Source organism: Lepidochelys olivacea (assembly GCF_965140295.1).
Source record: "Lepidochelys olivacea isolate rLepOli2 genome assembly, chromosome: 3".
NCBI lineage: Eukaryota > Metazoa > Chordata > Testudines > Cheloniidae > Lepidochelys > Lepidochelys olivacea.
Window position 1 is genome coordinate 94,775,618 of NC_140413.1, and position 72,089 is coordinate 94,847,706.

The following is a 72,089-nucleotide window of genomic DNA, read 5'->3' on the forward strand; positions in this document are numbered from 1 at the left end:
TATTTTTTCATAAAATAATGATTAAGTTTGCAACAAAAAACAATGACTGATCAGGCAGATTTGAAATGTGTCCTTGGCAGAGAGTTTCACCTTCTTCCTTTTCTCTCTGTAACTAGCCAACAGTAACACAATCTCAAGTCATCAGCCACACATGATCATCATGTCTCTAACACAGGCCACGATAGAGACTTTAAAATTGAACAGAAGAAAGTTACTCATTTTTTTTAATCACAACTACAGCTGGCTAGAGGAATTTCAATGGCACCTAATCACACAGGAATATGTGATTTTATTGAAATCAAAATGCTCTGCAAAATGGTGTCAGTTTTACTGGAATTTTGTTTAGTACAAAAACCATTGGAAAAAGTTTTGGTTGTGTTGAAATGTTCCAATTCTTTGTTTTGAAATTACATTGTTTCCTATTTTTTAAAATTTTGTCTTTTATTATATCATAATACAACATTTTTAAAGGTCTAAGATGAACCTAAATGTTTTGATTTTGTCAAAACAAAATGTTTCTTTCAATGCAAAATGAAAATACTTTGGAATTTTCCTTCATGGAGAATTCCAAATTTTCAGTTTTTGCTCTAATTTGGAATGAAGACAGATTTTAAAATCTCAAAATATTTTGTGAAACAGAACTTCCATCCTCTGTGTACCTTTAATCACAACCCTTTCCTTTTACACAGATATTGCCATACCCACCATTCTCCAGCAGCGCTTCTCACCCAGTCTGACTCCCAACCTTAAACCTCCCATATTCCTCTCCCCACCTCCAGCAAACCAGGGGAGATTCACCAGTGATACCCAATTCACTGATGAGTCAGAGTTGGATTCCCTTCTGATGAACTGTGGAAGGATCAGTGTCACAGGGTGACTGGCCCCTTCAGAGACAATAGGTCCAGCTCACCTGTGACTAATTAGCTGCTTCCCAATGGGCCCTGATAAAGGCCATTGGCCTCTATAAAGAGCCAGGCGGTAGATGGGAAGATGGAGGAATAGGAAGCAGTACCAGGGCACTGGTGAGAGTTCCCTGGGAGATCTACATGAACAGCACCAGAGAACAGTAGCTGGGAGCTGTTGAGGAAAAGAACTGGCACAAAGACAACAGTGAAAAATGTTGGTGGGACAGTACTGGCCAGAGCTGAGGAACCCTGGCAAGCAGAAGGTTTGTGCAGAGGCCACTTGGTTCAGGGGAAGAAGTGGCTCAGCCACAGGCTAGCTGACCCTAAAATGAAGATGGTAAATCTGGAGGAGCTCAGAGGACTCATAGACAAAAGGGTCTGGGACGTGGAATCCTACAGGGAGCCCTCTTGTAATAGCCCTGAGGAGAGGGTTGTGGTTGGAACAGCAATAAGTAGAATGGCCAGTGGTATGGACAGCCTGGAACAGGGGGACAGGAATTACAGAATGGGCTTGCTCATGCTTAGGTAGACGGTTTGGAGAATGGGCCCTGAAATAATGGCAGAGGAACTGGGGAACAAACCAGCTGTAGACTCTTGGGTAGGTGACTGGGAGATGATGTCCCAGGAGTGAGGATGAAGAACTACTGCCTTTTCACTTGTCTTACTTTAGGTTGGGTGTTTGTTTTACTGGGAGGGATCTTCTAAGGTTTGGAATTGTACTAATAAATTATGTACTAATAAATTATGGGCTTGACTAGGACTTGAAGGACATTCTCTTCCTGGGCAGGGGAAGTGAGCAGTGGTCTTCTCTGTCATGGAGAAGATGGGCAACTTGTTCTTCTCTCGGGGCAGCAAGGAGAAGCTGAGGCAGGACTCACCTCTTCTGCTGCAGCTGGCTGCTCAAGGGCACCCAGACGAGGGCGGGTGGGGGGAGTCCTGTAACCATCATCACAGGGTAAAGTATCTTCATAGCAGACCTTCACGCTCTGATTGTCAGGTAACTGTACCCTTGCTGCTCCCACCAATCCCACACACCCAGCTACTACCCACAAACACTATGCCACCTTTCCATCACCCCCGGTACCTCTCTCCACTCCCTTTTTACCCACCCAACAATCTCCCAGCTGACGTCTTTTCCTTCAGACTTTATGCTCCTCCCATCCAATATCCCATGTCCTTCTGCCCACCCACATTCTGTCTGATTTCTCCATGCCCTCACCACCCCCTGCTCCCCTCCATCATCCACACTCTTTCTGTTACCCTTACTGCAATGTGCCCACAACCAACCTTCCCCACCTTTACTATGTCCTCTTGGGAAACAGCTCCTACTGCCCCTACCTCTATATCCCCTCCCTAACAATATCCCCCTACTTTAAAGAAAACAAGGCAATTCTCTCACAAAAAAATTTTATTGAGTGATGGTCATTCTTATAGATTCACTATCAACAAAACTACTAGAAATCAAGGAAAGAACCATTTAAAACAATACTCACATTCTGCCTAACCCATAGTTTCCCCTATGTCCCCAATTATTTATCTCTTTTTATTCCACATTTAGTGACCCCATGCCAAAAGTTTGCTTTAGGTACCACCCAGCATCACCTAGGAACTCTGTGGCAGGGGCAGGGAAAGAACAGAGTTCTCCTCTATAGCATGCAGTGACTATAACCACAAGATCACCTCTGCTCCTGCCAGACTGAATGAGGTAGGATTTTTACCCACTGAACTCATTCACTACACAACCCTGATACAGTCCTTAAGCACCCTCCATTCTTGCACTCAATGAGGCAGGGGCCCTGTGGAAAAACTGGTATGTGATCATGTAATTAAAGGCTGTACATAAGGCATATGCACAAGGGCAAAGTATTAAGCTTGTACAGGTAACCTTAATTCTGGCATTTCCTAATTGTTGACTTTACAACTTTATCATTCTTTTAATGTCAGGCCATTTGTGTGTAACTTCCAGGGCTTGTTTTTCTTGTACCAAATTCTATTATATGAAACTGTAACTGCCTACACCCACATCCTCAGCAGGTTGTGAACCCTACACAGTCTGCACTGCAGACAGAGCAGCTCTACCACTTGGCTAAAGGACTACCTACAGTAATTGGCAGCATTGGTAGTCTGCTAACCTCTGTGGACCAGCCACTAAAGGATGTTACATAACACCCCGAAACAATATTACATGCATGAGCACCTGCATGTTACAGACCACCTTCTCAAGCATATTGATTTGCCAGATCCTTTTTGAGAGGGAGCTGTGTCAAATAACAAAACCTTTAAAGGTCACTTGTAAAGGATTTTTAAACCACTGAGCATATACCTTTTTGGCATAATGAACAAATGAAAGGCTTTTTCTGCTTTATTCCATTATTAATTCTTTGTTGCATGCACTTGACCTTTCTTGTTTCACATGACTTGGGGCCCATTGCAGTCAAATGAAAGGCTCCCATTGGCCTCAATGAGCTTTGGATCAGGCCAATAGTCAGGCTTGGGTGCAAGGAAGCCTGAGAAAGGAGTCAGAGTTGAGGAGGTGTTAAAATTAGGCATGGGGGAGGTTTGCAGGAATAGGCACCTGTGCTGCAAAGCTTCAGAGCTCTGCCATAACAGACTGCCTGCTTTGGTAGAGCTCAGAAACTCTGCAGAGCAAGCAAATGTCAGCCGTAGATCTCTTAAGATGCTGTACTGAGGAAGGTGTAATTGTCTCCAAGGTGTGAAGGTGTTACTGGAAGCCTCATTTTACTAATATGAATTAATTAAACAGAAGACTTTGGCCTGACTTTACCATAGCAAGCACATCACTAGGAAACCCATTTAAACATTTATATAAAGATTCCAAGGCCAGAAGGGAGCATTGTGATCATCTAGTCTAACCTCCTGTATGCCACAGGCCAGAGAACTTCCCTGAACTAATTCTTGCTTCAAGTCCAATGGATCTGGTTGAACTAGATTGATTCAAAATTTCAATAGCTAAATTGTTCATTGTTAAAAATGTGCACCTTATTTCTAATCTGAATTTGTGTAGTTTCAATTTCCGCTCATTGGCTCACGTTACTTCTTTTTCTGACAGATTGACAAATCCTCTGTTGTTAAATTTTTGTTCCCCATGTTGGTGCTTATAGACTATGATCAAGTTATCCCTTAATAGTCTCTTTGACAAGCTAAATAGATTGAGCTCCTTGCGTCTCTCACTATAAGGCAGGTTTTCCAATCCTTTAATTATTCTTGTGGCTCTTCTCTGAACCCTATCCAATTTTTCAACATCCTTCTTAAAGTATAGGTGCCAGAAGTTGACACAGTAACTCCAACAGTGGTTGCACCAGTGCCAAATACAGAGGCAAAACACCCTACCTCCCTATTCCTACTTGATATTTGGTTTATATGTCTGAGGATTACTTTAGCCTTTTGGCCACAGTATTGCACTATGAGCTCACGTTCAGCTGATTATTCACTCTGACCCCCAAGTTTTAAGTCACTTCTTCCCACATCAGAGTACCCCATCCGGTAAGGTAGGCCTGCTTGCCTACATCCATTGTTCCTAGACATAAGACTTTACATTTGGCTACACTGCAATGTATATAATTAGCTTGTGCCCAGCTTTCCAAGTGATCCAAGTCACTCTGTATCAGTGACCTGTTCTCTTTCATTATTTATCACTCCCAATCTTTGTCATATGCAAACTTTATCAGTGATGACTTTATGTTTTCTTCCAGGCTATTGATAAAAATGCTAACAGCGTAGGGCCAAGAACCAATCCAGATGTAATCTGACTAGAAACGCACCAATTCAATGATACCCCATTTACAATTACATTTTGAGTCCTATCCATTAACCACTTTTTAATTCATTTTATGTGTGCCATGTTGATTTTTATATTATTCTAGTTTCTTAATCAAAATATTGTGTGGTCCCAAGTCAAATGCCTGATAGGAGCATAGGTATATCATAGCAACGCTATTTATTACCAACCAAACTTGTAATATCACCAAAAAAAATCGAGTTATTTTGACAGAATTTATTTTCGAAAGTCCATGTTGATTGGCATTAATTATATTGCTCTTTTAATTTTCTATTAAGCAAGTCCCATATCAGCTATTCTATTACTTTGCCTGGGATTGACATCATGCTGACAGGAATATAATTACCTGTGTCATCCCATTTACCATTTTAAATATTGGCACAACATGGGTTTTCTTCCAGTCCTCTGGAACTTTACCAGTGTTCCAAGACTTCTTAAAAAAACAACATTAATGGTCCAGCGAGCTCTGTAGCCCACTTTTAAAAAACTCCTGGATGCAAGTTATCTGGACCTGCTGATTTTAAAATGTCTACCTTTAGTAGCTGCTGATTAACATCATATTTTAGTTACTGTTGGTGTGGAAAATATTTAAGAATCATTTGGCTTTATTTCAAAATACAGAACCAATACAGTTATTGAACACTTCAGCCTTTTCTGCATTATTGACAATTCTAACATTTCCATCTCGTAGTGGCCCAATACCATTGTTATGTTCTTTTTGTTCCTGATATACTTAAAAGAATGCCTTCTTATTGTCCTTAACTCTGCTGGCCATGTATTTCTCCTAGTGTCCTTCTGTTTCCCTTATCAATTTTCTATAATTCCTAGCTTCCAATTTATATCCATTGTTATCCATTTTTCCTTTTCTCCATTTGTTACATTTTTTAAAAAAAATTATTACTGATTTCAGTTTAAACACAGGAAAAGAAGAGCAAAACAAAACATTAAAATACTTGGAATTCAAAAGGTAAATGATCATTAATTCTGGGAAAGTTCCTCTTTCTTTCATGGAAAAGGAAGACGACGAAGGTGACACATGGTGAAAGGGTCTGACGGGAAACTTAAATACTACATTCCCCAAGCTTCTTAGGATTCAGCCAACCTAATGGTGGTGGTGGTGGTGGTGATGGTGCCATCTGGTTCTCTCGCCTCATTTGGTCTAGTCAGAACATCTTGCAGGATCAGGAAAAAAGAAGGCCCAGTGCTGTGATGGTAAAATATCTGGATCTCAGGAAGGCGGTGTAGAGAGCCAGGAAGGTGATGCTGGCTAATTGTTGGATGAGATGAGGACCTCCAGGACTCTAAGATCCTGAAAATGTTAAACTTTCCCTTATGCTTCCCTCTTTAAAATATCCAAAAGAGGCATGGTCAACCCTTACTGTCCCATTAGTTTGACCGAACAAAACAAATGTCTGGAAGTTCATATATGGCCATTTCTTTCCTTTTCAAGGAATTCCTAGGGCCATTTAACTTGTAACCTCACAGGAATGCTTAGAGGTCATACCATCATCATGAACCAATTTGGTTCAGCAAGAGTTAGCAAGACCCAGAATTATAGCGCAGAAGATAAGGACCAGCCTGTCCTACTCCTAGCCAATCTCTCCTGGCATCACTCTAGGGGAATGTCTGTGGTGGGTAAGAGATAGCTCCTCTCCTCTCCTGCAAAGTTCCTGAGCTATGACTCTGCTGTCAGGGTTCTGCAAAGCAAGTACCTCCCCACCCCCTAACTCCCATTCCATCTGCATTTTCTTCACCATCTTTGGCCTCTGTCTGGTCCTCTACCTACCACTCCCCTTGGCTGGCAGAAAAATGGATTTATGCAGCAGTTTTATAAACAGGAGCATTATATGATCACTTGTGCAGCTGCATAATTGCACAGCACATGTGGCCTTGTCCATAAGTCATTTTTGTCTGTGTTTAAATTTGGATTTCAAAAGAGCAGCACATCAGTAAGCTAAACCTAGTTATTTTCTATGACTCACCAGCGGCAATGAAATAATTTATCTTTATTAATGGAATCAGCCAATCGCTTAGGCAACTGGAAGGTACTTGAGATAATTTCAGTCGAGGACACTTTTACTGCCAGGATTTTCATAAGATTCTCTGTCTGCAACAAAGGTGAAAAGCAGAACATAAGATCAAATAAGATTCAGCACTGAGGTAACACAATTCTGTCCTCCTACTGTGTGGGTATATGCTCCAAAATTACTGTTAAAATCAGTTCATGGGCATTCTTTACTCACAATAAAACTATACTGAGATTCACAACAGAGATTCAAACCAGATTTGAAAGTATTGAAAATGGGCTGAGCCACTGAAAAAGGAGACAATAAAAGCTATGAACTATATCATGTATTCAGTCATGCAGAATGTTTTCACGCACCTTAATTCAAAAGAAAACCCATTATGTGTTTCAACATACAAATCGGAGGATTAAGCAATTCAGTTATGGCTGGGCCATTTTCAAAAGGACTAAAATTAAAATTTTCAGATGTGCCTAAGTTACATAGGTTCCTAAATCCTATTCACTCTCCATGGGAATTAGGTACCTAAGGACCTTTGAGAATCTGAGCCTAAGTCTGTTTTGAAAATGTTCCATGCAGGCAGACTCCTGTGCGAATATAGCACAAGTTGCAGGATGCTTTGTGGATACATACATATCACAGCCCAAAGCACAGCTCTGTGAATCCACAGCTCCTGTCTTAATCCATCCCTTGTGTCTGCATCTCTGGTGACTGAGGTACCAATGAGGCACTGATCTTAACTGGGCTCTTTATGTGCTACATTCATACGACATTAATAATAATCTAAAAATATATTTTCCTCTTTTCAAGTAAGAGTTTAAAAAAAAATCCAGTCCTAAAATGTGTGCTAGAAATGCTGCAGAGTGAGAGTCGGCAGCATGCCCAAGACAAAAGGGAATAGAAAATATGTGTCATTCTCCTGAATGCATCAAATTTTAAGCTGAATTAAAAGCATATTTCTTTGTCCCAGGATGTCTTATTTATTCTCCTCTTAGACAGGCTTTGCTATGCTCTAAACAACATGTCAACAGCAGAATTTAAACAGGAAAAATGGAGTAAGTTTTTTGTATAATGGATGTTTGTAGATAATGCAGCCATCACTGTCTTATCAAGGTGTTTTACAACATGTAAAGATACTCAAATAATTAAAAAAAAATACCATCCACAAAGGATGGTCTGACCCCAACTAGTGAAATTATTCTGTTTTATTGGGGTTATTGTCCTGCTGAGAAGGCAAGAAAGGTAACCAGGTAGGTCATTGCCTTCAAGTCAGCTCCAGTTAGAATTTTCCTGCAATCTTTGGTTTAGACTCTAGAGACAGACACTGCAGAAGAGTGAGTAAGCCTGATCTTGGACAGTGACTGTTCCAATCTAAATATATTCAGCAACCTGAATATTAAGCAACTGGCCAAATAGATCAAGTTCCCAACAAGGTAATTAACCAGGAACCCAAAGCAGTGGACCTCTTTGTCAACCCTCCTATGTGAACGTGGCAGTCATATTGAGCTGCCCAATACTGCACCCCTGCCCCACTGTCTCAACACCTGAAATGTTGTTGCAAGAGCTTACATGTGAATGGGGGATTGGAGTCTGTCTCCCCAGACTGAGGGGCTGATTCTCAGTTACTCTGGTCCTGCATGTGGGCAGGAATGGATTGGGTGGGAAGGCAAAGGTGGTTTAAAGCAACCTTTGCACTCTGTATATTGGGACTCTGCAGTGAAGACATACCCTAAGGGTGACAGGCCTGATCAACGACTGACAGAGACTTACCAAATTAGGCATCCTAGCCCCAAGGACTATGCAGTATTTCAAGAGCTTGAAAGAAACACAAATGCCAATCATTGACAAAGAACCCATTTACAGAGAATTCAAACTTATCTCCCCATTTGTTCCCAATCTGTTTATACATCAATAAAGGTACAAGATCTTAACCCTGGATAGGCACAGGGTCCCCAAGCTTTGCTTCCTTGAGTTACAGAATAGCTTGTTCTTTCAGTCCCTGAGTTTTCCTAACAAGTTTTAAGATGTTAGCCCAGGGGGCTCTGGAATCCCTCCAAGTTTTATGCCTGTCTGAACGGCTGACATCATTTTGGCCGACAGAACCAGGCTACTTTGTGAGAAACGTGCACGAGATTAGGTCACCACCTCGTACCTTGAACAAACAAAGTGCTAAACTGAAATAATTTTAAGATCAGTTTTTAAAAATAGTTTCCAAACGCTGTCAATTTAGCAGAGATGTTTTCCGGAGGTGACAAGGAAGGGGAGTGATTGCTTTGTAATTGGGATAGCATTGGCACAATTTCCATTTCATGTGGGGGATGCACTAGCTAATGCCAAAGTGGGTGGTAAAAATGGACTTGAAAATTTAAGCTCTGATCTTAATACAAAAATTGTCAAACAAAGATAAAGTGAAATGCAGCCAGCACCCCTTTTTTTGTCCTGCTGTGGGTATTCAAACATCTTATTTTGATTTCCGTATCTGGTTTTCCTTTTCAGATGGTTTCCACTCTTAACTGGGATGTTGGCTGGAGTGTCCTGGGTAAGCAGATCTGGCACACATAACGCTACCCAGTACATGAGTGTGGTCCCTCCCTTTTGAAGAGCCTCTTTGCTGAATCCCTGCCTGTTACACTTCCCTTTTATACCTTGCTATTTGAATGTGTACGAGAAAATACCGAGTTTTCTTTGCAAGAGGATAAGACTTCAGTTTCCTTAGTGTCTTTTTAAATTGCCACCAGCTTAGAGTGCAACGGAAGCTAAGCTGAAGCTCTTATTGTGCATCTTTTCTTTGAGGCTGCAATTGCTCTTGCCAAGTTTTCAAGCAGGCCTTGAATGATGCTCTCTCTCTCTCTCTCCTTTACCCTGAAGCCCTCTCTCTAGGCAGGAGAGAGCTTCAGGATAAAGGGAGGGCGGCACAAGACTTGCTCTGCTGACCCAGTGGCCTGATCCAATCACAGAGCAGACTGAAACCCTTCAGCCCCTCCTCGCCTTACCTTCAAAGGGAGAGGGAGAGGGCTGTGGGGGGCAGGGTTGGGTTGCAATTTTGGTCCTTTCTTCTTTGCCCGCCTCTTCTCCGAGTCCCAATAAGAAGGGGGCTGAGCTGCAGTTGAGGTGCAGGAAGATCTCTTAGGGGTAAAATCCCAACAGGACTGGACACAGCCTCCCACCTGCCAGCTTCATTCCAACTGTCTAACCCTTCCTGCGGCCACAATGGTTGAGGCATTCTGTGCTACCTGGAAGCTGACTGAGAGCCAGAACTTTGATGAATACATGAAGGCGCTGGGTAGGTAAAAGGAGCTCTTGCTAATCAGCCGTTGGGCTGCTGAAATTGTTCCTGAAGTTCTGATCATATTTTCCAGCACAGCTAGGTTGGAGAGTGATCGTGGGATTTGGGATTTTGCATTGGATTAAAGCATTTGAGTGATTTCTGAGCAGAACCAAAAAACGAATCATTGTCTAGCTGAGCTGAATAACCTGTGTTGCTGCAGAGACTGTGAAAGGGCTGTGGCTTTGCCTCCTCCGTTATTCCCAGCGTTTCATTCTTTATCAAAGCTAATACGATATAGATGTACTTTGCATGGTGGGTTTGTAAGTGTGTGTGGGGGGGGGGGAGGGGGAGACAGAGTAGTAAGGCTGTGGTTTTTAAAACTTTATTTTAGGAAAAGACAATGAGATCAACTGCATCAACAAAAGTTGATTGCAAAAAAGCAAACAGGTCCCTCTCATTACTCTGGAATAATAAAGATTGCCACCTAAATAAGCAAAAAGTAACTGTCACTAATTCAGTGACAAGAAGCTGATGTACTACACTGTTGATCTAAGGGGTTCTCGTTGCAATATACTGTGTTTCTTAAGTGGGTACCTGACGACTCAGAAGTATATACAGAGAGTTAGAGTGTAGGAAAGTGGGTCGATGAGGTATGGATGACTGGGCAGAGAAGTGTAAAGTGTAGTGTGATAGTGAAAGGAACAGAACAGGACGGAAGGTTTCACCTCATTGTTTGTTTGGCAAATAGGGTGTAAAAGAAATCAGGGTCTGATGGATTTTTGTTTCCATTTGGTGGGTTAGGAGTGAGCTTTGCTACTCGGCAGGTGGGGAACGTCACTAAGCCCACAGTGATAATCAGCAATGAAGGGGACAAAGTAATGATCAGGACCCAGAGCACTTTCAAGAACACTGAAATCAGCTTCAAACTTGGAGAAGAGTTTGAGGAAACTACCCCAGATGACAGAAACTGCAAAGTAAGTGAACACCCTCTCAGGCTGCAGAATTTGAAAAGTCTTATCTTTTGGTGGGGGAGGGACTAGAGGAATGATTCAACTTCTTTGCTACAGTTTAGTAGCACAGAAAGGGAATGTAAGGAAAGGCAAGACTGCATCTTATTCCTCTAGAGACACAAAGTCATGTCTGGTTGTTATGACATATGTTTTGGCCTTCCAGTATGAAGGAATTCTGCTAGATGCCCCATCCATATTTTTGTACCAGTCGCTTTAATCCAAAAATCAATTTAGGAGACATCCTTCTCAACTGAAATGAGGAAGGACATGCTGCCTGAACTTTGGGGGCTTTAAAAAGTTGCTACACCAGAGCAAATGTGAAATGATCATTTAAATGTCATTGGGACACACAAAGCAGGATTTATTTAATCCTTTTTGGACAAACAAGAATCAAATGGTCTTTTCATTTTAAACAAGGAGGGTTCATGGGTTTGGATTTAAAATGACTAGAACTAGTTTATTATGCCAGGTTTGACTAAGTTTGTTGAAGAGAATCCAGTAGAGGCTATTGAATACATTCCCTAGAAATCTGAATAGTATCTGCTACTGTTTTAAGTGGATCCTTCTCTTTATATATTTTGATATCCCAGTCAGTTGTGACCCTGGATGGAGACAAACTAGTTCATGTACAGAAATGGGATGGCACAGAGACAAACTTTGTTAGAGAAATTAAGGATGGCAAAATGGTAATGGTAAGTAAAATGATCACTGAGCTCAGATTAACTATTTGTTTAGATCTATCGAGAACATGCTATTTTTATAGAAAATCTAGAGCTAGTTATGCATAAAGCTGGTTGAGAATTTTTAAAAGTTCACCTATAGATATATTGCTGCTTTGAATCTGTTTTTGGACAATGGAAAACTTTCAGCATTTTTCAACCAGCTCTAGCTAACGGTCTTCAGAGAGTGTCAATGACATTATAAGACTTTTGGGGGAGGGGAGTTAAATACAGCATTGTACTAATCCCAAATGAAACAAAATATACTTCTAGAACTTCAAAAATATGTACTATTTGATTAAATGTGCATTAATCCATTTTACACAGCTAGTACTTTAGATCACTAAAATAAAATTATTATACTTCCATATACAACTAGTTACTTAGAATAAGTATTTCTCTGGGGTAATATATCTTGAGGATTTTTGCATTTAATAATGAATGGAGTATTCCTCCTTAGATTATTTTCCAAAGTGATGACCAGGAGAAGAGGTTCATGTAAAGAGTAATCTTTTATGCTTTTAACCCACCTACCTCCAGTGATGCTTTGAGAACAGGATTATAATGTTGTGGCAGTCAGGGCCATCCTTACCCATATGCAAACTATGCAGCAGTGTAGGGCACCAGGAAATCTGGGGCACCTAATTTCCCCAAATTTTGTGGTGAGTGCCCCAAATTTCCTGGTGATCTACGGAGCTGCATGCTACTCCAGCGGCCAGCCAGATCCCTCAGCCAGCTGAGCCAGCCAGGAAAGCTGCCCCCACCCCCACTCCATCCCCGCCCCACCCCCACTCCATCCCTGTCCCTGAGCTACGTCCCGGGGGACTGCAGCAGAGGTCGGGCGTGCCCTGCACTCACCGGGCGGCTGGAAGTGGAGCCGGTGAGTGCTGGGGGGCGGCTCCCCTCTGCCCCCCAAGTCGCAAGGCTGGGAGCCAGGGGAGCAGAGCGGAGCAGGCTGGGGCCCGGTCGCTCCACTTCCCACCACCCTGTGAGTGCGGGGTTGAGCCCGCCCTGCAATCACTGGGCAGCAGGAAGTGGAGCGGCCTGGCCCCAACCCTCTCCACTCCGCCAGCTCGTGCTGGAAGGCGGTTTTCCCCCCTTTCCCCCAAGCCTGCTCCTGCCCACCACAGACCTTGGGCGCAGTGCCCCCCCCCCATTCCTCCCACGGAGGACTGGGGATGTCCCCCCACACGGAGGCCTGGGGCCAACCCCACCCCCCCAAGGTGGGGCTGCGTAGGGCACCAAAATGTCTAGGGATGGCCCTGGCAGTGATACTAAAGCTATGGCTGAAAAGTGCACATGTTCTAAACCCTTACAACACTGGGTGTGTGTGTCTGTGTGTGTGGAAATGTAGCCTCTGGGCTGAAATTTATCACTTTTGTTCTTGGCATGAAAAAGAAGTATGTTCAGCTACTTTACTTTCTGTTACCTGGCCATTGGAGAATCAGTCTTTAACTATTGTTTTTGTTCAGATGCGCACGCTCTCTCTCTCTCTTCGTGCGTGGAGAATTCCAAATAGCTTAAACTTAAAAATGCAGACACAATCTGTAGTTGAGAAATGTGTGTTCTTTTGTTTGTTATAAAGCAAGTAACAATGGTATTTGCCCGTGTGCAGCAAACTATTTTACAAGAAATTTGATCAGGAAAATTTCACTCTACCCTCTTGGCGCCTCTAAGAGGCAATATATTGGGAGGTCCATACATTAGAATTACCAGCCATATTCAGTGGTTACATATACATCAGTGGACATGGTACATTTATTTGAACACTTGATTCCCTTTACATATACCCCCTACATATAATAAGTATTGCATATGAACTTCTGAAATATACACATAGTGTACTGCACATTCTGAAATGGGATCAGTGGGGTTTTTGTCTGTTGGCTTTTGTTTTAAGGAAATTGTTTTAATATAGGTTCAATGTTATGGCTGAGAGTTTAAATGCACAAAAGTTAGGAAATTCTGTTTTGGTTCCCAGACATCCTTTATTTTGGTCCCCTTTCTGATCTATTGCATCATGAGTTAACCTGTATTGAAAACAGCAATAAGAAAGGTATGATTGCTGTGGGAACCACAACTCTGAATTTTTTCACTCAATATTAAGGGTGCATGAGTATGTTTTGTTTACTTTTATATGATTGACATCCACTAGAACAACCTCTACAGATTGAGCAATATGTAGAAAATGGTTGAGACATGGTATGGCATTTTAACTTCTCTATTTCTTCTCCAACTTGCAGACTCTCACCTTTGGTGATGTGGTTGCTGTTCGCCACTATGAGAAAGCATAGAAGCTACCTGACCCCTGTCCAAGTGTTACTTCTGCTGGATGCATTTAACTGCCATCCACAACTGAACGTAGCTAAGTGACATGAACATTACTGGCATGAAAGGTTAATGAAGAGCTTGTGGGTTGTTGGTTTTTTGTTTTTACTTTATACCATCAAATTGGCAAACTCTTGTTCTGTAAAGTGCGACAGGTAGAACTTTGCATTAAATCTCTGAAACACTTGTCTTTGTTTTTTTTACAATAAATGGAACATATTTGACATGATATGGAATGCAATTCAAACTCAAAATTAAAATGTGTTTAAACCCATGCTAGTTTTGCATTTAATGGACTAGTGTTTCAGTGCTTTGGATAGAGGTGATATGAAAAACATTTCCTAAATGGGGTTAATACTGCAAGGAGGGGTGGTGGCAGGATGCCACAGTTGGCTGGGCTATATGGGGTGACTTTGGTCACATAGGAAACCAGGTGTGACTTCACTCCAATTTAGTAGCTTCTCTTTGCTTGAGAAACTCAGGAGCAGCATCTTTGTAGTGCTGCAGTGGAAACAGAGAGATGAGAGGAAACATGGGTTCTACCTCCCTGGCTCAAACCACTGACAGTCCCTTTCCTCTCTGATAATAATAATCTTCACTTACAGCCTGATCCAAAATTCACTGACGTCAATGAGAACACTTCCACTGACTTCAGTGGGCTTTGCATCAATCCTTTTCTATTTTGAGTGTGTGTTTTAATGTGGCTAATGGAGGAAGTGGGTGCGAGTTCTATGATCTTCAGTGCAGAAGGAAGTAAATCAGAACCAAAAGGCAGAAATGCTTCATAGATGGGGGTGGAGGGCAGTAGGAATGTAGCAGGCCCTCATCAACCTCAGGGTTATAGCTTGCCTTTCCTAGGGATCCTCAGATGCCACAAGGTTAGGACGCCTTGCTCCTTGAGGGGAACATAGAGTGGAAACCCCATGATGTGTACCTCCTCCTGGAGTGCCTTCTTGTACTTTTTACAACACGATGATGCATTATGGACCTTAATTTGTATGGAGGGGCAGTTTATCTCTTCTAAGAGTAGTACTGCATTTTACAGAAATCAAAATTGTATTAATAAACCATCTTAAAAGCATTGTGAACTGGTTCTATACCCCAGTTTTCTGAGCCAAATAAAACCAAAAAGTTACATGGCATCATATTTGTAACTAGAAGGAAAAGATGTAAAGAGAATCCCCCTTCTGTTAGGACATTGTGTCCATGGGCCATACCTGCTTTTGGTTGATTAAGATCTTTTTTTAACAGTGACACAGTTGTGACATTTAACCAGTGGGCCACATTGGGGATGCTGCAAAGGTGTATGGCCAGAGAGGTGCTTCAGGAGGGGAATTGCACCTGAACTCCCGGGCCTGATGCCGGACCATGGTGTTCCTTAGATCTGCTAGCTGGTGTAGTTAGTAGTTCTGGTTCCTCCCCACCATAGGTGGCTCTCTCATAAGGACACTGAGGGAGGACTAGTGCTTGGTCTCAGCAACTGCAACTATGGCTGGTCCTTCTGTGCAGGGAGCACAAGAGCACCTCATTTGATAAGGGTCTAGGCAACAACTTGGCCCTAAAAAAGACATGAATACAAGCTCTTGTTTTCTAATATCCTAACTTTTCAAGGGAGGTGCTCTCTGAACGGACTGTTAACACCGTATTACTATACACTGTAAATCTAGGTGCAGAGAAGAAAGCCCCCTTCATTCTAAACCACCATGAATCTATTTGATTTGATAGATATTAATGACTTTAAAAACTCGGGGCTTGACCTACAGAAGTGCAGAGCTCCTGCATCTGTGATGGAAGTCAGTTAGAGTTGTGAATGTCCCTTCGGAACGTCAGCCTCTGCATTCTTTTCAGGAACACCATGTTCTAAAAAAGTGAACTTTTAGGCTAATGGGAGTGAAAAGTAGTACTCGTTTTCGTGGCTTGTGGAACTGGATTCTGGGTTGCTTCAGCCACTGTTGTCCATGTGTGCAGCTTTAAAGAGCCTCTTCTCTACACTACAGAGCTTGCATTGGTTGATTTAAACCTCAGTTTCAGTGTAGTAATACAGACTGTGTTTGTCATCCATCAGTATGGCTCACATCACAGCTGTCTCCTTATGTATGCAAATCACATGATCCCCTTTCTTACCCATCCCTTTCCCAGAGAATTGGAAGCAGATGCTTTTGCTTCATTTCCATGGAAAGAAGTCATGATTCTCTACGAGTGGCATTAATATCCATGACAACTGATTTATAGTGTCACAAAGTAAAAGAATAAAGTCTTTATTACTTGTGCAGAAAGGAATGAGGTGATGGATAGAAAAGGCTCTGGAGTACACATAAGGCCTGAGTGGTAAATATTTAACAAGGGAACTCTCCATCCCTTCTGTTGTTTACTCTCCTTATATGCATTACAAACACATTTAAACAAAGGCAACTCCCCCTTCACTTCATGCCCTGTATGCATATGTTTTACATGTAACAGCTACCCAGTACAACTTTACTGATGGAGGCTTTTGCCATCTCAAAGGTAAACAAATACTATGAATGTCAAAGGAAATTAGGGCTAGGAGAAGTGGCATTTGTGAAATGCCTGAGGGGTTATTGTGAGTGAGGAAGGGAAAGGAGAAAAGTCAGATGTGAGGGACCTGCAACTGTGGATGGATGTAAATATTTAATAATATAGTTAGGCAAACCATAGTAATGCAAACCACTGAAAAATACACAGAAAGAAAAATACATTCACTGGATGGAGAGTAACTGAACATTTAGAGGACAGAGACAGAGAGGGCCTAGAGGTGGAAAGCATAATTTTCCTGAACTTCTGCTATTACAATATCGCTGAGTTAGCTAACCTTGGAACCTCATGCTCTCCTTTGTGGAAAACAATTCTCACTTCTCTGTCTATAAATGGCATCACAGACCTCCTGTAGTATGAACAGATAAGCATTTGTATTTGCAACATACTTCACTCACTCCTTATGTCATGAATACACGTCTCAACTCTCACATCTTATTAGGTTTTAACTTAATTTTAGTATTTCTATAATTACTGGAGTTTTATTCATTCTGGAATGTAAGATGCTTCAGAATATCCCTTCCAAGGCATACTCAGATTTAGAATTAACACTGCTATACTACGTTACCAAAAGATTAGTCCTTTGGCCATAACTCTGCTTTGGAAAATGGAGCAATGCAAAACTGGATCCTAACTCTGCAGACATTTAAGCCCTGATCCTGCAAGTTCATACATTCAAGCTCATGCATCATGAGGTGTATTAACAGGAGTGTTGTAAGACACAGGAGGTAACTACCCTGCTCTACTCAGCGCTGATGAGGCCTCAGCTGGAGTACTGTGTCCAATTCAGATTGCCACACTTTAGAAAGGATGTGGGCAAATTGGAGAGTCCAGAGGAGAGCAACAAAATTGAGAAAAGGTTTAGAAAACCTGACCTTCGAGGAAAAGTGCAAAAAACTGGGCATGTTTAGCCTTGAGCAAACTGAGGGGGAACCTGATAAGTCTTCAAATATGTTGAGGGCTTTATAAAGAGGACTGTGATCATTTGTTCCCCATGTCCACTGAAGGTAGGAAAAGAAGTAAAGGGCTTAATCTACAGTAAGAGAGATTTAGGTTAGATATTAGGAAAAGCTTTCTAATTATCAGGGTAGTTATACTCAAGAATAGACCTCCAAGGAAGGTTGTGAAATTGCCATCATTGGAGATTATTTAAGAATAGACTGGACAAATACCTGTCAGGGATGGGCTAGGCTTATTTGGTCCTGCCTCAACACAGGAGGCTGGACTTGATGATTACTCAAGCTCCCTTCCAGCCCTACATTTGTATGATTCTATGAGGTGCAGAGGTCCACCTGTGACCTGTGCAGGATTTGAGGCCCTCTATACACACATGCAACTTTGCTCATGGGAGCAGTCCCATGGAGCAAAAGGAGCAAAGTTACACACATGCCCAAGTGTTTGCAGAATTGGGCCCTTTGTTTGTAGCTGGAACCTAGGACCAAATTCTGTCTATTACACTGCTAATAATATTACTTCACTGTTGCATAGCACTCTTCATCCACCGATCTCAAGCCACTTTACAAAGGAAAGTATCATTAGCCCTATTTCACAGATGGAGAAACTGAGGCACTGAGTCAAAATGATTTGCCTAAGGCCAACGGGTGAGAGTCAGACTCAGGAACAAGAACACAACTCTCTTGACTTGCAACTCTCCTAATTATGCAGTGCGACCATATGCCTCTTTCTAAGGCACTTGTAATCTTATACCTCAGATATATTTAGTCCGTTCTGCACTGTACCTCCAGCAGGCTTCCCTACATGTCAGAGGTTTCTGGATGCATCCAGTGCAGAATATGCTCTAATAACAGAAGCCTGTGACAATGAGGTCTGCTAATAACTGTCCTAGGCAAATGCTGTAAGGCCCATCTCTTGTACACTAGCTAACGGAGACCACTGCACTCTTGCAGTGACCTCCGGGCAGAGGACTCGATCATCTCATTGGGCTCTTCCATCTCTAAAGGTGTGATTGTCTCTCTCTAACACATGAACTTTGGCTCTCCTGCCAATTGTCCTAGGGGAGATAAAACACCCTAGTTACAACAGGTGACTCTTCTTATTGGAAGTCTTGGCTTTTAGTGAAAGGGGCCCCACCGCTCTTTGGATAACAGTTCCTACCTCTAAGAGTATGTCTTCACGCTACCACAAGCCTGGGTCTGTGGGACCTGCGCTTGTGGATTTGGGGTTTCCAAGTCCGTGCTTGAGCATCCACGCTGCATTGTAAAGGTGGGTTTACAACTGCTGGACCTGGGTCTCATTGTCATGCGAAGGCATCCATAACGCCTATGCAGAGCTTCTGACTCAGGTCTGTGTCCACACTGCAGAACAGAAGGCGCTGGACCCAGTCACCACAGGACTCAAGCTCTGACCCACCCCCTAGCAGGGTCCTAGGACCCAGGTCCTGCGGGCTTGCCGACTTGGGACTCATTTGTGTGCGGAGTAAAGGGGGGGCTGGGGCTCAGATCTGTTTCAGAGGCTGGGTGCAAGGTACGGTGCAGACACGCTGCCGGGGGCTAACCGCTCGGGTGGAGCAGGAGCAGCCCCCACGGCTCGATCTCCCGGCCTGGGGCAGCCGGGCCAGCGGCGCTCAGTGCAAGGCGGGGCTGCTTTGCGGGACAGGCAGGGTGCCACGTGACCTGCCCCAGCTCACCTTCCTTCCCCCTGCCGAGGCCGATCACAGGAGAGGCGCCCGGCCCAGGACAGCCGCGCGGAGCATGGAGCTGGCGGGCGGGCGCTGCGCGCTCAGCCTGTGGCGGCGGCTGCTGCTGCTGCTGCTGGCGCCGCTGTGCTGCTTGCCGGCCCCGGGCGCCGCCGCCCCTGCAGGGCCCTCGGCCGTGGGTGAGTCTGGCGGGGCGGCCGGGGAGCCAGCGCTGAGCCGCAGCCGCCGGGCTTCTCTCTTCCTCCCCCCACCCCAGAAGAAGTGGGGCGGAGGGGCAGGGCTGGGGCCCCGGCTCGGTGGGGTTGTCGCCTGCAGCCAGACCCTCCCGACCGGGAGCGACCCCGACACAAAGGAGCTGCCAGTCAATAGCTCCAGCCAGCCGGGCTTGTTCCTGCCCCTCTCCCCCTTCACCCCCTCCCCCGGCTGCTGATTAATTGCAAAGCCCACGCTGAGAACGAGAGGCAGACGGAGCTCTCCTCCCGGGCCCCTGCTGCGGGGGGAGCTAGGGACTTCCCTCCCCCCCCCTTAGGTGGCTCACTGGAGACACCTCACTAGCAGCCTGGGAAAGCTTTACATCCATCCCGCGTGGCTTGTCCCTGCCTCTGTGAACTTGCTCTGTGGCACGGCCACGTTCCCTCCCCTGCTTTCGTATGGCCTCAGCCTCCCTCCTCCCTTTGCCCCTGGCTCTAAATCTCCAGAAACTTCCCTGCCTGGGGAAGCATTCTCCCCTCCCCCTTTCCTTTTTATACACTCCCCTCCCCCAGTTTGCTCTGTTCTTCACCAATCGTACAATGCCATGCTGTTTACTTCCATTCCCAAGGCTGAGGCATTTGCGTGACTCCCAGCACGCTCCCAGATAAATCAATCAGCCGGTGCCTGACCTGAGCAGAGCATGCTACAAGTAGGCTTGGCAGAATTCTATCTTTTGTTTTAAATAATATATAGAGGGAGAAGATCAATGTTTATTTTTAAATATTCCCCCCCCCCAATTGTTGTTGTTCTAAATTTTCACAGTTTGGGGAAATTATTGGGGGTGCGTGTCTGACAATGGGGGATCACACAATTATTTAATGATAGTAGACGTTAAGATTCAAAATCTTAAAGCTTTATAAGCATCCAAACACAAATTGTGACCATCACATGTCAAAATATACAAAAGTAAATATCCTTAAATCAAACTCTTAATTCTCAAGTAGCATTTTTCTTACTTTTCCTATCTGTAAATTTTTGACTAATACTGATGAACATAAGAACAGCCATACTGGGTCAGACCAATGGTCCATCTAGCCCAATAATCTATCTTCTGACAGCAGCCAATGAGAGGTGCTTCCGAGGGAATGAACAGAACGGGTAATCATTAAGTGATCTATCCCCGTCACCCATTCCAGCTTCTTGGCCTTCACAATATCCTCCGGCAAAGAGGTCCACAGGTTGACTATGTATTGTGTGAAGAAATACTTCCTTTTATTTGTTTTAAACATGCTGCCTATAAGTTTCATTTGGTGACCCCTAGTTCTTGTGTTATGAGAAGGAGAAAGAGCACTTCCTTATTTACTTTCTCCATACCAGTCATGATTTTACAGATCTCTATCGTATCCCCCCTCAGTTGTCTCTTTTCCAAGCTGAAAAGTTCCAGTCTTATTAATCTCTCCTCATATGGAAGCTGTTCCATACCTCTAAACATTTTGTTGCCCTTTTCTGTACCTTTTCCAATTCCAATATATCTTTTTTGAGATGGAACAACCAGATTGGGGTTTTTTTTGGTTGGTTGGTGTGTGTGTGTGTACAGTGAAATAGATGTTACTGACATTTACCAATAAAAAATCTAATCTTTCCAAAGCTGAGTATAGGTTATGTTGTCTGCATGATGTGTGGTTCAGACAATGGCATACAGGCTAGGCCCTGCATTATTTAATAATGCAATATGTCTGAAATGTATGTGTTTACATAATATAAACATTAACTATACCGCTATAATAAACATTAACTTGTGTTTTGCCTTTGGTCAGCAAAGCAAATTCCACATTTTCTATGTGTGATTTTATTTTTTTCCAGTTATATACATGTTTTAAAAGAACTATTGCTCCATACTCAGCTTCTGTGACTCATGCATCTCAAATGCAAACCTCTGCAAGTTTCCAGAAGACAAATCTTGCAACCATTAGCATAAATTGCAATATTACAATTTTCAAATGTTCACATCTTCTTTTTAAGTTCCTGAAATAAGTTTCTGGTTAAAGCATGCTAGGATGAGTCTGACTGGGGTTCTGTTCCCTGCTCTGCCATTGTCAGGCTGTGTGACCTTGGACAAATCACTTTGCCTCTATGCCTCAATTTCCCTTTTGTATAACAGAGATAATTTTCTCTTTTGTAAAGTGCGTTGAAATCTACAGCTTGAAAGGGCTATTTATTATCATATCTGAAATCTGAAGGTCGGTATTCCTATAATATGTAACTTTGTAATTAATCTTTTAGTTTAATATGCACCTAAAGTCCATTGGGTGCTTGTCTCTGCTTAGTGCTCAGGAACAGCAGTTGAAAATTTACCAGACACCTAGTAGCTAGAGACAGATACAAAAGATAAGTCTGGTAGAGCCTCCATGCGCTGGTAAGAAGTCTAGGCTGCCTGTTATCAGAGCTGCTGGGGAGAAGGTTGTTTCTGGACCCTAACAGGAGGCATCTTCTTTCCTATCCACCTTTGTATAGTATATGTCTGAAAAAATTGAAACTCCATCCTCCTCTAGCTGTTGGAAGGGAGAAGTGCTTTCTTTCTTTCTTTCCCCACACCCAGTGGTAAATAAGGAGGATCTCCATCACTCCACCCCATCTCATCCTCCAATTTTGGGTCATTTTCTGCTGCCCATACTTAACAGTTTTCTCAAGCAGAGGCAACAGAATGAAATGGATGTGATTCTTGGCAGTTTCAAACCACTCACACAGGCTCATGAACAGCAGCAGTGGGACTGATCACAGGTTTGTTAAATTTCAGAATAACAGCCGTGTTAGTCTGTATTCGCAAAAAGAAAAGGAGTACTTGTGGCACCTTAGAGACTAACCAATTTATTTGAGCATAAGCTTTCATGAGCTACAGCTCACTTCATTGGATGCATACTGTGGAAAGTGTACAAGATCTTTTTATATACACACAAAGCATGAAAAAATACCTCCTCCCACCCCACTCTCCTGCTGGTAATAGCTTATCTAAAGTGATCACTCTCCTTACAATGTGTATGATAATCAAGGTGGGCCATTTCCAGCACAAATCCAGGGTTTAACAAGAAAGTCTGGGCGGGGGGAGTAGGAAAAAACAAGGGGAAATAGGTTACCTTGCATAATGACTTAGCCACTCCCAATCTCTATTCAAGCCTAAGTTAATTGTATCCAATTTGCAAATGAATTCCAATTCAACAGTTTCTTGCTGGAGTCTGGATTTGAAGTTTTTTTGTTGTAATATAGTAACTTTCACGTCTGTAATCGCGTGACCAGAGAGATTGAAGTGTTCTCTGACTGGTTTATGAATGTTATAATTCTTGACATCTGATTTGTGTCCATTTATTCTTTTACGTAGAGACTGTCCAGTTTGACCAATGTACATGGCAGAGGAGCATTGCTGGCACATGATGGCATATATCACATTGGTGGATGTGCAGGTGAACGAGCCTCTGATAGTGTGGCTGATGTTGTTAGGCCCTGTGATGGTGTCCCCTGAATAGATATGTGGGCACAGTTGGCAACGGGCTTTGTTGCAAGGATAGGTTCCTGGGTTAGTGGTTCTGTTATGTGGTATGTGGTTGGTGGTGAGTATTTGCTTCAGGTTGGGGGGCTGTCTGTAGGCAAGGACTGGCCTGTCTCCCAAGATTTGTGAGAGTGTTGGGTCATCCTTCAGGATAGGTTGTAGATCCTTAATAATGTGTTGGAGGGGTTTTAGTTGGGGGCTGAAGGTGATGGCTAGTGGCGTTCTGTTATTTTCTTTGTTAGGCCTGTCCTGTAGTAGGTGACTTCTGGGAACTCTTCTGGCTCTATCAATCTGTTTCTTCACTTCCGCAGGTGGGTATTGTAGTTGTAAGAATGCTTGATAGAGATCTTGTAGGTGTTTGTCTCTGTCTGAGGGGTTGAGCAAATGCGGTTGTATCGCAGAGCTTGGCTGTAGACAATGGATCGTGTGGTGTGGTCAGGGTGAAAGCTGGAGGCATGTAGGTAGGAATAGCGGTCAGTAGATTTCCGGTATAGGGTGGTGTTTATGTGACCATTGTTTATTAGCACTGTAGTGTCCAGGAAGTGGATCTCTTGTGTGGACTGGACCAGGCTGAGGTTGATGGTGGGATGGAAATTGTTGAAATCATGGTGGAATTCCTCAAGGGCTTCTTTTCCATGGGTCCAGATGATGAAGATGTCATCAATATAGCGCAAGTAGAGGTTTGTTAAGTTTACTCTGCTCCTGTTTAGCAAAACTTTGAGGGGCAACAGAAGCACCGGCGCAGTCTGCAGATTTAGGATTACAACACTGCATCTTGTACATTCAGTTCACATTTGCAAGTTGACGTTGTAATCATGAAGGCAAGAAATTTAGTTTTTAAAATGAAAGCTTAAAGTCAGCAAACTTGATGGCATAGGCCCCACATTCACCAGGGCTAGTTTCTCAATCTCAGTTGATAAATAGATTTGTGAAGCATGGGCAAAAGAGGATGATGTTGACTCTTACATCAATCTTAATGCAGACTGTAAGGAGAAACTCAGCTCCTTGGCAAGAGAGAGTCATTTTCATTACTGTTTGTTTTCTAAAAACAGGGCAGTTCTGGCATGTATCCGACTTGCATTTAGACCCTACTTACCACATCACTGGCGATCACACCAAAGTTTGTTCTTCTTCCAAAGGGGCTAATGCCTCCAACCCTGGGCCTTTTGGAGATTTTTTCTGTGATTCTCCTTATCAACTTATTTTATCAGCCTTTAAGTATATGAAAGAGTCTGAACAACAAGCTTCCTTCATGATATGGACAGGGTAAGTAATGGAGTCAGTCAATAGCTACCTTGTTAGTGAAACACTTTGAAGAGTTGGAAGACCATAGTGCACTAGTTTTAAATATTCAAACATTTGTTTCTGTTTGCAGCAATACATTTGAGTCTGATGCCTTTTAAATGCTGCTTCTGTCTGCTCCGCTTGCATTGTCTGAATTACTAACAAGTAGGGCTATAAGCAAGTGATTAATGTAAAACAAATTAATTAAATTAAAAATATTCATGATTAATCAAAATTTTAATCACACAGTTAATAATAGAATACCAATTTAAATTTTATTATATTATTTATTATATTAAATATTTTTGGACGTTTTTCTACATTTTCAAATATTGATTTCAATTACAGCATGGAATATGAAGTGTACAGTGCTCACTTTATTACAAATATTTGCACTTAAAAGATAAACAAAAGAAGTAGTATTTTTCTATTCACCTCATACAAGTACTGTAGTTCCTCTTTATTGTGAAAATGCAACTTACAAATGTAGAACTTTTTTTTTACATAGCTGCACTCAGACAAAACAATGTAAAACTTTAGAGCCTACAAGTCCACTCAGTCCTACTTCTTGTTCAGCCAGTCGCTAAGACAGACAAGTTGGTTTACATTTACGGGAGATAATGCTGACTGCGTCTTATTTACAATGTCACCTGAAATTGAGAACATGCGTTCACATGGTACTGTTGTTGCAAGGTATTTATGTGCCAGATATGCTAAACATTCATATGCTCCTTCATGCTTTGGCCACCATTCCAGAGGACATGCTTCCGTGCTGAATTTAAATTGGTATCTACTGTTGTTTAACAGTGTGATTAAAACTGTGATTAATGATGATTATTTTTTAATCGATTAATTGCAAGGTTTTTTTTAATCATTTGATATCCCTACTAACAAGTTGCAAGACTGACTGAATGTTTAAGATTTGTAGGTGCAGTGGAATAATTTATTCATATTGTATGTTGACCTGGTTATTGGGATGTTTACTGTCTAAATATATTTGAATAGTTCAATACTGGCTGTTGGCAAAAACAAGCAAGAGGGAAAAAGAAATAAAGAACAAATTTTTAACAAGGGTGATTAGCCACTGGACCAAACTGCCAAGAAAAGTGGTGAATTCTCCATCTCTTGGGAGACTGGATGCCTTTCTGTGCTTTAGCCAAACACAAGTTATTGGGCTTAATACACTTAATACAGGGATAAATGGATGAAATTTAATGGCTTGTGTTACTTAGGAGGTCAGGCTAGATGATTTAATAGTCCCATCTGACTTTAAATTCTTAAGAATCCATGAAAAAGAATGACCCAAAAGAAGCCACTTCTCTGCAAACACTTGTGGGTGTTAAGAGACAATAATGCCAGGATAGGAAGAGACCCAGGAGCATAGGTGATCAAAAGAACTGTGGCAGGTTTAAAAAGAAACATACTCTCAAGCACGAGTGGAGTAGTTTGTGGGAACCAGGCTGAGACAAAGGCACCCACTGGAGAGTCTGAAGAAGTTAGGCCTGCCAGGTTACCATCAGATGATGGTAAGCCTTTAGGTCAGATACGCGTATAGACTATTTTAAAATATTTTTTCTCTAAATGCATTGTTCCCATTGACAAAATAAACAACACTTTGGTTTGAGAAGGCTGTCTGATCACTGGATACTTCTAGTCACAGACTCCTGAAGGGGAGACCTATAGGTACCTGAACGCAGTCAGACCTTCCTGTATCCATGGTAACCTCCTGTGTGATTTTCATCTGCTACGTTTTCTCTATCTGCAGTACTTCTCTGTCCTTTATTGTGTGGTGTGGCTGGTTAAAAAAGATACCCGCTTTATAATGCTGCCCTCATCGTCTATTAACAACTGAAGGACCAGGCAGTCTTTGGTTTGAATCTGCATATTGGGTTCATATTTATGTGGTGAACAGGACTGGGTCAGGCCAGGCTACTACTCAGATGGGAGACTTTCAAGAAAAAATCAGGTTCTAAGGAAAATTCAGGAGGAACCCCTCTCCTCTTTGAGTCAGTCCTGAACTGATAACTCAGTATTGTGCTGGTGGTGGTGCTCTTTTTGATGAGAATTAGAACAAACCTGCCCACTTATCAACAAAGGCTGCTCCTGTGGTTGAAGCACTGGCCCGGGATGCAGGAGAGCAGGGTTCAATTCCTGTGTTGATCCCGGGCAAGACATTTACTCTGTCTGTGCCTCAGTTCCCCATTTGTAAAATGGGGGTAATGATACTTCCCATTATTACTGGGATGCTGTGAAGATAAATGCTTATGAAGCATTTGAACACTGTGATGATGGGGGCCATGTCAGTAGTTAAACAGGACTACCATGGTATTTTCGGTAAGAACTCGAAGTGATTAGTTTGGTGTCCTAGCAAAAATACCACATTCTACCTACCTACAATTCCCTCTTCAGTGTAAATTAGTGGATGCTTTATTTTTAGTGGTGGGTATTTATTTTAGTGATGGGTAGTGATGCTTATGATTACTGGTTTGTCTTTGTGTTTCAGGGTCTTTCGAGCTAAAAGGTGCTATGTAAATTCAGGGGTAGGGTGTTGACAAGTGTGTATATATAAACAGACCAGTCTAGATTAACCCACTGCAGTTTATTTTCAACAGAATGGGAGGGAAATAAATAACACCTCCGCCCCCTGCCCTTAAATGTCTTATGGGGGGAGGGGGAGTGAAGGAATGAAATCCAGATTACGTATCCACTCTGAGTGGGTTGGTTTGATTATGAGAAGTCTTAATAGTGGTAAGTATTTATCATGGGATTCTCTGTTAAACATGGAACCTATTTATAAAGGGGGGAAAGGAGGGACTTGGCAGGGACCCTCTCAGACAATACACTAGCTTTTTATTTGAGTTCTGTAGCAGTATTCCAGGCCAGAATTTAGGTGCATTGGCAGAGTTGTTCAGAACAACAAATGAGGAGTTTTTTACAGAGTTGTAACTACTTTGACACTTATGAAGTCCTTTTCTTTTTAGGGATAGCCCACCTCATGTTCCAGTGGAGGAACTCTCCACAAAGATGGTCATTAATGTTATTGGCAATATGACTTCTACCATTCAAAGTTTCTTTCCAGATCTCCAGGTGTTTCCTGCTTTGGGTAATCATGACTACTGGCCACAGGTAAAATGAGTTTTTAGGAATATGAGCAGATGGGCTTCTTTACCAGAATGGCTGAGTCTAATTAAAAGAGCTGGAACACTGCAATAAAAATGAAATTTTGTGTGTGTGTTTGTGTGTTATACTGGAAGCATACCCTATGATTGTCCAGTTTACACCTAGATCTTCAGAGTGTAAATATTTCCAAACTACAGTGATGTAAAGTACAACTTTCTCTGTGTGTAAAGTTACCTGAACTAATGTTGATGTCAGATCAAATCTTTCTATTGACCTATGGTATTGCAAACTGACTTAGATAAATTGGATGCTTACAAATCATGAAACCACTACCTCATATACACAATTTATTTAAATTTCATTTTTTTATGCTGGGTAAATCATGCATATGTATTTAATATTTGAGCTCAGTACTACAGGTGGCATCCTTAATGGGATCTGTCAGTGTGCCAGTAATATTCAAGGCCTGCTTAAAAGCTCATTGGGAGTGTGTCCATTGACTTCACTGGACATTGGATCAGGACTGTGTACATTTTTTGTAATTAATTTCCTCTGCTTTCTAATGGTGACATAAAACAAAAAAAAACTGACAATGTAAAATCCCACTGTTCCTTCACTAATATCAAAAATTGCATTAGTAGTTTTTGGTCTTGTTTGGGACTGCTACAGATATTTCCACTGACAAGTTATTGGTCCCATAGTTCATTCCAGTCTGGCACAATGCCTTTCTGACTTCCACATTGTGTTAGCAATGTTGTTCTCGGCATAGATGAAAACATAGTGAACACTAGAAACTGAACATATTCACTAAACATATTTCAAAGTTAATCCAGCAGTTCAAAGGAGTAAGGGCCGAATTCTCCCACCAGATCTCAGGGGCAGAGGTAGATCTTATATAAGCAGATCAGTTGCAGTAATTTGTTTTTAAATATTAGCTAGGACTCTGTAAGATCCTCCCACACTCTAAACAGTCCTTTTTCCCCCCAAGCAGCATTCTGTATGTCCATTAGCCCTAACGCGGGGAGAGGGGTTAATATAATATATAGTTACATCTGTTTCTCCCCTTTGCCTAAATGAAATTTAGTTCAGATTTGTTTGGCTTTTTTTTTAAAGGAATATCAACGTTTAGGGAGAATAACTGACACGCAGCAACCTCCTGAGATCTAGAGGAAGATAGCTTCATACAAATATTCTCATTTACATCGACTGATGTAAATTCTCAGTGCAGACATTGGCATTTATGTAATGGGCACCCTGCATGGTGAATGTGAGTTGTGTTTGTAAAGCGTATGCAACATAACACATTGAAATATAGTAAACTAGGACAGATAAATATCATGCTCCAAAAACTTGTTTGCTGTTTAAAGTGAAACTGCACCTATTTCCCTCAGCTTTGCACTAAAACATGTGAGTATTTATTATATGGCATTTCGTTTTGAAATATCAGACTTCATTGATGTGCAGAATTGCCATGTTTTTTCCTCATAGTTTGAATCATGTGGGAGTATACAAGAGAGACACTGTTTGTACAAAATGTGAGGGTATTGCAGGTTTGTATGGGCTATATTTCTATAGGCACTTGCTTACTATTGGCACTATGTGCCACAAACTGACATTGATGTGGCACAGCACATATAGCTGCTGTTGCAGTCCAAAAGCAGGAGTGAAATATGCCCCAATATGCTGAACACCAACTGATTGAGTAAAGCTACTTAATGATCTTTGGTCCTTTCCACATATTTTGCAATAAGAAAAGTATCAACAGATTAATATATCATTGAATAGTCTTTCAGTCTTTGTTGTCACATTGGCCCTCTTGCACAAGCCTACCTGGTAGCTCCAATTAGACCAGGCTTCCTAATTTAGCGTGTAATCCAAATGTACACAGAACACAACCCTCTGTTTGGGAGCCAGATCGAAGCCTCCTTGAACACACAATTCAGCCTCAAATCTGGAGCTAGATTTAAGCATATCTGTTGGATGAACACTAACCATATATTTGACCAGTGCAGTTCTGGAAATTCCTTTCACAGAAACAAAAACGTGTGATACATGCAACAAAAAGATATAGACTGGTTTTTGATAGCTGTACGTGCATGCAAAGACTTGAAGATGCTTTGTCCACAGACCTTGAGACAAGAGTGAGAGTCAAAAACAAAATGTTTTGTGAATCAGAAAGGTGTCATTTTCATCCTGCCTCAAAAAGAAAAACAAATTTTGAAACTTTGAAATTTTTTGTGCAACAGAGTTGTTAAGCCCTAATCCTATTGCTTTAAATTTTTCTGGCACTCATTTACTAGTGGTGTTAAATGCCATAGAAAAGAGACTTCACATTCAGTTCTGACTGAAATTCAGGTGTTTGGTTCTGATTATTTGAACCTGGACCTCTGACAGCCCTGGAGAGTGCCCTAACCACTAGGCTATTCTGGGATGGGGGGAGGGGGTGGATGTTTGTTTCCACAAAACGTTTTGGTTTTGACTTTTATGTGAAAAAGTTTTATCAACATCTTTAACTAGGACTCCTGCACTTTCATCTGACCCAAGCAATGCTCACGTGCATGAGATGAGATGAGAACTCTCTCATCAAACTTAGACAGAAGATGGAAAGTTTTTTCCCCTAAAAAAACCTGTTTACATTTTTAGCTTGGGAGCAAAAGAGGGCTGGGGAAAATAGCATTATGGTGGTTTTCAGATTTGTTGAAATAAAATGTAAAAAATTAAACTTTGTCGGCACTTGGGGTAGAATCTCTTGTCTCAAGGTCTGTGGACAAAGGATCTTTAGGCTTTGCATGTAAGTAGGGCCATAAAAATCTTTTTGTTGCATGCACCACATATCTTTCTGTTACTGTGAAAGGAATTTCCAGAGCTACACTGGTCATCAGTGATATCTTGTAGTCAGAAAAGTACCTTAAGCTCCCACTCCTTACTACTCTACAGAAGTAACTGGATGAGATTCTATGGCCTATGTTTTCCAGGAGATCAGATCAGATGGTCCCTTCTGGCTTTAAAAATCCATGAATTTGTGTGTCAGAGTGATGAAAGTTCTGTTTTTTGGCAGGATCAGCTGCCTGTATCTGCCAATGAAGTTTACAGTGCAGTAGCAAATTTCTGGAAACCTTGGCTAACTGATGAGGCAATCAGTACCTTCAAGAAAGGTAAAATATAGTAGCTACATTTTGTAAAACTAATGTTGAGAGGACTGACAGTTCTATAGATTTTCCCTCTCTACTTCACTAAACTGCAAGGATGAATCAGTGCAATGGAGCATCTGGCCCAGTTTCTCCAGAGGTAAAAGAGTTATTGATTTTTGCTATATAGCAATTCCTGTCTACAGTTAATCCTGTAGAGAGACTTTATTCTTGTTCTAGTGTAATAATAATTCCCTGCTTTGGGTAGCACTTACAATGTTGTAAGCTTTGTACAAACATAAGAGACTCACTCTCTTCATGGAAGAGTTCACAATCTAAAATAAGAGCATAACTATCAAGGAAGGGTATGGGAAGCCATAGTTACATTCGTACTTAAAGAAAAATTGAAGAGTAATTGTTTGTTTACTTTGAGGCTACTTGCAATTCAAAGAGAAAGTTTCAAAGATCTAGTAACACCTTTATGCAAAGTGAGGTGCTAGTAAATAATCACTGGGATTATACAATTAATTAAAATGTTCCGTATCTAATTTAATCAGATGTAGGCTGATACAATAATGATTTTTTTTTTTTAAACCAACGGGCTGACAAACTCAACTCAATTTCCAACCCCCACAAACACTGTGAGTTCGGAAGTTTAATTTGAACTGGAGTATTTGGGGGTGGGTATTCTGAATAGGAGAGACTGGGTAAGAAGGACTTGAGAGCAAGAAGAGAAAGCAAGAAGAGAAAAATAACACACACAGGGGCAGATCCTCAGATGGTGTTAATTGAAGTCAGTGGAGGTATACTAGCCAAGGGATCCGCTCCACAACATCTGTAGTAGAACCTCAGAGTTAGGAGCATAACTCTGAAATGTTCACAATGCCGAACAAAATGTTACGGTGTCCTTTCAAAAGTTTACAACTGAACATTGACTTACTGCAGCTTTGAAACTTTACTATGCAGAAGAAGAATGCTGCTTTCCCTTTATTTTTTTAGTAGTTTACGTTTAACACAGTAGTGTACTGTATTTGGTTTTGTTTTTTGTTTTTTTGGTCTCTGCTGCTGCGTGATTGCATACTTCTGGTTCCAAATGAGGTATGTAGTTGACTGGTTAGTTCATAACTCTGGTGTTCGTAACTCTGAGGTTCTACTGTATGCTGTAGAGTAGAGGTGGGCAAACTATGGCCCACGGGCCACATCCGGCCCATGGGACTGTCTTGCCCGGCCCTCGAGCTCCCGGTTGGGGAGGCTAGGGCTACCCCCCCCCCCGGTAGCCTCAACTCGCTGCGCCGCCCGCACTCTGGTCCACCGCTCCTGCCAGGAGCACAGTAAAGTGGCTGCGAGCTCCTGCCGCTCTGAGCGGCATGGTAAGGGTAAGGGGGGTTGGATAAGGGGTAGGAGGTTCCGGGGGGCAGTCAGGGGACAGGGACTGGGGGCGGTTGGATGGGGCGGGGCGGTTGGATGGGGCAGGGCGGTCAGGGAATGGGGAGCAGGGGGGGTTGGATAGGCGTGGGAGTCCCCGAGGGGCCTGTCAGGGGGTGGGGGGCTGAATAGGGGTTGGGGCCATCAGGGGACAGGGAGCAGGGGGGGTTGGATAAGGGGTGGGATGGATCCCAGGGGGAAGTTAGGGGAGGGGGTCCTGGGAGAGGGCGGTCAGAGGACAAGGAGCAGCGGGCTTGGATGGGTTGTGGGTTTTGAGGGGGGCAGTCAGGGGGCAGGAAGTGGGAGGGGGCAGGGGCCAGGCTGTTTGGGGAGGCACAGCCTTCCCTACTGGGCCCTCCATACAGTTTCACGCCTTGATGTGGCCCTTGGGCCAAAAAGTTTGCCCACTGCTGCTATAGAGGGTTGGCCAGAGTCGTGGGTTAATTTTTTCACACTACTGCACAACGTAGGCTTCCTTTCATGAGCCAGAATGGATGGAAAAAACATTGTATTTTTCTTTAATTGGATCTCTGTTTTGGAAATCAGACGTCCTATATCTACAGGAAAATCAGTGAACTCACACAATGCTAATGAGAATCCCCCCAAATGTCTAGGATATTATTGTTGCATTTAGCACCACTTATGCAGTTATCCAATTCATACACACATGCAAATTGACAAATAAAGTGCAAAAAGTAGAAGTGGTCCTAAAAAATGCCCTGTGTCATTTTCCTCACCTCTGAATGATATTGAATACAGTGAAATCAACTAGATTACTTGAGAAATAAGATGCTGCTCGATATGAGGAAACATTTCAGAATCTGGTTGATAGAAGTCTTACTATTATAACTGTCAGCTTAGTCCTTTCACGTTAAACTTGTGTTTTGAAAGCAGTCTTCCTCTGTTGATCTTGTTTTCACAGGTGGCTTTTATACCCAACTCTTTCAATCCAGTGTTAGCCCTCAACCACTCAGGATAATCAGTTTGAACACAAATCTATATTACAGTCCCAACCATGTGACTCTGAATATAACTGACCCGGCCAACCAGTTAGTGTGGTTGGAGAGCACACTAGAAATCTCTCTTCAAAAGAAGGAGAAGGTAGGCATTACACGCAGAATACAATGAATCAACTCAATGTCAGTAGTAGTATCCATCATATCTATTTGTGTAAATTGAAAGAAAGCTAGCAAAAGGAAAAGAAAGAAGTGAATCAAGTTTCAGGGCTATTTTAGAATTTGCAATTGATTTGACAGGGCAGAGGCTTTAAGAAATGTATATTTGCTACCCGCTACATGCAGTAGTGAGCAATAGGAAAGAAAAAAGAGACCTGACTGTAGTCTTACTTATACAGGTTTAATATCATTATAACTCTGACCTCACTCCTGATCTGTGTTGGTGAAAGTGAGATCAGAATCATGTCTGCATTATAAGGACTATTACAGTACTTTCATAGTCCAGGAAATCCAAAATGGAATTATCCACAAAACTACAAGACTTGATGCAGAGGACGTCTCTGCTATTTAAATGGGAACTTGGTTGAAAAGTTGCATCTGTAACATGGTACCAAAGAACATGGGTATGTTTGTACATGTACTTGAAGTACAAATATTACATTCTTTCCCTTTAGCAGATAATACACATGAAAAGCATGTCTTATATTTCACAAACTCTATCCTTATTGCATACACAAAATGTTGTTCAGGTTACTAAGCATGCAGAAGTAAGGAAATGAAAGTTAAAATTGTGTATACAGTTTTGTCCCCCATGTGGAAACATTGGCTACAATATTTAATCAAACAGTCATATGCCATTTCTTAAACCTTACAATAAAATATCAAACAATTTTGGAACATAAAACAGTTCAAGAAAACAACACAAAGTTTTTTGTTTTGTTTGTTAATAATGGAACAAGTATATTTTTTTCACTCTCCTTGTCTCCTAAACGACTGAAATCTTTTTTGCACAGCCTTTCCCAAAATATTCACACTAGTCCAAAGAACAATGCTAAAAAATGTCACCATGGCAAATATTTTTCGAAAAATTGTGAATGTTCAAAAAGAAAGGCTTAGAAGGGAAATGTATGTAGCTTTAGTTTTAGGAGTTGCCACTTCCCTAATATTGTAATAAATGTATTTGCTTATGCCCATTTTCTGATGTAAGGTTACTAAATATTGGTTCATAATTACTTTATACTCTGTTACTAACTACTCATGCTTGCTTATAACAAAACTAACTTACAGTAGTCAGACTGACAAAGTCTTTCAAAGACCGCATTATTATGAGACTCAGTGTTAATCAGTTCTAAGCTAAAGCTGAAAATGTTTGCTTCATATGAGGATGCTAATTGTGTTGTATTTATCTGATTTTTAGGTATATGTGATAGGACATGTGCCAATAGGATATCTGCCTTTCACAAGGAACATTACTGCCATAAGAGGATATTACAATGAGAGATTAGTAAAGATTTTTCGCAAGTATAGTGATGTTATTGCTGGACAGTTTTTTGGACATACTCACAGAGATAGCATCATGATCCTTCTGGATGAGAAAGGTAATGATGTTTGTAGAATACAAGTGTCTTTGCTGCATCCTTTCCTGATTGGCTCCAAGTAAAAGAATGTTCTGGTGTATATTGGGGCCAGTCAAAGTCTGGTGTGAATTATTTTTAAAAAGAAATGGGGATGAAAATGCTATTTATTTATTTTTTATCAAGGTTGTTGAACACTTACGACAACACTGTATAAATGCTGTTCTCCCCAAATTCCTGTAATGAGAACTGAGCAGAAGAACCTCGCATTGTATTGTAAGACAGACTGTCCACATTTTCCTTTTCTACTGATATTAGAAGAGGCTTTCTAAGTGTCACTCTTTTAATGAACGCCAGTAATTCCTAGACAAGCATCACTAGTCTTTCCTCTCCTCTCTTTCAGTGACATGGTCAAATTGCACTGGCCAGTTCCTATTGTGTGTTATGTATGTCAAAGGGAATGTTCTCAGGCCAAGGAAACATGTCCTGCTTTTTGTGTTTCCTGCATCATTATTGAACCCCTCTCATGGGTTCCCTGCTGCTTCAAAGTTAATTAAGATAAGGGGCAGGGGTTGGGAAAAGAAATCTCTGCTTGTGCCATCTTCTTGATCAGGTGATTTCTCTTTGGGATAAGCACCTAGCTTTGAAGGTTTTGCATTGTGCTCTGAAATAACTTATTTTTAAGAGTCAGAGTGGCTACAAAGGATGTTGTTTCTAATAGAAATCGCTGCTTAAATATTTGTATCTATACCATAGAACAGTGACTTCGGTGCCTGAGTTCATTACAGTATCTATAAACTTACCATAATTGACTCCACATTTATAATAGGTTTTATACGAATTTCTAAAAACAATCCTAAAACCCTTCATTGAATCAGCTCTGCACTCTAAGTCACTGTCCTCTTAACATAGACCAATTTCACATTGACACCCCAATAAGAAGGAATCACACCAAGTGAGAGAACCACCTTTACAGAGTTTGTTCTTACCATGTCTGTTAAGGCAGTGTTTTGCCCAGATGATGTTCCCTGGGCTGGCTGCACATTTAATTAACTGACTACACATCCAAACTTCAGTACGCGGGACAGACCAACCTTGCTGCTTTGTCACTGCAGTTTGCATTATGCAAGTCACTCTGCTTCAAAATCTGTTTTATTGTCTTGTTCCTCTGACAAAAATAGGCACTTACATGTCTAATCTTGCTAACTATGACTTTGCTCTTTTCAGAGTGTGTTCTCATTTCAGGCATTTGTTTATTGACAAAGCTTCGCTGAATTCAAGCTCAATTGGAATTTGCAGGCAAAATCCATGTATTGAGATACAGAGTCCATTTTATCTCCTTCAGAAGAATCTGCTGGCTTTCCAGCACCGTTCTTCAGCTTTCAGAGCTCCTACTTGCTTGTGGCCTTCAACACTGTTATGTTGGCTGCATAAAGGAATATCTAACTTTCTTCATAGAGATGCTCTAAATACATGTACCTGTGTATTTTCGCTACTGAAAGTCCTCAAATATCCTCCCTTTGACTTGCTGTAAAGAGCAGGGTAGATATAACAGATGCCAGCAGGGATTTCTCTCAGAGTCTGGTTAGGTGAGCTTCAGGGCAAATTGTTGTAGGCTCCTGGCTTTCTGATAATGCAAAAAACATGAAGGAAGCTGCATGTAACACGTAAGTTGAAGATAGCTCTGATCTGTGTCCTTTGGTGAGGCTTGTCACAGATCAGGGCACCTGTACCTGAATTCCCCCTCCATGGTTCAGCAAGGGCACCCACGCTCAGGCTTCTGGCTCCCCAGCTATCAGCTCTCTTGGGTGGAGATGTCTCCTGAGTTCCCTCGAAGCTTTGCGGCCATGCAGCAGCCTATTAAGCTCTGTGCAGGCGCTCAAGGCTGCAGTGGGGAGAGGCGCCTCTCCCCATCGGCCCCAGCCAAGCCCCGGACCTGCCGTGATCAGGGAAGAAGCACCTCTCCCCACCACCCCTAAGCCAGCCCCCCTCCCCCGGATCTGCTGGGGTAGAAGCACCCCTTCCCCAGCTGCAGCCCAACCCACAGAGAAGCGCCTATCCTGCGGCCCCAGCCCAGAGCTGCTGTTGCAGGGAGAGGTGCCTCTTCTCCTTTCCCCCCCGGCCCCCAGCCCAGGTGCTGCTCAGGGAAAGAGAGCTAGGGGGAGTCCTTTCTCCACACTGTAGCCCCAAGGCAGCCTGCACTCCAAACCCCTCAGCCCCGGCCCCACCTCAGAGCCTATACCCCCAGCCAGAGCCCACTCCCCACAACCCTCTGCCCCTGCCCTGAGCCCCTCATCCTCGGCCCCAACTCAGAGCCCGCATCCGCAGCTGGAGTCCTCACCCCACGGCATCCCAAGCCTCTGCCCTAGCCCTGAGCCTCCTCCCACGCTCTGAATCCCTTGGCCCCACCTCCACCACATTAATTTTGTTATGTGCACCAACAATATGGAGGTGATGTGTAATACATCGCCTCCATATTGGTGCACGTAACAAAATTCATTCTGCACGTGCATGGGAAAAATTAGAAGGAACACTGGATGTGTCTCTCTCCTTCCTGACCAGGGTATTTCCAGGCTGCGCAGCTCCCTGCTTAAACTGAGTTCCCCAGCAAATCAGACTGCTGGAGCAGGCCTGCTTTGCCTTCTCCTCAGAGGCTATAGGCAGCATAATTACCTACAGTTAAGTTACGCCCAGCTCTTTCTAAGCAAGCACATTTATTCTGAAGGTAAAAGCATTATAGAGAAAATATATTAAAAAAATAAAAGGAAGGATTGGGGTCTCCCTTGGACAGTTTAAACTCAAGCTGTTTATCCAAAAGTCCTTTCTCTGATGGTTGGTTCTCTAGAGAATCCAGTCTGAATCAGTATATGTGAATCTCTCCTGGTGGTGGTAGCTCCCTGGAGGTATTATAACCTGAGTAAATTTGCCTACTCACTCCCACATTATTCATAGTTCCTGGAGGACTGTTGTTCCCATCCCCCATGGAATTGCATACAATCCCTGGCCCACAATGATACATAGACTTAATTCAATAAGGACCTGAAGAAAAGCTCTGTGAATCTCAAAAGCTCTTCCCTTTCACCGCAGAAGTTGGTCCAATAAAAGAAAAATGATCTCACCCACTTTGTCTCTCTTCAGTGAGGTGGTGCAGGAAATTGCCATATCTGTCACCAGGCTAACAACAGAAATGCACTGGATACGTCGGGCATTGCTACATTCTGGATTGTTGTGCCAATGTAGCTATTCTGGTGCAAGTCTCCAGTGTACATGCCCTGCATTGAGGTAAAGTGGAGTTTATATGGGTGAGACTTATCTAGGTTTGTACCAGCACAGCAACTCTATGCTGGGCGGTTGCACTGATATAGCTATTCCTGTGCAAAAGTCCCTAAAGTACCTAAGCCAAGCACCCTAGGTCTTGTCGTCTTTGTTCTCAAATGTAAATAATGCATTTCTGAAAGCATTTACCCTAAAGGGAATGATTATTTCCCAATTTTTTTTTTCAGAAAACCCAATAAATTCCTTGTTTGTAGCACCTGCTGTGACACCAGTGAAAAGTGTGGTGCAGAGAGAGTCCAACAATCCTGGAGTCAGACTGTATCAATACGATCCTCTTCATTATAGCTTGTTGGTATGTGAAGATTAAAAGAATTGTGTTAGTGTTAAGTATTAAAATAGCTATAGCTCAAGCCTTTTTCATACTGGGTGTCCTGCTGCCAGATTGGTGCTGGGTTCTGTCTCCTCAGTGATAGGCGGAGAAGGGTGTGGGGAGGAAAGGAAAAATCTTCAAATAGGAACTATGCAACCTTTACTGAGCCTGAAAGATCCACTTCCCATTTTCTTTCTGCTGCGTAAACCCTAGAACACAGAATAAGAGTCAGAAAAAATCCGTGTTCAGCCGTGGAAAAGGCAGGTAAAATTCTGGCACGTATGGATAGGTGTCTCTTTAGACACACGTGAGCTTTGGTGATAGAGACCATAACTTTGGTGCACTTAGTCTGGCACTGTATAAAACACTTTCAGAGAACTTCCAGAAGGTTCAGGGTGAAATCCTGGCCTCACTGGAGTCAATGGCAAAGCTTATGTGCATATCTGCTGCCCATTTCTTACATGACCCTCGTTCCTGCAAGTCTTCATTTCCCTACATTCTTCCCATGGCCTCCACTGGCCACCCATCCATATGCCACCAAATGGTGCCTGGGGAAAAGTGAGTTCAGCCCTTACTATGCTTTTCTCCCTATATGTAGCCTAGATTTGGTTTTAACATTCATTTGGCCAGCCCACCAGAGATGTGCAAAAGGGACTTTGGTTTACCCTCTTCTTTGAAGGAAAGCACCTCCAATACCGTAGCTACCTCATTTGTGTCTCTGTTCTCTTTCCTCCTCCCACCATTACTGCAATGCAAGTGCCAGCTTATGGTGTGAGCCCAGCTCTTGGGGTGGGGCATGACCTTTTATTCATTTGTGAATAATAAGCAGTGACAGCTTCCTAATCAATATATCATTCAAGAAACTTAATGAAGCAAGCAATACAACTGTGTCTCCCCCCCCCCCCCCCTTTTTTTAAACGTGTAGGACCTTTGGCAGTTTTACTTGAATCTCACAGAAGCCAACATGAAAAATGAATCGAACTGGAAACTAGAATACATCCTGACCAAAACATACGGTATTGAAGACTTGAAGCCAGAAAAGTTATATGAAATGGCAAAGCAATTCACTGTGCCACACAGCAAACTGTTTCAACAATATTACAATAATTTCATTGTGAGTTATGACAAAAGCATTGTCTGTGAAGGGGACTGCAAGACCAGCCAGATATGTGCAATGCAGTATTTAGATCGATCTTTCTATACAGATTGTATCCAACGGGGATAGTGTGGAGAGGAAGTATAATGTGATCGGTACTGATGTTGTTATGTAGCCTGTATTTTAAGGAATCTGTTCCCCCATTCTGCTGAAGTGGGAGCCTGTGGCAATCCTCTGTGAATTACAGGGAGGCATCTTTTATTCTTGGTAAATATATTGGCCATAATTTCCCAATTGCTTTGTCTAAAGTTAAACACCTTAATAACAATGGCTTGAGTTTTCAGTGATCCTGTTGACAGCCATTACAGTAAATGTGCACTGCAGTTGCTCAGTACCTATGAAAACAAGCCATTTTTATTCAGGTGTGTAAATATGGGTTTAGGTGTCTAACTTTAGGCACCTTGGTTTGAATACTTGGGCGATATATACGCTGTTTAGATTATAATCTGTAACACTGCTAAAAGCAATGTTTGTGTAAGTGTGTAAGTCAAGTTATCACACAATCAGTACACACACCTTTGTGATCCGTAAATATTTACTGAAAGTTGAAGGACACAGGACTATCCAGCACTAAGGGTATGTCTATACTTGGAGCGGGGGGGTGTGGGTCCCAGCTCACGGAGATATACTCCTGCTATCTCTAATTGAGCTAGCGTGCTAAAAATAGTGTAGTCGCAGCAGCGTGAATGGCGGGATGGGCTAGCTTCCCTGAGCACATGCCTAGGATGGGTACATATTTGGGTCAGCTAGCTTGTCCCATCGCCAGTGCTGCCGTGGCTACATGTTATTTCTAGCGGCTTAGCTCAATCAGCGCTAATGTGAGTATGTCTCCTCGAGCTGGGAATCATACCCCCAGCTCCAAGTGTAGATGGTACCCTAAGGCTCAGATCCTCAAAGGTGCTTGGAAACTAACACCCCTGGGAGGCACCTCAGTGCCTTTGAGGATCTTTCTCCCTATAAAGCTGTGTATTTAGTGGTAATGTCAGATTTATACGTATTTATATTAACAGATTTTTTGACAATGAAGAGACACAAATCATGTTTAAATCAATGGAAGTTACTAATGAGATATGAACACGCATTCATCTATGTAATACAGGCAAATGTGCACCTATCACAAGACTTCTGAAACTTTTTCATAGGGTGGACTGTATCATAATACAGAGTTTCTCATGGACAACCTTTCCTCTGGTTTGTGATTGCACAGACCACCGGTTCCCTGAGTCAGCTGCAGCTATTGTTTGCATGAAAAAGTAATATTATCCAAGTATTTTAAATGTCTTTTAATGCAATTCAACATATGGAAATGAGAAGTCATTTTTTGCTCTCCAGGGAGCACAGGGCCACAGTTTGAGAACTGTGGTTAATACATATATTATTCACGGGTAGCCAAAGCCACAGCTATGGTTGCAAAACTATTCCCATTATTAACCCCTTGTTTTTCATGAGGCCTTAACTTACAGATAGATTTTGCTGTTGGAGAACATCTCATGTTTTGTCTCAACCCAAAAGTGAAATTTGTTCTGGAAAGTCTGAGGGGAAAATCCCTTCAGTTCTTGGTTATGAAGAAGAAATTTAAAAAAAAATAGTAAGGAAAAAAATATTGTTAACTTTTTAGATCAAATATCTTAGACTTGTCATATAAGGATCCTCCAATGAGGAATGCTTGCTTTTGCTAAGTTCGCATTCTGAAACAAATCTTTCAATGTTATTAACATTTGAGCAGGTCATCGAATATGCACAATAGGAAATCTCATTAAATTTTAAATGGTGTCCGTACATGCTCAACTCTAGCAATATGGACTTTGAAAAAAAGGTAAGAGAAATTAGTCTGGCTTTTTTTCAATTTATTCTCTGTAAACAAGGCTCCATACTTTGACAGTGTTCCTTTCCTTCCTTCCTATGAATGTTTAGAATGTGCTTGATCATTAGATCACACTTTCTATTCATCTTTCCCATATACTGGCCTTTGCACACTAGAATGCAGCATGACTGACTTCTTAAAAGCATTGCTGTGATTCCTGGTGTTTGTCCAAACTGTATGTCTTTGCATTAAGATATATATTTACACTTCAAAGTGAGGCAGTGTCATTAATTCAAAAGAAAAGATGTGTTTTTAAAATAAAATAAGAAAATACAAGTATGAAGGCCCTCTTATGAAAGCAAACTCACCCACATTATATTTTGTAGTATTTTCCCATTGCTGTTAGGAACAATCTGTCCAAAATAACATTTCTCTGATAACTTGACCACTTGTATTTCATAATTTAAAAAAAGTTTGTGCACAAACTTAATTGTTGCATTAACATTTCATTCATATTTTGAGCGTGTGTAAAATATAGAAATACCGGTAGAAACACCATATTAACCTCATTTTTTATGCCAAATTTCTAATGTAATATTTCTCTTAAATTATATTTCCTGAAATGTTCTATGTTTTGTCTGCCTAGCTGTGGTTTTCCTTCCCCACCCCCTTTAAAGTGGAATAAATCATTTAGAATGAATACCAGCAAATAGTCTGATTACATTCTAATGGAAGTAAAATAACCTTCCCGCCTTACCATCCAACTGATCTGCTACAGGTAATCTCAGATGTATCAGGATATAAATAAATAAAATAAAGAGAGCTACTTGTGCACTCTGTGAGTGTGTTTGAGTACCTTGGTATTTAGATGGTAAGAAACGTGAATTGGTGAATGCTAGCTTAATTGGTAGTTTCCTGACTTTCTAGCGGTTTTGTTGTTTGGAAATGCACTTGAGCAACCTGAACTCTCCACTGATAAAATATGTTATGCAAATATACATGAAGAGGAAACATAGGCAGATGGTGCAATGACAATAGCAGCTGAGATGTTAACTATGTTTTTTCATAGCCAGTTCTGCTTAATTCAGCCCCACTTGTTTTTTTCTCCTTTTTTTGTGGCTTCTGAGTCTAAATGTTAAGCAGGACCCACAGGACCACCCCCCATAAACCATATACAGTGAACTAGTAAATCAAAGGCATCACTGGTCATTCTTTTATACCAGATCCTGAAGGGAACTAATACAAATTCACAGGCTCAAAGCTTTATAGGAAAATTGATATTTGAAATTGATAGAAATGTCCAAATTTTATCTGACTAGAAAAAAAGACCCCAGATTCAATAATTTCTTCTAATTATTAATTACTGAAACATTTGAGTATCAATACAGGTTACTTAGCGCCCATTTTCTTTTTGCATGGGCGAATAAAGTCCTACAGAGTGAAGTCTGATCCTTCAGGCATTTTTAAAAAAGGTATAAAAGCTGACTTCCCCCTTTAATTTAATTCAGGTTTAGGTTGGAGTTAGGGGACTCAAGGCAATTACTGAATTCCCTCTTTTTGGTTCTATGAATGTTCTTGAAATCAGATCCCCTTTCCTGACTGTAGCTATTTTAATTAATCATAACTTCAGTGAGGAGGGAGGACATACTACATTCTGGCCTTAATAAATCTATACACCTCTGTAAGGTTATTGTTTGTACGACAAGATTCTTGCTTCATAATTTGTATAATTACGTATTCCTGCCTACATTTAGAGATTAATTTTGATGAATATTTGTAAAGCTATATTTAACAGAAAAAGACAAATTACACCACCTAGTGGATTTGAAAAGTCCTTTAAGTGTATCTAGAGTCAAAATTTAGAAGGTAAGCAAGGATAGTTTTTTTTCCCCTTGAGTGATTGTTCATACACATTCCACTAATGGTGCACAAACACCCCGTGTACTCAAGTTCAGAGTCTTTTGGACAGCAGTATCTGCAGTGCGTGTACACCATGCAGCTCCTCATGTGCCTCAGCAAGGATACAAAAGGGTGGAGTTCACAGACCGCTATCCTTTCCTCTCAGTTGCCTTCTGTCAACCAGGCAAAGGGCTTGCTGTGTACTCCAGCTCTATTTGTGTAGTTATGGTTATAGTTTTAGTTGTTCATAGTTGTTCTTATCCACTGGCAAATTTCAAGCAAACAAACAACTGATTTGGACTTTATGAAAATGACCTCTTTGAGGTCCCTGGGGTTTAAGTACTGCTTCTCTTGCAAAAGATACAGGGCTGCCAATGATGGGCACCTCAAGTACAATTACTGCCGTGGGAATTGCACATTTCTAGAAAACATGCAGTATGTAAATAGTTTACGTTGTGAACTGAATTTTTTTGGTTTAACCCCTGAAACAAACAAACAAAATGAATAAAACCTATGTTTTGGGTCAAACACAATGTTTGTTTAACCAAAAACAAAAAAAATGTTGGCTTTCATTTTGGGATATTCTTCATCTTTTTTTTTTAATGACCTAAATGTCCAAACAAAATAACCATTTCAAAGTGCAAAGTCAAAATAAAATGCTTTGAAATGGTTGAAATGAGCTTTTTCAAAATGAAAAGTTGAAATGTTTTGTTTTGAAATGGCCAAAGTGAGTGGTTTCAACTTTTTAGAATTGTTTTCCAATTTTTTTTGCCAAAACTATTTGATGAAATTGAGCTGAATTTTGTTTGAACTGAAAAATGAATTTTTCAGTGAATTTGCTGTTCACCAAAATTTTTTTGTCCAGCTTAGTTAGATGTGTTCTGGCCTTCAGGACAAGGCTGTATCTTCCCAATATTTGTGAAGATGGATCTCTGACAATCATAGAATCCTAGAAATTAAGGCTGGAAGAGACAACGAGAAGTCATCTAGTCAAGGTGCCAGTGGTGAGGCAGGACCAAGTAGACCATCCCTGACATGTGTTTGTCCAACCGGTACTTAAAAACCTCCAGTGATGGGGATTCCAAAACCTCCCTTGGAAGCCTATTCCAGATCTTAAATACCCTTATATGTAGAAAGATTTTCCTAACATCCTAACCTAAATCTCCCTTGCTGCAGATTAAGCCCATTACTTCTTGTACTACCATCAGAGACATGGAGAACAACTGATCACCATCCTTTTTATAACAGCCCTCAACAGAGTTCAAGACTGTTATCAGGTCCCCCTTCAGTCTTTTCTCAAGATTAAGCATGCCCAGTTTTTTAAAACATTTTCCTCATAAGTCAGATCTTCTAAACCTTTTATCATTTTTGTTGCTCTCCAGTTTGCCTACATCTTTTCTAAAGTGTGGTACCCAGAATTGGACACAATACTCCAGCTGAGGCCTCACCAATGCCAAATAGAGCAGAGCAGTTACCTCCCATCTCTTACATATTACATATCTCTGTTAATACTCCCCAGAATGATATTAGTCTTTTTTGCAGCAGCATCACATTATTGACTTGTATTCAATTTGTGATAGACTAGAACCCCCAGATCCTTTTAATCCGTACTATGATACCGCCAGTTATTCCCAATTTTGTAGTTGTCCACTTGATTTTTCCTTCCACGGTGAAATACTTGTCTTAACTGAATTTCATCTTGTTGAATTAACACCAGTTCTCCAAGTTGTCAAATTCATGAATTCTAATCCTGTTCCAAAGTGCTTGTAGTCCCTCCCAGCTTGGTGTCATCTGCAAATACTATAAGCATACTCCATTATCCAAGTCATTAATGAAAATATTGAATAGTACCAGACACAGGACTGACCCCTGCAGGACCCCACTAGATGCGCTCTCCCAGTTGGATAGTGAACCATTGATAACTATTCTTTGAGTATAGTATTTCAGCTAGTTGTGCACTCACCTTACAGTAATTTGATTTAGCCCACGTTTCCCTAGCTTGCTTATGAGAATGTCATGTGGGACTGTGGCAAAAGCCTTACTAACTTAAGGGCTTGCTATGAGGCAGCAAATAAGGACCAGCCTACCATCCTTAAGACTCACTCTGCTAGTGTTCAGGCAGTTTCAGCAACCTCATTGAAGAATAGCTCCATCTTGTATACACAAAGCAGCTACTTGCGGATCAGTTCATACATTCACTAAGCATTATGCAGTTATCAAAGTCTCCAGGTCCGATGCTGCATTTGGAAAGGCGTACTCCAGTCTCTCTTCTCCTAGACTGTGAGATCCTATTTCCAATGCATGGGGTTGACTGCTTGAGAGTCACCATCAGTGGAATGTCCATATGGACAATCACTCAAAGGAGAATGGCAAGTTACTTGCCTGTACAGTAACTGGAGTTCTTTGAGATGTGTTGTCCGTATGCACATTCCGTGACCTGACCTCCATTTCTTCACTTTAGAGTTCCTTATATTGAGATTCTGTGGAAACTGATGGCAGTTGGTGCTGTCCACCATAGGCGCCGACTCCATGGGTGCTCCGGGGTTGGAGAACCTACTGGGAAAAATTGGTAGGTGCTCTGCACCCACCAGCAGCTCCCCGCTTCACCCCCCCCCCGCTCCAGCTCACCTTGGCCTCTGCCTCCTCCCCTGAGCACGCCGCGTCCCCACTTCTCCCCCATCTCTCAGCGCTTGCCACCACAAAACAGCTGTTTCATGGCGGCAAGTGCTGGAAGGGATGCGGGAGGAGGGGAAAGCAGCGCACTCAGGGAAGAGGTGGGGCTGGGGCTGGGATTTGAGGAAAGAGTCCAATAGGGGCAGGGAGGGGGCGGAGTTGGGGCTGGGACCTTGGGGTAGGGGTTGGAATGGGGGTGGAGCATGAGTGGAGTCGGGGCGGGGCCAGTGGTGAGCGACGGGGGTCAGGCACCCACCGGCACCAGGAAAAGTTGGCGCCTATGCTCTCCACCCTTTTATGCCCTTCTGACAAGCACAAAGACCCATGCACACGCTGCTGGCCGAAAGATTCTGAAGTTGAGCACATAGGGTGCATGCATACCATTAATGGAATCTGCACATGCAAAACAAATCTCTAAGAACTCCAGTTACTGTGCAAAGTAAATAACTTCTAATTTTTTCAAACAGGCCAGAATAAACTTTATAGCATGGATCACCACTTAGCTGAGGTCATCTTGTGTTCTACCTCCCCACCAAATAACATTCTAATTATTGATTATACAGTATCCCCTCAGTGACTATTTGATTTGCAGGATTGGGGGTTGCATAGCTGAATAACACCCAGATGCCTCTTTTCAAAGGCCTTCTTTCAAATATTTGTGTGCACAAGGCAAGCTGGAAATTAGGCCAGAACTGTGCACATTGTGCCAGCAAGTTGCATGAATGCAAATAAAGGTGCAAGCCAAAATGCCAATGGAGCAATGGGAAGGAAGTGACTTCCCAGCATCTGTGAATGAGCACATGAATTGGAGTAGGGAGGAGGGAAGTCTCCACCCATTCCCACATGGGAAGTGTCAGGTGTGAGTCAAAGTGGATCAAGTGTAATCTTTCTGAGGCCAGATTCAGTACCCAAGGAAGCCCGTTCACTGCCTGTTCTTATCAAGGAAATTCAGGCAGAGCTGAGCATTACTGTGGCTGAAACTGGGGCACAGCGGAGGCGTGCTGTGTATCACCTTCTATCCAAGAGTGGGGAAACTGAGGCAGTTGATGAATAATGCCAAATGTCTGACACATGTCTGAGGGTGGGAAATGCCCCAGATAGGAGTGAAGCAATTGCTTGGGAGAATGCTGAGAATGCCTGTAGGCCTATCACTTGAAAGATGTTGCATATGGAGAGATTGGGAGAGAGAGAGGGCAATGGGACAGCTCACTCCAGAGCCATAACAACATTGATTTAAAATGTTAGAGATGCATATCGTCTGTGAGGAGTCATGTTGACAGCCTGACTCTGAGATTTCAAATTCTGAGTCAGATATGTAGCTTCTCGCAGATTTTCTATGTTGGCGGAACATACAGAATTTTGTAAGTTCCATGCCATTTCACAACTCATGGGTCTGCAAAACACTCCCGTGTAAAATAAATGTTATGCTAATTATATACCAGAGTGAATCACCAACAAATTAAGTACCTTGAGTATCAGAAGAATAACAATCAAATTCCTAGTCATCATCTTGGTAATTTATGGGTACACATAGGGACCCTATCTACTGATACAGACCGCAGCAGAAGGCTCCAAACAGCAGAAAATCTAGCCAGAGAGAGGGAGGGGTTGGTTGAAAGCATTCTGTTGCAGGGGATGGAAGGGCTGGAGCAGGGCAGTGGTGCCTCAGCGGTTGGCAGTGTTCACCAGAGAAGGAGCATAACCAGCCTGACTAGGAAATGTTCTGATTCACTGAATCTTTGTGCAGGCTCCACCAGTGGGCTTTAACTTCCTATGGATTCTCAGTTGCCATTTAAAGAAGCTCTCCCTGGCATAATCCCTCAAAGGGCATGGTGATGGCAATGCAAATGATACCTGCCTCCTGCCATTGGAATGAATCCTTCCTTGATCCCAGGGTAGTGGATTTTGTATATAATGATATGCACATGGCAGATCTGACTACTGTGCATCAAAAAATTGCTGTCTATGGCCCCAAATCGCTTTCCGATTAGAAATCAATGGAAAAAGTTAAATTCTCTGATTTTTAAAAAAAATGCTTAATTTCTGTTACCAAAACTTGGAACTTTGATTTCCAATCCTTTTTTTTTTTTTTATAGGCAAGCTGGTTCTTTAAGTCCTACCCTGCATCATCACATGAAGCTGATGCCATGTTATCAATCAGATGGTAGTCTCCACTGACAGAGAGTGAGAGAGCAAGCAGTTTTGTTCACAGAATGGTGCTGCATAAACACTTATAGGAGTTTTTAGAATTTGCCTTGTAAATTCTTTTTATTAGCTATATTTCTGTCCAGTTGCAATATTAATGTAGCTGTCTACAGTATTATAACTAATCACCGGTGTTTTTTCAGAGTAACAGTCGTGTTAGTCTGTATTTGCAAAAAGAAAAGGAGGACTTGTGGCACCTTAGAGACTAACCAATTTATTTGAGCATAAGCTTTCGTAAGCTACAGCTCACTTCATCGGATGCATACTGTGGAAAGTACAGAAGACGGTTTTATACACACAAACCATGAAAAAATGGGTGATTACCTCTATCACATTTTCACATTTTGGGTGGTACAATACTGGACAACAAAATTGACATCCGGATCATAACTCCTGTAAATTATTTCATTAGATAGTAGAACAATCTCTTTCACAACAGAGGCAAAACTACTGGAGAGAATCCAAATGCTGTATAATTTGGCATCCAGCATGACCTACATAAATATATGCTAATTAATTAAGTGTTATCACGGAGCAGTTTAATGTCCTATATACTCAGCCAGTGTGGTGACAGTTCTTGTGGGCCACGTCCTCAGCTGGTGTAAATTGGCATAGCTGTTTTGAAGTTAATGATGCTGTACCAAATTATCCTGGAAGTCAGGGGTTTTTTTTTAAAGCATCCAAGTGACTTAGAAGCAGGAGTCCATGGGGAAGTTGATGGGACTTGTGCTCCTAAGTCACTCAGGGTGAGGTTCTGTGCTGGTACCTTTACAAGCACAGCATAGAACTTGCCGCCCAGAGTGGTGGAGCCACCTTTGTGTCCTCCTGATGCTTGGCTGCTCCAAAGTTAAGTCCGAAGCAGACTGTGAAGAGTTACAAAGAGATCTAAACCTGGGTGTCTCGGCAACAAAATGCCGATGAAATTCAGTGTTGATAAATGCAAACTAATGAATATTGGAAAACATAACCCCGACTATACATACAAAATAGGGTGTTACCTGTCAGCTGTGTTCTGGGGGAACCAGGGCACAGTATCTAACCTGTCTGACTCACAAAGGGCCCCCCACCTCTGCTTGAACCAAAGCCAATCAGAAGAAAGACTTACAAAAAGCAATGAAAAGGCAGGGGGAGACACACCTAAACCCCTCCAGACAAGGGGGACAGGATTAAGGAAACTCTCCTAGCCACATTTGCATTGAAGATGGGACAGGGAGGCATCTCTATTAGCATACAGAATGGAGAACAGAGATTCCAAGCCAAGAATCACAATGAACTCTGGGACCAGAAAAACAGGGAAGCACTGCATCATGGGGGATCTCTGCTCCAGATGTTAATGAACCCACACCTGCACACACCCAGCTCAGTAGTTATCAGTCCAATTCTAGTAATAAATCCTTTGCTGGTATCCAAAATAGTGAAGCTGCCTTAAATAAATAACTTTCATGATTAAGCTGGTTGCTTCTCTCTCTCCTCCTCCTCGTGTTGTTTTTTTTTTTTTTTTTTTTTTTGTGGCTTTCCTGTTTGCTGTGCTGCAAACCTCCTTGTACCTAAGCTAAAGATCCCTGCAGCACTCAAAAATCCTGTGGGGTTTTCTCATCAAGTGGGTTACTACCAGAACAATTGTAATATGCAGGTGGGGATCGGGACATGCTGAACCTGCAACATATGAGGGTGGCAGCTGGGAAATGCTTCTTGACCCAGCCTACAAAGGCCAGGGACATAGCAGGGGTCAGCTTGGGAGTGCTGATTAACCCGGTCCTCTCAGACACGCTCTGTTAACGTGTGTGTGTTCGTCTGATTCTGGGGCTGGAAGAACCCCGCCCTGGGGAACCTAGGTCCTGCAGGCTAGCTCCATTGGGAGGGAACTTGCACCAGGGAGAAGTAGAGCTCTGTATGAGAGCACAAGTGAAATAAGCAGCACATTGATAGAATTACAGAACACCCCCCTCCCCTGCAGAAGAGTAACCCTAATAAATAAGCCTACCCCAAAGTAACGGGCAAAGCTGGTAAAAAGTGGGGTCTAAATTTGTTGTAATCACTCAAGAAAGAGCTCTTGGAGTTATTGTGAACAATTCTCTGACAACATCTGCTCAGTAAAAAGCTGTCAGAAAAGCCAACAGAATGTTAGGAACCATTAGGAAACGGATAGATAATAAGACAATAAAGATCATAATGGCACTATATAAATCCATGGTACGCCCATGCCCTGAATATTGTGTGCAGTTCTGGTAGTCCCCATCCCAAAAAAGATATATTAGTGTAAGCAGTGTCAGGATGAGCTCCACCCTGACATCTGGTGGTGAGGTGTGGCAAGTTGTGGAAAAGAACTTCAGGGGCCGATCTCATTTGCATAGGCACACCCACCATGCCTAGAATGAGACCATAGCTGCCCAAATGGTCACTTTGGCTGCTGTGGGATCCCCAGTGTCTCTGTTATTGGGGCAGGAAGAATAAATTGTTATTACCCTGATTATGGGAACTGTGCTTGGAACTGTACGTGGCCTTTTGTTATGATGGAGGGATTCACCATCAACTAAGTAGCACTCGCTAGGCAAGGGTCATGGGTTCCAAAACTGTGTGAATGGAGAGAGGCTGGGGACAAGTATTAATACTTGGTGGTATGGGCCCCTTGGTAAGGGCCTTACATGCTGATTGCACTTCCTCCTCTCTCCACTGTGGAATATCAGAGCTAATTTTGATTTCATTAGAAGTCTAGTTATAGGCTGCTGAGCTCACTTTGGGCTGACAGTGCACCAGCACTGGGGCTCCCCTACTATAAGCTGAATTCACCTAAGAGCTGAAATCACTGAGTGTTGTGTTAAGTAGTGGGAGAGCCTGAAGATATATTGTGGAGCAGTTCGACGCGGAGCAGTGTGTGGATGGCAGGAGCTGCTTGTGGGTCGTGGAGCTGAGTGAAGGAGTTCGTGGGGCGGCTGGCGGAGCGCAGCTGAGCAAAGGAGTTCGTGGGGCGGCTGGTGGAGCGGAGCGCAGCTGAGCGAAGGAGTTCGTGGGGCGGCTGGCGGAGCGGAGCGCAGCTGAGCGAAGGACTTTGTGGGGCGGCTGGCGGAGTGGAGCGCCGCTATGGGGCGGTCAGCTTCAGATCACGTAAGGTGCCTCTTACCCCCGTCCCATTTCCACCCAGGTTGGGAGGTAAAGCTCCGCAGATAAACTTTCGAACTCTGGGGCTGCCCTGACCAGGGACAGAGACTTTTGGGGCATTGGACTTTTGGGACTTTGGGTGATTTGGGGTTGCTGGACTCAAGAACCAAAGGGAAAAGGGCATGCCCCAATTTGCCTGGGGTGGGGTTGTTTTTGCTCATGGGTTGTGTTATGAATCCTGTTGGTGGTGTTTCCCCAACATAATGCCACATTGTTTCTCTCTGTTATTAAAAGACTTTTGCTACACTCAGACTATGTGCTTGCGAGAGGGGAAGTATTGCCTCTTGGAGGCGCCCAGCGGGGGTGGTATATATTTGTCCCAGGTCACTGGGTGGGGGCTCGAGCCGGTTTGCATTGTGTTATTGGAATGGAACCCCTAGATATTGAACCCGGCCCTTGTTGCTGCCAACTCTGACGGGCAGAAGGGTTACATTAGAATCGGAAAAAGGTACAGAGAACGGCAACAAAAATGATTAAGGGGATGGAACAGCTTCCAGATGAGGAGAGATTGAAGAGACTGGGACTGTTCAGCATGGAAAAGAGAAAACTAAGGAGGGATATGATAGAGGGCTATCAAATCATGAGTGGAGAAAGTGAATAAGAAGTGTTTTTACTTCTTCATATAATACAAGAAGCAGGGGTCTTCCAATGACATAAATAGGCAGCAGACAAACAAACAAAAGGAAGCACTTCTTCACAAAACACACAATCAACCTGGGGAATTCATTGCCGGGGCTGTTGCGAAGGCCAAAATTAAAACTGGATTAAAAAAAGAATTAGATAAGTTCAAGGAGGATAGGTCCATCAATAGCTGGTAGCCAAGATGGTCGGGGTGCAACCCCATGCTCTGGGTGTCCCTATGCCTCTGACTGCTAGATGCTGGGACTGGATGACATTTGATAATGGCCCTGTTCTGTTCATTCCCTCTGAAGCTTTGGCACTGGCCAGTCAGAAGACTGCATACTGGGCTAAATGAACCACTGGTCTGACCCAATATGGCCATTCTTATGTTATGTTCTTAAGTCATTTAAACAGCACTGAGCACCTGTGAAAATTACGGCAGCCTCGCCATGCTGCTGAATGGGTGGCAATGCTGTCCAGAATCTCTGCAGCACTATGTGCTAAGCCCCCACACCAATATACTCTTTTGCCACGTAGCATGGCCTCTACGCAATGGCTAGTGGAGAGATCCTTGGAGGACAGCGTATAGATATCCACATCAGTTCCTGTCCTGAGAAAATTCTCTAGTACCTGGATCTGGGACTTCTAGAGACCCTTTATGTCACGCTGGCCCCTTTACACAATGTAAAAAGGCCAGAGTGAGGTGCAAATCTCACTCTTAGGTGCTTTTAAAAATATCACCTCTGGCCCATTCTTATCTATTTTTATTAAACAAGTCTGAATTAACTTCTCCCTTATCGTATATTTCAAACCCATGAAAACTTCCATCTGTTGATGGAGAGTCCATCTTACCCTAGCATCATTTGGAAAATTCAGAAATTGCAAAGAGTGTTTATTCTCACAAAGAGAGGTTGTTTTTTTAGAAGAAGAAAACATTAATCCAGATGAAACTCTCCAGTATGCTTTACCTATTACTAACAAGATATATTTCAAGGTGTTTGTTTGTAATAAAGACCTCTCTTTGTTTTAAGGAATTAATTGAAAGTATATATTCAAGGCTTGATATTCAGGACAGGCACAGAATTGTGCATGGAACAATTGTTAGTGTTTCATGGAGCATTTTCCTATAGCATTCTTTTGTATCTTTTTTCTTGCTAAGCTAGCAAATTGCTGCCGGGAGGCATCAAGAAACCATAGCAACTATCTAATGACAGGCCTAAGTAGTTTTTGTTCAGCAGAGAATCCATTAATCACTTATATTTCCTCCCTGTGATTCTGGGAACGTTCAGCTTCCAGCTGAAAATTGTTGCTAAATATTTGTGTGTGTCAAATAGTCTCCCCATACAGTCACTATGGGAAGTTTGCAGTGTTACTCAGAGAATACATGTTGGTATAAAACTTTTGGAATATGTGGTTTCTACTGTTAGAACACAGGAGTTTTTCTCTTAAATCCTGGCACCAGAAGCTACAGACTAAGGGTTACCCTGACTGGGAGGCCATGTTTAGTGTGCTCTTTAGGGCACATATCTGGACAGAGTTCCACCAGGCTGTGTGCATAGATCCTAGAGACTATTTGGTTGAAAACAAGGTTCTCTGCTCATTCCAGAACCACCTTACACCTTTGATTTAGGCAGCTATTTCATGGTACCACTTGTTTTCATTTAAATTCAGCTGAGCCTAGTCCACTTGAGTTTTCACTCTTAGGTCTAATATTTCATATTAACTTCAAATAAGACTTTCCCTTTTTACCCAGTGCTGCAATATTTAAGATAATACTTTTTGCCTTTTGCACTGCAGTAATTCTAATACAAAATATTCAGTGGAATACAGTGAGCAGGCTACATTAAAGATTTAGGCTCTGATCCAGCAAAGCATTTGAGTAGTCCCATTGACTTTAGGCAACACTTATTCCCATGTGTAGTTCCATTGACTACAACAGGAATTCCCCACTGTACTCCCCACTGCCATCCACTCAGGATCTATCTTATTGAGGGTACCCAGCTACCTGGAAAGCACAGACAAGAAGTTTAAATTCACCTTTAAGAAATGATGGTCTTTGGAGTTTGGAACTGTAAGTGCTCTGACTTGCTCTGACTTTCCATATGTACTGGAGTTGACCAGACATGAACCAGATGTTTAGGCCAGATCCTACAATGGAATACTAAACAGTTATACTGTTCAGCCACTAGGTGGCACTGTGTGTAAAATATCTCATTTAGGCTAATCTTAGCCATAGCTGACAGAGCATTAAATACTCCTGGGGAATTCTCCACCACTGCACATGTGCGCAGAATTAATGTCCCCTGCAGATTTCGTTGCTTCCCTGCAGAAATATGACTTCTGATGGGGAAGCAAAGGGAAGCCACAAGAGCAGTCACGTACCCTTCCCCAGCAGAGTGGGCTTGTGGTTTTGGTTTCCCAGAGCAGCTGGCAGAGAGATAAACCACTGTGGGAGTGGGGGGAGGGGGCGGGGGACACCCTAGCCAGTGGGTCCTGCCCTGTGCCAGGATCAGCTGCTATTCCTGGCTGGGCTGGGGGCAGGGAAGGATGGAACTTCCTCTTCCCCTACAAGAAGCGGCCCCCAGAAACCTCCCCCAGCTGCAGGAAGCTCTGCATCCCCCCTCTCTGCTTCCTGCCCCATCACTCCTCAGCCGTGGAGGAAGGGGTAACTGTACGGGGAGTTGGTCCCCCATCTGCCCAACCTCCATGCATCCAGACCCCGCCATACCCAGACTCCTCCACCGAGCCTCACCCCTGCACCCAGACCTCTCCCACTGAGCCCGCTGAATCCAAACCACCCCGCTAAGCCTCACCCCCTGCATCTGGAGCCACACCCCTGCACCCAGACCACCCATTGCTGAGTCCCCTGCACTTGAATCCCCACCCTGACAAGCCTCACCCATCTTGCTCCTGGCCCACCCCAGCAAGCCTTCCACACCTGCACCCCTACCACACTGAGCCTCAACTAGCTGTACCGAGACCTCTCCCCCAAGCCCCATCCCCCCCACAAAGTTCCCTCCCCCCTGTTGAGCCCCAACCACCTTCTCCTGGACCACCCTGCAGAGAATCATTCCTCCTGCACCCAGATGCCCTGCCGAGCTGCCCTTCCCAGATTGCTCCACACAGAACCGTCTCACTCCACACCTGGTTCCCCCCACACTAAGCATCTCCATACTTTGATCTTGCCAGGCTGAGCCTGCCTGCTCCACACCTGGATTGGGGGCCAGGGCTGGATGTGCGTGCAAGATTCTGTCCCTCTTGTTTGCTATCTTGCTGCACCTGGCGTGGAGGGGCAGGGTCCCGAGGGTGTTTCTGGGGCAGGCTTGGCCATTGCCCTATGTCACCACTGAGTCTGTGTCCTGAAAGGCTGCAGGGTGACCTCCCACCTCTGTGCAGCCAGTGGCCTGTACTCCCCACTGCCATGCTGGAGTCTCCACATTTATTTATTGAGAAATACAATATGAAGAATTTGTAATTTTTTGGAGCAGAATTTCCTCAGAAGTAGTAAAGGATCTTGTGGTGAACACATCTGGTATGTATCTCTCTCAGAATTAACTCTGTAGTCAGTCTCCATCTGATACAGAAGTCTGACCTGGTAGTAACAGCCCTGCAAACTACCGTGTACAAGAAGTACATGACAGAGTTCACGAAGGCGGCCCTCTCTACCTGCACCAAGCCACACTGAGGTCCCTGGGGCTCTCTGCAGGCATGTGTTCACTCATGCAGAGCCAATTGCAAGGTCTGGACCTTAGATAGCAATGTTTATGTACAATAGTCATAGTTGTCATGTTCATATTATTATATACAAAATCCGCTACAGTGGGATCAAATGGAAATGTGCTAATGTAAGTAAGCCTTGCTTCTACATGGAGGACAGTTTGCTCTCAACTCTGTCATCATTGTGGAGTACCAAGTTTGGATTGCAAAGTCATATGAAAACATGTCACTGGTTTTGAATGCTTCAAGAGAGATGCTTTCCCACAGAAAACTGCATCTCTGCCTTAATTCTGTCTTTATGCCATTACATGAGGTCATGCATTGCAGCTACTTTTCCTTGTGAGTTCAAAATAAAATAAATAGTTTGAGCTGCACAATGCTTAATTCCCCTTCCAAGACCCCTCATGCATTCAAAGTCTCTTAATTATTTTTTTCTTTCCCTTCTGAAGGTAGGCTGGGCATGGGAAGATCTTGTCCTTTTGCTCCAAGCTCAGAGTGAGTTGTACCAGTATCTCAGGACTTCCACAACTTTCATTTCTGTTTCAGGCAGAAGACTGTTCCTGTGTTGCTACAAATGAAGCATCCTGTTGTGAATGTGCCTGTGAAATCCCTGCTGTTTTGTATGTTCAGCTGATAAACTACTTTCAAACTGCTTGGGGGAAAAAAACAGCACTCCACATAATAAGGCCCAGTGCAGACTTTGGCTCTGTACATTCTTGTCTGTGTTCTGCTTGGAGAATGATCCCCAGTTATTCCGAGTCAGGTGCACAAAGCACACTTCTATTTGTATAAGAACGTGTACTTTATGCTTAGGAGCTTCGTAGTAACTCAGCTGCTTGTGTAATTATATTTTGTTCAGAGATAAACAATATAAAAACCCACATCTGTTTACAGTGTAGTCTTAAAGCACACATTTCCACGAAACAACATCAGCAGCAAGAAACAATTAAATAATAACTTACCCATGAAAACTGACTGCAGGTCAGATCATCAGCTGGTGTAAACTGGCATAGCTCCAGTGAAGTCAAGCTGAGAATATGACGCTATGTATCTTAAGCTATTTCTAAAGATAAAATATTGCACCGGCTGCATATTACATTGGGTGGAAGGGGCTCAGACATTTTTTATGAACGTGTGTGCAGGAGGGAGGGGGAAGACTAAGCAGAATCCCATGTGTGCCATATAAAATTACTATAAGTAGCTTTTATTTTCATCCTTTTCATTGTAGTACTTATCCAAGCCTTTGGTTGTGCAGTTAATTTTGATCCTATTCCATTCTGTTCTGATTCTGATACTTGTTTTGTGCCCATCACTGTGGTATTTGACCTTCAGACAAAACCTCCTAAAATATGCTTTTATAATTTTTATTTCAAATCATTTTTCACATATATCCTTAGTGAGGCTTCATCACCCATTACTTTGAAGAATTATCGACTAAATTAGCCAACTGAAGTAAATGGGGTGAGAATATCATGAACTTGAAACAAACTGTTTATGAACTCCACAGCTGGTCCAGAGTTATATGGGGTACCGTTTAATATGTCATGAGAACCACACTCGCTTTATAACCCTGGAAAATGCAGGGCCCCCAGGTGCTGAGGACCAGGCCTGTCAAATTCCACTTTACTGTAAATCTGATACTAATTCATTTATCTAATTTTTTAGTTTTACTCTCTTAATTCTCAACTCTTTTAAAATTATGAGTTATTAGCTTTATGAAGAAGGCAGTCTATTCCTTTTAAACCTAGTGGAATATCATTTAAGGTTTTTTTCCACCCCTGGCAGAAATCAGTCCCTTGAACAATACAGCCTTTTGTTTGCTAGAAGCAGAGTAACAAATGAATTATGTGTAACAGCCATCCATAGTGCTTTTGTTTAATCCCCATTCAGTCTCTACACATTTAGCATTGCTTCTAATGAGGCTGCCTGAACTATGGTAACCTCATGGCACTTTGTAAGCAAGAGAAATTAGATGGATCAGTCCCTTCTAGGGCTCTGTTATGAGGTAATGGGCTTTCATGACAGGATTTATTTTCTAGGTGGTGGTTCTCAGTGAGAAGACGCTGCAGGCACAGGGAGCACTTATTTACTCCATAAGGCCAAGTTCCGGGTCTCTGTGAATGTGACGCTGCTTTCCCACAGCCCAGTTCCAGTTGGTTGCAAGTCTTGAAATACAACCTTTCTTGCACATGACCCCCCCTTTGCTCCCCTTCCAAATCAGTCTCATACTGGAATGATTGACTATCCTTTATAAAATACTCAAGAAAGAACTGTTTCACTCACAAATCACCCCAGCATGCAAGCCTGGATCCACACAGAGAAAATGAATGAAAAACCAAATATCTCACATCAGAATTAAAAGCCCCTTCTTCATTTCCCCCTTTCTAATGTATGGAGATTTCCTCTCAGGAGCTAAACATTTTCATTCCTATGGGTATAAAAACACTGTTGGCAAAAACAAGCAAACATAAAAACCCTTCTATGTGTTCACTGAAGGCATATGTGGGTTATATGTATTTATATACCTATATATAAAATTGTTGAACACTTATCAGTAGAAAACAGGCTTCAGGTGCAAATGTATTTAATGTTCAGATCTTTCTTATGTTAATAAAGCCTCAAGATTTTTATCATCTCTTGTTTCTTCCTTCCTGCTCCTGGTCAGTCATTAACAGTAACAACAAATGTGTTATTTCTCCATGGGAAATTTTATTATACCTGATTTATATCAACAGCAGGTATTTATTAAAAAGCCACCTGGCAGGCCTAAAGGTCCCACTGCATTTCTTTCAATAGACATTTACTACTTGTTACATGCACTTCATGTTTTACAATCTTTTTAGTCTACTTGGTGCTTAAATGTCATCATGAGGGTTTACCTTTACCTACAGGCTCATTAAAACCAGTTGTTAAAGTTGTGGTCTGAGCAGCTAGAGGAAAGCAGGAAGGGGAAGTCAATGTGATAGGCTGCACAAAGCAAATGCTGGTGGTAGAAGGAATATGCTTGCAATGCAGGGGTCTCAAAGCAAGAGCAAAGCATCAAACTTTGAGTAGGGATAAAAGGGGACTGGTGAGTGAGTTTTCAGTTCCCACAACTGGAAGGGAGGATTCAGTAGTGAATTGCCTTCCTTTCTGTCCTGTTGTCAGCAGGAGAAAATGAGGTCAGGCTGAGCATTGCCATGTCTGAACAGAGTCCTTAGGGTATGTGTGCACTGTCGCTAGGAGTGTGCCACCCAGCCTGGGTAGACAGATTCACATTAGCTGCTCTCAGTGCAAAAAATAGCAGTGTGGGTGCTGCAGCATGGGTTGTGGCTTGGGCTAATCGCTTAAGTCCAAGACTGGCGGATCCCCTGGATCTAAGCTCAGTGTTTAGCTCAAGCTACTGCCGGGGCCCCACTGTCCACACTGTTATTTTTAGCATGCTAGCTTGAGTAGAGCTAGCATGAGTCTGTCTACCTGGGCTGGGAGTCCCAGTCCCAGCTGCAGTGTAGATATACCCTGAAAAGCACGTGGCGTCGAATAGTAGCTTCTGTTACTTGTAGCTTTTGGTAGCTAGCAGTGGTAGTCTGAATGTTAGTACAAATGAAATTAGTAGCAAGACCATAAAGTTGAAGGTGCCTTGGAAAAGAAGGGATAGGTCTTGGAAGACAAGTAGTGAAAGATAGTGAAAAAAAAAAAAGGCTTGTAGATGGGAAGAGAAGTTAATTCACAAAAAGAGCCTGGAAGGAGAAAGATTTTGAAATTTTCTGGGGTGTTTTATTTAAACCAAAATGAAACATTTTTCAGTTTTTGATTAAAAAGTTGGCGTGTTTCAGCAAAATATTTAGAAGAAACCCAAGCACTTTTCAGTTCTTTCAAATATGGTTGCAGAAAATACTTTCCATTTTCCAACCAGCTCTAATTTCAAACTTTTGATTGCTGCTGTTGCTGTTGCCCTCATTTGGGGTATTTTCCCCTACTGCCTTCTGTATTAAGGCCTACTTCAGTTATTGAGAGCTATGAGAGAGTGTGTGTATGTGGTGTGATTTTCTTAACTAATGATGGATGAATCTGAAAGGGTCAGTCTGGTAGTTTGGTTTGCTCTGGATATGTTGGAATGTTTATTCAAATCTTTGAACACATTGAAGCCTTTGAAAATGAAGTCCTGGAGAGTGATAAACTTAAATGAAGAAATTCCCATGGACCCAAAGGATACATAAGTGGTATACAAATAAATGGGGCCTTTATCCCCTAAAATTTCAAGGCCCTTCAAGAACTGTGGGCTCCCTCAACAGACTCTTCCTCTCAGCCATCAGCCTTTCCACCTGGATGGACACGTTGCCTGTTCTCAGGAACAGGGAGGTGAACACAAACCTATTTCCTTAGCATGGGGGGGGGGCAAACAGAACAGCAGTGGGAGCTGCTAGTCTCATACTGAGGGTGGCAGATCATGAAAGTGAAATGCTCTGCTCTCCCAGATTCTAGCACTCCATGGATTCTAATTTAACCTGCCACTGACAGAAACAGATCATCTAACCTCTGCTAACTCTTACAATAGAGGTGCATGGGGCTGAGGAGATGTCGGGCAAGAAGGAAGAGCAGCTGGAGCAAGGCAACCATTCCTCCTTTTCTTTTTGCGGATACAGACTAACCCGGCTGCTACTCTGATTCCAGGATAGAGGCACTGTTTGGAGGCTATGGGAAGAAAAAGGGCTTCTTGATCAGTACTGTCTCATTATTTCCTTGTACTCCCCCTGTCTGTCTGTATCTGTTGTCTCTGGTCTTACACAGAGGGCTTGTCTACACTTCAAATGTATTTGGAGTCAGCTTGAGATGTTTCACATAAAAACAAAAATGTTTTGTTTCACATCACCTGGTGTTTTAATCCAATTTACCAAACCCGTTTTGGAAGTGGGTGGATGCTTAGATGCTGGATGAGTTTATCTTCAGCGAAGTAGGTGTGGATGCATCCGCATTCCATAGTAAGCATTGTGTATCTGCCAAAGCCTCCCATTGATATCCCATACTCCTTTGCTGGCTATCTGGGTCGCCTGTCTGTGTGCCAATGTGCACTCTACATATAACCCACATATTCCTTCAGTGAACACATAGAAGGGTTTTTATGTTTTCTTGTTTTTGCCAACAGTATTTTTATACCCATAGGAATGGAAATGTCTAGCTCCTGAGAGGAAATCTCCATATTTTAGGAAGGGGAATGTACTCTCCATTGCTCCATTCCATAGTAATATGAAAGCACTGCCTAACCTTCTGTGTATACAGACTACTTGCACAGCAGTTGTTGCAGAACACTTAACACAGACACACAAAAACATGCAGCAAGTTACAGCAAGAATGTAGACATGCCCTTAGACTGTAAGCCATGTGGGGCAGGTACTGTCTATTTGTACAGTGCCAATCACAATGTGGTCCTGGTTCATGGCTAGGGTTCCTATGTGCTACAATAATACAAATAATAATAATTATTAATAATAATGATTAATATTTTTCCTTGGGAAGAGTAAAATCAGAATTTAAATAATGGTTCAGGCGTGAGTGTCCGAAAAGGCTGTAGGTCTACTTGTTCATTTTTTCAATGAACCAGCCTGCAGATACCTATTCCTGGAAGTGAGATATCGGATGGCCTAGAAAGCCACCAAGGAAGTGTCAGGGATGGGATAGCTTCCCCCTGAAATGTAGAATGACAATGTGCTTTATTTTTAAGAAGCCAAAGCATGCAGGGCCACTAAGATACATGCAGCAGGCACTGCCAGGGTGCTCTTGAGAGATGGAAGGTAGGAACTGTGAACACAAATCAATTCTGAATTTCTTTCAGGGATCTGATGCCTATCAGGGGACATTTGGAATGTTTTTTTATTAGTCTTTATGGTGTGGGTGGATGGGGAGGGCACAACTGTTTTTGTCTGAGTCACAGAGATGGTTTGCTCGGTTGTATTTTATTGGCTACTTATATTCGGACTATGTTTTAATTAGCATGAAGGCATCCAGACTAAATGGATGGCTATTTATTATTTCTATTTTAATTAGAAATAAATGAATTAATTTCCACCTGTTAATGTTATTGAGTTTAAGCTTCAGTCTGGAGATGTTCTGGGACTCTGAGAGATACCCTGCATTGATTAAACTGAACTTTGCCAGAGATCTATTATTCAAGAGAAGACAACACAATATGATATCAAGTTGTATTCAGAAGATTCTTTAGAATCCAGCAAAAGGGGGCAAGCAAAAGGGGGAAGGATTCGAGGGACATACAGTGCATTTGCAGGCCCCCTTTGGATTAAAGTCTGACAACCTTTTCTGAAAGTGGAGATTTGGTTTTATAGTGTCAATGTCTTGCCTCTCCAGAAATGAGTTGCAGAGATTCATTTGATTTTCCATTTACAACAGAACTGTTAAGGGACTGCAACTCTAGCTATTGTGAGCAGTGAATGCCTAGATTCAAATGGGCCACCAATGGAGTCAGCTTTTGAGATGCTAGAGGGGGAGAGGGAATGGGATGAAAAGGTGAAGTTATTTAACAGACATAACAAATCTCAGCAGAATGGTCAACACATTGTACTGACTATCTTCTGGGTGTGAGACAGCCTCTTATATTTAATAAGCCTTTTCTCTCTGGAATGTCTAGCAAGGTCATACAAGGAGAGTGTGAAAACTGTAGAATTTCTTTCCATAGTAACCCATTTATGACCTATGGTAATGAGAATGTAAATAATTTTCAAAGCTACAACTGAAAAGCCATTTATGAGAAATCACCAGGTCATTGGAGAAATGGCATCCGAAGAAAGGATTTTTGCATTTTAACATCATATACATCATTGGATACATGTGTGATGGGTATTCAAACCCCACACTGGAGAAGATGGGGTTAAGGAGCTGCTCTGGGCTCAGGTGGTCCTGCCCCACCACACCTGCAAAGCCTACATAAGCTGGAGGGAGAGCTTAAAAAGGGAAATAGAGTAGCTCAGTGGCAGTCAGGCAGGGGAGGTGAGCTGACTTGCACTTTGAACTCCTGGGAAGGAGCACAACAGGAGCTATTGCTCCCTGAAGCTTGGAGATATCTGACCAAACCTGCAAAGGAGGGATTGGTGACTTTCAAAGGGTAGAAACTTCATTTTGTATTCAGTTCTTTACCCTGGGGGAAGAGGGAGCACAGGTAAGAGGCGATTTGGGGAGGCAGCTGCATAGCACCCCAAGGTGCAGGTCTTAGCTGCCTACCTTTGGGTCCTGGATTGGAGCCTGGTAAAGAAGGTGGTCCCAGGCTCCCTTACCAGCCCCTAAAGATGGCATAATGACAGCAGCTATCTGTTGGTGGAGTACCTACTTGGGGAAGACCCTGAAGGTGCAAGAGTCCAAGAAGAAGTCCTGAAGCCTTTGCTGACTTCTGAAGTTGTCCACAGTATTGGGCTCCTTATGTGTACCCCAAAAGGGGTGAACTTGAATGTGTGACCTGACTGTACAGCTGAGTTGCTAAAAGGACAGACTGCCCGCATCTGGCAGAGCTCTAGCGAGAAAGGGGAATGTTCAGACAGAAGACAAGGTGTCACACCCTGGCATGACCATTAGGAAGCACTGCTGGTGAGTGTCCCCCTTCACAACACGTTTAGAAAAAATTAAATGTTTTAAAAAAATGTCATGAAGAAAGAGTAATAAACCATTTTTAAACCCACATCCTGTAAGGACACTATAAGGAGATCATGGCTAGGTGTCTTTTCATTTCTGTGTTTAGTATCGTACCTCTAATGGGAAAACTTCTTTCAGAATCTTAGAAAGAAAAAAGTGAGACTTGAAAAATCTGGAAATCATATGTATGCAGATCTTTAAATTACTAGGTGTATAGAATTGTCAATCAACATACTGTTCAACATTTTGAGAACTCAACAGTCTTCAGCAGCCAGACAGTCTGGGTCAGAGCCTCAGCTGATGTAAATCTGCATACTGCTACTGAAGTCAATGGAACCACACTGTTTTACACCAGCAGAGATCTAGTCTTGTGTGTTTTAATATATCACAATTTTTCTCTTACCCTTTAGTGGTCTAGTGGTTAGGTTTCCGCACTCTCACCACTACGGCCTGGGGTTTGATTCCCAGTCAGGGAAAGCCGCTTTTCAACAAAGGTCTCCATTCAGTTCCTCAATTGGAAGAACTGCTGGATTTTGATAAGTTCAGGGAGGATAGGTACATCAATGGCTACTAGCCAGGATGGTGTCTCTAGCCTCTGTTTGCCAGAAGGTGGTAGTGGATGACAGGGGATGGATCACTTGGTGATTACCTGTTTGGTGCATTCCGTCTGGGGTACTGGCATTGGCCAGTGTTGGAAGACAGGATACTGGGCTAGATGGACCTTTGGTCTGACCCAGTATGTCAGTTCTTATATTCTTATGTGCTCTCTTCCCTGATCTCCCCCATTTTAAAAAAATGCTACTCCTTCAACTATTAAACTGAAGAATCCTAGACTACTTTTACCACACAATCTGTACAATCTCCAGATTAGTATAAAAGCTGGAAACAATCTCTGAGCACAAGATTCCCTTTGGTTTCATGCTTCATTGATGCTTTGTTAGCCTATGAATGCTTTCCCTTTAGCTGTCTTTGTGAGGACAGCTTGGGCTCAGATGTGATTTAGTTGTAAGCTGATTGCTGTTCCATATGTGGACAGAACATGGCCAGTTTGGCTGCAGCCAGTCACTGTGGGTTTTGCACCTTACATCACTATCAGACGGCGGCTAAGCCAGACAGCACCAAACAGTCTCCTTGTTGTTTTTCTTCTTTTAATGGAAAAGAAGAAAGCCTGGGAAAAGTGCGTAGATCCCCAGACCTTTCTTGAGAACAGATGAATATTGTCTGCATGGTAATGAAGAGAACAAAAAGAATGTGTAGTTCAGGCCTCACAAAAGCAGAGTATAGACTAAAGAGGAAGAAACAAAAATGGGTAGGGAATACTGGTGAGGAAATAACCTATTCACAGTTCCCAAATACTATTTATCAGCAGAACCTGTTGAGATTGTCTACGATGTCAAGCAGCCAAAACTTTGCTTTGATTGCTTGTTTTTCATAGCAGCAACATTAGCAATTCATTTTGTGAAAAGTCTTATATGTACTGAGTACATAAGTGTACAGCAATTATAAAAACAGGATTATATTTTTAAACTAGTGCACGAGCTCTCCAGTAATATACTAATAACAATTTCCCACCCAGAATGAGCTGAATAAGTGTCTGCTTCACTTTTATCATTGCAGGCTTCTGATGTTGCTTTGAAAGAAAGCGACACCCAGTTTCTCCTGCATAGACTTGAAATTCACAATAACAGTAACTCTCTTGTTGTGACTATAGCACTTTTGTTGTTGTTTCTTTCAACTGTGGAAAGTGTATTGAAGGGACGCTAAATCAAAGGAGAGAGTTTTGCATTTTGCATTTTGTTCTGAAAGTGGTGAGCTCTGTAGCCATTCTTATCGCTTGTGGGAGTAAGTTCCATAGTCTAGATCCAGCTCCTTTGGAAGTTCTGTCTCCTGTACTCATGTCAAGCCTCTCCCTACCAGCTGATGGTTTCATTGTTCTAGTGCAATATAGTTGTCATGGGAAGCCACAGTCATGAAAGAAGAAGCAATTTCTCATTTAGCTATGACCAGTCCTATGAAAACCTTTGAATTTCAGGACAAAGACCTCAAACTGGAATATGTATGTACTACAATATGAAGCCAGTGTGGTGAGCAGAGCATTGAGGTGAGGAGCTCAAAGTGACCTGTATTGCTCAACAGCAGGGCAGCTGTGTTTTGTACCAGTTAAAGCTTTCTCAGAGTGTGTGATTCCTTTCTAGAAGCCCCTCTCTTCCATACCCTCTCTCTTTTCCCAGCTTACCTACTCTGGCGGCATGCTATGCTCCTTCTTAGTCTGCCTGACACTTGTCCGCGAGGATTATTTCTCTAAAATATCCCACCTGTTCAGTTCCCCTCTGTTAATAGCCATGGTAGGGTTGCTAGAGTACACAACACGTTGGTAGTCATTGGAATTTTAAGCACCATGTTATGCAGACTTCCCCTCAGAAATGCTAGACAATATGCTGTTTAAAATGTGGGTGGCTGCCTGGAGTCTCATCTGCACTAGTGTTCCCATTGTCAGTGGAATTTCACCAGTGGGGAAATGTTGGGGGGGAAAAAGCCTTTCTGGCTCCCTTGTTCATCAACACAATCCTACATTTGTTCAGCATTGCTGAGCAATGTAAGTTTCCACTGCAGTCATTTAGTGCTACTGCCATTTAAAGACATAGTTGCGTCATGCCTGCACTTCCACAGAATTTAAAGAGATGAGATGGGTGAGGTAATATCTTGCATTGGACCAACTACTGTTGGTGAGAGAGACAAGCTTTTGAGCTTACACAGAGCCCTTCTTCAGGTCTGGAAACCTACTCAGTGTCACAATTAAATACAAGGTGTAACAGATTGTTTAGCATGAGTAGTTAACACATTTCAAGGAACCATTCAAGGTGAAGTGGCTCATTAACATCCCTCCAGTCAAAGAGGGAAAAGGAAGGGGGGAAGGCAACATGCAGGGGGGAGGGGAGGTAGTGGGTTACACATTGGATTTATGGCTTATTACAACAATGTCTCTACACTCAGTCCATGATTCTTAGTGTCTAGCAAAGTTATGAATTTAAGCTCCTAGCTCATGTTCTGAAGGTGTTGTGCAGAGTTCCTATGAGGACTAAGAGGTCAGATGTGGAGTGATTGCTTTGTGAAAAGTGTTCACCCACAGATGTTATGGTGCTTTGTTTATCATTTTCCTGTGTGAGTTCATTCAAGAGTGTAGTGATTGTCTGGTTTGACCCATATAGTTCTTGTTGTAGCATTTAGCACATTAAATGAGGTACAACACATATTGTGATAAGCATGTGTAGGACTCATAGATCCTTAAAGGGGTGTTGTGGTGGGCATTGATCACTGTAGCAGTGGAGATATGTCTCCAGGTTTTCCATCTAAGTCCTGGTCTACACGTGGAAATTAAATCAGTCTAACAAAGTCACTCAGGGGTATGAAAAATCCATATCCCTGAGTGACACGTTAAACTGACCAAAGCCCCAATGTTGACAATGCTAGGTCAAAGGATTTTCCCTTTGACCTAGCTACCACCTCTCGGGGAGGAGATGGAGTATCTATGACAACGGGAGAACCTTTCCTGTTGGTGTAGGTATTGACTTCAGTGAAGCATTAAAGTGGTGTAGCTGCACCATTACAGTTGTGCCACTGCAGTGTTTTAAGCGTAGAAAAGCCCGGACGTTTCCCAGACATGAAGAAGAGCTCTGTAAGTTCAAAACCTCGTGTCCCTCACCAACAGGAGTTGGCCCAGTAAGACGTATTATCTCACCTCCTTGTATTTCTAATATCCTGGGACCAACTTGGCTACAAAAACACTGAATACAGAATTTAAAGCCATTTCAGAACAAAACCTTATACATTTTTAGTGACTACAAGTACTTGTCAAGCCTATGGAGTTCCACTGTATGTGTAATTTACCTGAAAGCATTTTTTTCTCTTTACTGTTCAGTTGAAAATAACCCAAATCTTCCACTTAATCAAACAAGATATCCCTCACTGGTAGATGTTGAATGATGTGGTGGAGGTTTTTGCAAGAGGGTCACCACAGGAATATATCTGTCAGAACATCAGTCCACCAAGTCTGGTACCATAATTCCAACAATGGCCTGTACCTTATACTTTAGTTTCCTCTTTCTCCAGTAAAGCACCTACCTGCTTATACAATTTGCAGGTGAGAGCAGAGAGATCTAATGCATGTATCTGTTTAGCTTTACTTTAGCATGCATAATTACAATGTTACTATTGGTTACAAATTTATCTGGCCCTTTAAAAAAAAAAAATCCAGCTACAGGTAAGAGAGAGCCCACATCCATATGTGCTTCTACAAAGAACGACCTGAGTGTCCCTTAGAATGTGTAGTGCACCTCTGCCAGGCAGAAATTGGGAAGAATTGTGTCAGCATTTTAACTACATTGTGGACTTAATGGTCATTAATTATGGTAATGAGTGCACAGCGTTCAGTTTTGTCAACAAAGATGAATTGTCCTCTCCCAAAAGGAGCCAAGTTCTGGTTTCTCTGGGAATTAAGCAGGTATATTAAAATTGCAGTAGATTTTTAGAAGTACTATGAAGTTTGTAAGCTATTATCCAAATGTTTCAGTTCTTTCATAGCTTCCGTTCAACCTCCAACAGTCTTAAAGACAGACAAGAGCAAGATTTGATGACTATATTTATACATGTTAATAAATGACTTCCACTGAATTAGCAATCCCTGAAAGTACAGTATAATATAAAAAGACTAGCATCTGTCTCTTTCTCTCTCTCTCTCTCTGTTTTGTCTCTCCGAGACCTCCTATCTCTTTTGTTAGCTTTTGACAATTATATTTTTCTATACTTGGCAGGTATACAATTAAATCCAAAGCAGAAGTTATGCTATTGGTTCAAACATCTAATATAGGCTTCATCAAGAGCTCTTTACCCATTCAATTTAATATGAAAACGTAAATCAGAATCCATGTTTTGTCAGTGTATACAAAGAGTAAGCATTGAAGCAGTAAGCAATGAATCTGAAATAATAATTTTACTACCAAACTTACATTTGGGGAAAAGCTTTGCTGAGATTATGGATCAATGTGTAACTCTTTAGTGCCCTCCCCTGTTCCAGTTTGGAAATGACTTTCACTTGTCAAGAAGTTAAACTCTTTTGTTGTTAAGGAAATACAATTCTCCTTTTACTCCCAAAAAGGAAATATTATTGAAGACACTTAAAAAAAAAAAAAAGAGTAGCTTCCCTACTACCCAAACATCAACTCATTAGTTCTTCAATCCAAACATCAACCTCGTAATTCTTCTGGAAGTGGAGAAAATCAAGAATGCCTCATTCAACAGGAGAGAAAATCTTATAGCACTGAGATCTCAAGGGATATCAGTTTCTTATTTTGAAGTGTTAGTATTGGTAGTTCTTTTAAACGAAACATTTGACAGATGCAAATGAAAAAGCAGAATAACAATTAAAATTCACTACTCTCCAAGTATGTCTGAAAGAATTCCATCTGATTTTTTTTATAGCTGCAGGTATGTATGGCCCTTTACATGCAGGTAAAAGGGCAGAGCCATGCCCTGATAAGCTTATTATCTAAATAGACAAAATACAGACAAAGGAGGAATGCAACTATATATATATATAATATATATATATATATATATTTTTTTTTTTTGAGTGGAGGGGATGACAGGATGATGAAAGAATGAACAAAAATATCCACTAGATCTGTTAGGGCGGTGATTCCCAAAGTGAGGTCCCTGGAAACCTGGGGGTCTACCGGGGTTTATGTGGGGTTCTGTCCCGTGAGCAAGGCCAGAACACATCAGAATGGTGTTCAAGCACTTTTGCCACATGGAGGATTCCATTTTGAGAACAAAATGGCATCCTCCATGCAGTGTCACCTCACATCCACCATGTGTGAGAGGTCACACTGGCGGGGGCATTGCCATGCTGGCAGGGGTGTTCCATAGTACTGGAAATGAAAGGGGCTCAGAACAATTAGACAGATTTCGAAGGGATTCTCCATAGAAAAAGGTTTGGGAACCACTGTGTTTGAAGATTCCTGGAGACTTACTTCATTATTGTATCAGGGTGAAATTCACTCACAGTGTGGAGGGTGAGTTCAAGATCTCCACAGCACTTAAGCCCTGAACAAGGGCTGCATTACAATAGACTCATCGACTTTAAGGTCAGAAGGGACCATTATGATCATCTAGTCTGACCTCCTGCACAACGCAGGCCACAGAATCTCACCCACCCACTCCGTAATAAACCCCTAACCTATGTCTGAGCTATTGAAGTCCTCAAATCATGGTTTAAAGACTTCAAGGTGCAGAGAATCCTCCAGCAAGTGACCTGTGCCCACACTGCAGAGGAAGGCAAAAAACCCCTAGGGCCTCTGCCAATCTGCCCTGGAGGAAGATTCCTTCCCGACCCCAAATATGGTGATCAGCTAAACCCTGAACATGTGGGCAAGACTCACCAGCCAGATACCCAGGAAAGAATTCTCTGTAGTAATTCAGATCCCACCCCATCTAACATCCCATCACAGGCCATTGGGCATCATTACCGCTAATAGTCAAAGATCAATTAATTGCCAAAATCAGGCTATCCCATCATACCATCCCCTCCATAAACTTATCAAGCTTAGTCTTGAAGCCAGATATGTCTTTTGCCTCCACTGCTCCACTTGGAAGGCTGTTCCAGAACGTAACTCCTCTGATGGTTAGAAACCTTCGTCTAATTTCAAGTTTAAACTTCCTAATGGCCAGTTTATATCCATTTGTTCTTGTGTCCTCATTGGTATTGATCTTAAATAATTCCTCTCCCTCCCTGGTATTTATCCCTCTGATATATTTGTAAAGAACAATCATATCTCCCCTCAGCCTTCTTTTTGTTAAGCTAAACAAGCCAAGCTCTTTGAGTCCCCTTTCATAAGACAGGTTTTCCATTCCTCAGATCATCCTAGTAGCATTAGGATTCCATATCTGGAACAGCTATGAAAGAAAAACTGAGCACTGCTGCATGCTGCAGAAAGTCTGAACGCCAGTCCCACATAAGCTGATACGGAAGGCTTCAATGAGAGTAAGGGTTGGGGAAGGGCTGAGGGAGCCATATTTTCCTGGAGCTTTGGTGGGGAGAGGGACTCTGCACCTCTGTTGGCCCTATGTTAAGGAATGGGTATCAGCTCCCCATAATCTCTATACTGTACCCCCATAGAGCCTCAATACTCAAGATTTATGCAGGTGAGTGGAGTGGATTTCACCTCTAGAGAACAATATCAGCTTTAAATAAAAGATTCCTTTTAAGAAAGAGCCATTCACTATGTATATTACTGTGGCCCTATCAAATTCACGGTCCATTTTGGTCCATTTCACAGTTGTAGGATTTTAAAAATAATTTCATGATTTCAGATATTTAAATCTGAATTTCACAGCATTGTAGCTGGAGGGGTTCTGACCCAAAAGGGGCTAGTGAGGAGGGGTCCCAAGGTTATTGTAGGGGCGTCATGATATTGCCACACTTACTTCTGCTCTGCAGCTGGCAGCGGCGCTGCCTTCAGAACTGGGCAGCCGGAGAGCAGCAACTGCTGGCCGGGAGCCCAGCTCTGAAGGCGGCGCCGCCGCCAGCAGCAGCACAGAAGTAAGGATGGCCTGGTATGGGGTTGCCACCCTTCCTTCTGCACGGCTGCCTGCAGAGGTGGGCCCTCAGGCAGCAGCCTCCGCTCTCTGGCCACCCAGTTCTGAAGGCAGAAGTGTAGAAGTAAGGGTGGCATAGTATGGTATTGCCACTCTTCTGCACTGCTGCTGGCGGCAGCTCTGCCTTCAGAGCTGGGCACTCGGCCAGCAGCTGCCGCTTTCCAGCCACCCAGCTCTGAAGGCAGTGCAGAAGTAAGGGTGGCAATACCACAACCCCCTACAATAACTGTGCAACACCCCCCACCGTCCCCGTCCCCCCCACGCACAATCCCCTTTTGGGTCAGTTTGAGAAACACTGGTCTCCCCTTGTGAAATCTGTATAGTATCGGGTAAAAGTACACAAGACCAGATTTCATGGGAGAGACCAGATTTCACAATTCGTGACACATTTTTCATGGCCGTGATTTTGGTAGGGCCCTAGCTATAACATTTCATGAATGCTACCCTTCTCTCCCCCTCCCCCATCCTCCCCTTAAGTGTGGAATTCACTAATGAATGAAGCTTGCAGCCTCCAGCCTTTTCTTTCTCCCTTTTAGATAACCGCTAACTGGTCTATAGCTTTGGCGCATTGTATCTGAATCACAGTAGCGACCTCAGAGGTATGAGCCTATCTTATAAGTGGTTTTTTTGTTTTTGTTTTTTCCTCCTGTTTCATTTGGTCCATAACCCTTTTTTTGGATAATTCTGGCATTCTTATCCTCTTTGATAAGGAGAAATGTAAGTCCTATTTCTCATTGTCTTTCATTGTGTTATGCAATATGTGCTAATAAGATGCTGTCCATCTGTCTTCCTTTTGTACATGGGATCTTGTAATCTACAAGACATTTATGTGGGTTAGTTTGCCTTCATATGATGTAAAGATAAGTAAATGGAAGTAAGAAAGACAATGATTAGAATATATAGATCATAGATTTCTTCATCCCCCAAATAATCTGATTTAAAAGAAGAAGAAAGTAATCCTAAAAGCAGAGATTATCCAAAGCAATTGTGAACATTGCTCCAAAATCTTGTGTATTTTGGGTTAGTTTTTAAAATAGTTTTATACATTTAATACAATCCATTAGAGCCCAATTAAAAAAAAAATCCCAAATAGCTTGCCTGTTGGCCTTGTTTGGGAATTAAGGTTTTCAGACTGTAATTGGAAAATACTCCACTTCCAGATATTTGGGGGTGATCATGCCAATGCAGGACTTAAGGGAGATTTCCTAGTCTAGTGAGAGCAGTCCAGCCAATGAGTGGGTGAATTTAGACTATGGCCCTGACCCTGCAATGATCTTTGTGCTAATCTGTGCAGACCTCATTTTAGGATTGAGGTCTTAGTCACCAACCTAGTGTGTGTACACAATATTTCAAAACTTTCAACATTACTCTGAACTAGTTGTCGTCAGTGGCCATAAATATCAGTTGGCAGCAATTCTAGCAGTATGTTAAGGGCTCTTATAAAGTGGATGGTG

At 42.4% G+C, this 72,089-nt stretch overlaps 2 protein-coding genes across 3 annotated transcripts; both read left to right on the plus strand.

Moving 5' to 3' along the window:
- Positions 1-9,780: 9,780 nt before the first annotated feature.
- FABP7 (fatty acid binding protein 7) lies at positions 9,781-14,239 on the plus strand. Its single transcript, XM_084624261.1, has 4 exons — positions 9,781-10,011; positions 10,798-10,970; positions 11,597-11,698; positions 13,969-14,239. The coding sequence occupies exons 1-4, from the start codon at positions 9,939-9,941 to the stop codon at positions 14,017-14,019; spliced, it is 399 nt and encodes a 132-aa protein (XP_084480387.1). The 5' UTR covers positions 9,781-9,938; the 3' UTR covers positions 14,020-14,239.
- Positions 14,240-19,249: 5,010 nt separating this feature from the next.
- SMPDL3A (sphingomyelin phosphodiesterase acid like 3A) lies at positions 19,250-41,925 on the plus strand. 2 transcript variants are annotated; one of them, XM_084624800.1, is made up of 9 exons: positions 20,140-20,163; positions 22,831-22,912; positions 24,051-24,264; positions 27,264-27,408; positions 30,461-30,557; positions 32,878-33,056; positions 34,329-34,509; positions 37,989-38,113; positions 39,057-41,925. In XM_084624800.1, the coding sequence occupies exons 1-9, from the start codon at positions 20,155-20,157 to the stop codon at positions 39,354-39,356; spliced, it is 1,332 nt and encodes a 443-aa protein (XP_084480926.1). In that variant the 5' UTR covers positions 20,140-20,154; the 3' UTR covers positions 39,357-41,925. The 2 variants fall into 2 exon arrangements, with proteins under 2 accessions (XP_084480925.1, XP_084480926.1); XM_084624799.1 differs by lacking the exons at positions 20,140-20,163; positions 22,831-22,912 and adding an exon at positions 19,250-19,441.
- The last annotated feature ends 30,164 nt before the right edge of the window (positions 41,926-72,089 follow it).

Coding starts and splice junctions, on each gene's coding strand:
- FABP7 (XM_084624261.1), top strand. CDS start 9,939: ATGGTTGAGGCATTCTGTGCTACCTGGAAGCTGACTGAGAGCCAGAAC. Junction 10,012..10,797: donor TGAATACATGAAGGCGCTGG/GTAGGTAAAAGG, acceptor TTGGTGGGTTAG/GAGTGAGCTTTGCTACTCGG. Junction 10,971..11,596: donor CAGATGACAGAAACTGCAAA/GTAAGTGAACAC, acceptor TTGATATCCCAG/TCAGTTGTGACCCTGGATGG.
- SMPDL3A (XM_084624799.1), top strand. CDS start 19,318: ATGGAGCTGGCGGGCGGGCGCTGCGCGCTCAGCCTGTGGCGGCGGCTG. Junction 27,409..30,460: donor ATCATGACTACTGGCCACAG/GTAAAATGAGTT, acceptor GTTTTTTGGCAG/GATCAGCTGCCTGTATCTGC. Junction 38,114..39,056: donor CTCTTCATTATAGCTTGTTG/GTATGTGAAGAT, acceptor TTAAACGTGTAG/GACCTTTGGCAGTTTTACTT.